Here is a 68,488-nt window from a genome sequence, read left to right on the forward strand (position 1 = left end):
CCACTGCAGGCATACTCCACCTCTTTAAGAACTTCTCTTCCATAGGACAGAGAGAATCTTTTAGGTGGCAAAAACACCCTATCTTGGTGGTCCCATTTCACATATAACATCTACTCTCAAGCCCGTTTCACATCAATGCAGGGCCTGCGGTTGCACGGGCATGACAGCCCTTTCATTTGAATGAGCTTCTGTGCCCATGTTTCACGCAAGGAAAAGGTGCATGCACCTTTTCCAAAATGTATCAGCAGGGAAACTGCATGGTCATTTTGAGCACGCAGTTTCTGTGCAGTTCCCGCAACCACTATCCCACTGCGGGATGAGTTGCGTGGGGTTGCCATTCAGAATAAATGGCACCACCACACGTCTCGCAAGAGAAACACCATATGGCTGTGGGAATCACATCGATTCCCACAACCGGCCCATAGGATGCAGGCTAGTGTGAACCAGGATAAAAGAGGATGTAAGGGAAAAGCGTGAGCATTCTGCGGCGGTCTCAGAGATCCCCGGAAGGAGTACCTAACTGCTGAGGATTTTATCAGAGGCAACCTAAAGTCAGAGTGAACCATTTCAGAAAAGGACTACATTAGCACTTTCTGTGCCTGAGACAGATATCCTGAGCTCAGAATCCTCAGACAGAATCTTCCACCCGACCTTCCCCCAGTTCTGATCCAACATCCTCCTCCACCATCAGAGGGAGATCAGGTGTTGGGGATCTTTCCTGCTTTCTACCACTTTGTACCATGGAAGCGATCATCTCAGCAATCTTGTTTCCCAGGCCTACTCGTCATAGCTACAATGCCAAATGCAGTGGCTCAGTTGGACCTGGCACTTGCTTCCGGTCCTTCGGGTGATATTAGCACAGAATCCTCACAACCTGGGAGCTGTGCGCTTGTGCCCTCCCCCAACATCCCTCCCCTTTCCCCCACTTTGCTTTCATGAAGACATTACCCTTTAGGGCAGGTACACACTACAGAAACACATTCCAGCTGTTTCCACATTTTTGAACCCTTCCAGTGTGTTGTTTATGCATTCCCGTTCATTTTTTCCCCTCTCTTTTTCTTCAATTTAAATAGGAACATATGTGTTCCAGTGTGTTTATGTATTTTACAGCTTTCCAGTACAGTGCTGTGCAGAAAAAATGCAGCATGTTCTACTTTTTTTCTGCGTCCGGAACACACAAACTGCAAGCACGATGTGAACTGTGACATTGACAACCATATAATCTACTTCCTGTGCATTTTGGATGCAGAAAAAAGCAACTGAAACGCATGTAATGTGAACTGGCACTTAACCCCTTGCTGCCGACATAACACAAAAATGCAGCCGCATAGAACTAGGCTTTTTTGCATGGGGCCACATATTTGCGTACCTGTCTTTGTGCTGGGATTGCGCCACACCGTGCGCTCCAAGCACAAACACCATGGTGTCACTGAAAGCACCAGGTCCCGTTCTAACACTTGGGACCCAGGACTCCCGCTTCTGAGTCACATGATCACTGTGATAGCCTCTGATTAGCTATCACAGTAATCAGTCACTGTACAGCCCAGCCCCCTTGTTTTTTTTTCTGAATGGAGGAAAGAAATACATTGTATCTCTAACTCCTGGCATAGAGGGGGAAAAAAGTTTGTTAAAATAAATAAATATTTAAAAAATAAAGAAAAAATACCTAGATCAAGGTTTGATCTAGTTCAGTGCCAGGGTTAGTGTTTGGGTCAGGGTCAAAAAGTCAGGATAAAAAAAAAAAAAAATAATAATTGGCGTCAGTGTGTTTTAAGTTTTTTAAAAAACAAAAAAGACAATGTGCACTATTGTTTCTGGGCTGTACTACGGCTACAAACAACAAATAACATACATATATATAGTATCGTTGTGATCGTCAAGAGCTGGAGAATTTATTTTGGGTTGTTCTTTGGTGGCAGGTTATTGCAGTAACAAGAAACACACAGCTAAATTTAAAAAAAAAAATTCTTTTTTTACTATTTTGGGCCAGTTCTCCTTTGATATTAAAAAAAACTAATCAGGAGATATCCATTGCCATTTACCACCAAATGAAAGACCAATTTTTCCTGAAAAAAAAACAAGGTATAAGCCACCTGGATGTACAAAGTAGCTGTGATGATATGTACAGTTTTACTAACACATGTCAACGTTGCAAAATTGTGCTTAGGCATTTAGATTTGTTTTACCCTTATGCGTGAAGGGGTTAAGCATACTGGGGGAAATTTACTAAAACTGGTGCACTCAGAATCTGGTGCAGCTGTGCATGGAAGCCAATCAGCTTCTAAATGCAGCTTGCTCAATTAAAGAATGACTCCAGTTTGTTGAGAAAAAAAAAAACCCATTCCCCTCTGGGTGACCTACGTCCATTGCAAGAAGTGTATTTTGTTGCAGATTCCTACCTTTTGTTATTTTGAAGAAGCACATGTTTGTGTCCAGGTGCTCAAGGAATCTGTATGGGAGTAACTGATTAATTATCAATCAGCTGCTGCACCTACAGGGCACTAATGAGGAAAACTGCAAGGTCTGCATCCCCCATAGGGAGCATTTTACCAAAAAAATGACATTTTGTTGCAGGGGATGCTAAAATCTGACTTGTATCTTAGTGCAGACTTCTGAGAAAATCAGTAAACTAATCACACAAGCAGGAAATGACATTTTCAGGGGCGTTCTGTACACACTGTGCACAGAACACCTCGGGGTAGCCATGTTGCATTGCATTTGACAGAAAATTACAGCAGTGTAGATTTAAAAGGAAAGGTGATTTTTAATAACAATTACAATTATTTCAGTCACAAATGTAAATGCTATACTATTTTTTTTTTTATATGCTTTACCATGAAAGTGGTGTTACCCTTTAAGTTTGACAATAAAACCTGGAAGCTGATTGGTTTCTGTGCAGAACTGCACCAGATTTTGCACTCCCCAGTGACTCACAACTAGGGCTGTCAGCAGTCAACTGCACTTAGCCCAACAATGCAGCAAAAATACTACAGTACAAATTCAGCACTAATGCATAAATAGTAATGCAGTACTAAGTATATTAATGCAGGACCCTGGAATATCTGGCCGCCAGCATCCAACCCCAGTACTCAGTCACAAAGCCTGCTCTGAGTCCCTCTCCAATCAGACTGCAGCCTCTCAGGAGCCTACGAAGCTATTGCCCAATTTTAACAAAACACAGTAGGCTTTGTTTTAAGGACCCTCAAGGACTTGCCCCCCCTTTGCTCTGAGGTCTACTGCCCTGGACCTGTACAGCACCCTGCCCGAAACATCTTGGTCAGTGCCGAACTGGTCAGAGTTCTGTAATGGAGGGTCCAGCCAAAAAGGTCACATTGCAGGCAATCCCCAAAGAGTCTTCCATCTTTTCTTAGCGAGACCCAGGTACCATCCATTTCAGCAGCCTAGTCATAAGAACGGACCCAGCCAAGCAGTCCCTTAATTCCTGCTGGAACCATTTTGAGACCACCAGCACTACTAGTGAGCTGAACTTCAGCGACCATAACCTTCAAAATCAGGGGCGGACTGACAACTCATGGGGCCCCTGGGCAATAGGGAATCATGGGGCCCGTGTCCTTGCCCAAACTCAAAAAAGCCTATGAAAATGGTACCAGGGGCATCTCTCGGGGGCCCCCTACTGACCCCAGGCAGTGCCCGAGTTTACAAATGGTCAGTCCGCCCCTGTTCAAAATAGAGTGCTTACTGTATGGGAAAACTTCCTGTTTCTGGTCAGCCAGTGTCCATTCACCTATAGGCGTCTCATAACACAGATGGTCATAAATACAGCCTACTCTGTGGCCCGTGATGTTCGATAAAGAAATGTACCTTTATGTCTGTTTTTCTGTAACTTTCATTCAATGTGCTCTGCAATTATTAGTTTTATATAAACACAGTGAAGACTGTAAGCAAATCTGTCTAATGAAGGCTGCTGGAGAAAATTGCAATGTCTACAGGGCGGGAATACCAAACAAGGAGCTTATTACCTGCAATACATAGGGGGTTGTATACATACTTCAGTGTCCATGTTTTAAACAATACGTAGGGAGAGCTAAGAGATCATTAAAAATGAGAATTCAGGCGCATATTCCGAATATCAGTAAAGGATCAACTAAGCACCACTGTCCAAACATTTCCTTAGATACCACAATACTTCTTATATTTTGTTCTATAGGAGCTGTTGTCCCATTTCTCCTTTTCCGTTAGGCTTATGTGTATGCCATTATATATCTAATATATTTAGATATCCATGTTCACCTACAATGATCATCAATACAATGAACAATATTTAGCGCTCACACAATACAGAATAGGATGGCGATGATGTCTACAATTAGAGGGAGACGTTAGGACTGACTATACAATTGATATAGTGACGGTGTTAAGAGTCAATGCGTCCATAGGATGAGCAGAATGAGGAAGATGCGGACCAAGGAAACAGGGCACATGGAATGGAACCTGCAGCTACTCATCAGGGATGACGGAGATCCTGTGCAATTGATGTAATGACAGTTGTGAAAACAGTCAGTGCATCCTTGAACTGAGCAAGAGATGGACCAGAGGAACAAGGCACATAGGATAGGACCGACAGCTCCTCATCAAGGATGTAGGGAAGCCCTCGGAGACAAGCAGAAGAGAAAAGAGATCACCAGGTCAGAGCGAGTAAAAAACATGTAAACTTTATTACAGTAGATTTACATCTAAAATCCCTTCACTCAACATGCAGAATGAGAAGGCAGACAGAGGCGCAGGATGGATGGATCGATGTTCATCCCTCTACCACCTGGCAGGATTTTTGAACGAATGCCGCCGAGTCCACGAGCAGCTCCCTTCATGGTTATGCTGCTGACATCGATCCATCAGAGTGAACTGTGGTCCTGCTCCTCTGTCTACCTTCTCATTCTGCCTGTTGAGTGAAGGCATTTTAGATACAAGTCTTCTGTAATAAAGTTTACATGTTTTTTACTCACTCTGACCTGGCGCCCTCCTTTCTCTTCTGCTCATCCATGTTTACCTCCTGACACAGTTCTGCTTATCTCCTATGGATATATTTTAAGTTTCACCACTAGATGGCATGAGAGGTAATTATAGGAAGCCACCCACCAGCAATAAATACAACTTGCACAGGTCACCTAGCTACCCTGATGAAGTCACGTGGTTGTGACAATACGCATGGGGAGAAGCCAGGTGACATAAGAGCCGGAACACTGCTAGTACAGACAGACACTGCATAGTGTATATCAAAGCTTCACAACTTTTATCACACTGCAGTTTTTACTACTGTAACGTGAGTGCATTTTTAATAAACTTTGAGGTTTTAAGAAACATGCTGCACTATGGTCACTTTATATGGTTGAGTGCTACCCAGAGCCAGCTCTACTATTAAAGGGTTTACATGGAGGATACAGTGATCATATATGAATGGTGGAAGGTGGGTTATCCATAGAGGAGAGGCCACTCTTTCACCCCCACTAGGAGGGGAGATGGCTGGTTGACCCGTTTTCTATACAGACCCATAGATGAAGTTGAGTGTCCACCTATTTCATATGGTCACTGTGGTGATGCACATCATTAAAAGATTTACAGCACTAGGATTGTGGGCTTACTCTCCAGTAGAAATACATTCTTCCTCCCTACATTGTTGAAGAGTTTTTCCTTGTGGACTTTATTTTATGTTTCTTAGACTTATATGCCTATTATGTTTAGTGTTTTGAGGAGCACAGCATTACACATTGGTTTATTTCACATGTGATAAACACACTTTATATGGTTGCAGCAGCTCATACTCACAATTGTTTCACCATTTAATTATGTGTCAGCACACAGTTTTTCATCACATATAATTTTTTTTGCCCAGTAATGTTTTAGCTTCAATTTTTGAATCCATGGTAAATTCCCATTTCTTATTAAGAGTCTAAAAGTGTTCCATATTAAGATTTGGCTTTACTTCCTCCTCTCAAAGGCTCCAGGAAGAACTGTGAGCAGCACAGCAAGGACATCATAAAAACAAACAAATTTTCTGGAACTAGCACTGAGAGGTAATTCACACCACAGAGATACAGCCAAAAGACTGCCAGCATAGGAATACCTAGTGTCACTCACAGAGCAGGAAGTGCACTTACCTTTTTTTTAGAATTCCAGAAAATAGGAATTATTTTTTTTCAAGGTACCTTTAAAGTGCAAATATAAGTTATAGAGCTTTCCTAAAGCACTGAAAATCCTCAAATTTTTACATAAATTTTTCACTATAATATAATCAATTGTCCTCACTATTCTAGTCAAAACTGCCTATATCTGTTAGACAATGGCCTTAAGGAGTAGTATAAGCTAAAGCCCAAACTCCCCCTTTCACATGGTAACAACCACCCTTTCTTGTTATGCCTATTTGTTACTTTCTCTCTCTGTCACTTTAAATAAGCTGTTCCTTTGAAAAGGCCAGGGCGTAAACCATTAACAGCCATCAATACAATACCAATGTACTTGGCCAGTGGGTAGCAGTACTTTCTTTTATGATTAATCACAGCAAGAGCTATAAAGGATAAGTTCAGCTTTAAAGTAGTATTACAGGCTAAATGTTTTTACCTTCTGGGTGCAACAGCCCACCAAAATACTTACCTGAGCCCCATCTCAATCCAGCCAACAGCACAAGAGCAGCTGCTTTCTAGGTCTCTGCCTCATAAATTTGCTCCCACTACTGTCACAGACAGTGAGCCAATGAGGAGTGAGCAGGGGTAGAGACAAGCCACACTGTGTCTGTATGGACAGATAGAGCAGCAGCTCAGGCACCCCTTTAACCACTTAGTGACTCAGGCTAAAACAAATGTTAATACCAGAAAACAAATTTTGCAACTTTGACATGGGTTAGTAAAACCATACATACCACAATTACTTTGTGTATCGAGATAGATCATACCTTGTTTTTTTTTCCAGGACAAAATTGGCCTTTCATAAGGTGGTAAAATGGCAATAAATATCTCCATATTTTTGTGATTCTTATCAAAAAGGGAAACCGGTCCAAAATGGTGTGTTAAAAAACCCAACTCTGACCCATGCTATAGCCAAGACAAGTACAGGGTTACAGCATGGTCAGCTGGTTCTGGGAGGGCATCCATGGACATGCTCCCAGAACTGTGCGCACACACACACAATCTGTAATCGCTATGTCCTTTGGACAAAGCTGATTACAGATCGCAGTAAAGGGTCAATCAGAATGGTCCTTTACCATGTGATCAGCTATGTCCAATTACAGCCTGAACAGGAAATGCCAGCACGCAGCAGTCCTCTACTCACACTGACAGAGCATGAGGAGGAGAGCTGGTAAGCAGCAATCTAAACAGGGGACATTGACGCTGATAATCCATACCGTTTATCAGTGTAGACCCAGTGACACTTGTCAGTGCCACCTTAGCACACATCAGTGAAAGGGGAAAAAGAAAATATATATTTATATTACTTATTCACAAAATTGTATAGCTGAAAATGTAAGAAAAAAGTTTGGCTGTTTAGCAAACAAAAACCCCAGTGGTGATTAAATACCACCAAAAAAAAAAAAAAAAAAAATTTGATTGTTTGAGTACAGTGTTGCATGACTGCACAACTGTCAAAGTTGAACAGCGATGAAAGGAGAAAACAGGCCTAGGCAGGAAGGAGGTGAAAGTGCCCAGTAGGCAAGTGGTTAAAATGTAGCTGTATATTTGTTACTACTATAACCTACACCTAGAGGACAACCCTAAATACCTGTTCTTGCTCCTAATGATCAAAGCAATACGATGTGTATGTCATTTGTACCCATAGTACAGCCTAGAAATAGTGCACATTGTTTACCTAAAACACACTTTTAGCTATATAATCCTGCCCAAAAATACTGACCATGACCTTTGACCCCTACTTAACCCAATCACCAACCCCTGAACTGACCTAGATCAAACTTAGATCTAGCCATTTTTATTTATTTTAAAATATATTTGTTTACAAATATATTTGTCTCCTGCAAAGAGATAGATACAAATGTATCTCCATGCAAAAGGGAAAAGTAAACAGTGGCAGGCTGCACAGTGACTGATCACTGTGATAGCCAGAGACTATCACAGCAATTAGGTGACCTGGAACTGGTGAAAGTACACTCTGTGCGGGGAGCACACAGTGTAGCATGCTCCCAGCAAAGACAGAAATGCATGTATGCAGCCTCATGGCAAAAAAGCCCAGTCCAGTGAGGCTGCATATATGCGTACCATAAACGGTAAGGGGTTAATAAAAAAGGTTTCCTTTTTAGAAGCCTGTAAATCATTACACCTGTGATCTGCTTATGAGTGCAATGTCAGGCTCTTGCAGACTGTCAGTGTAGCCATCTACCCACACCTCCAATATGGGTATACAGGTTCAAGAAGATCCCTGGCCCACTATCCCAGGAATTTGAGGAGGGAGGTTGCAGTAGCAGGCATATGCTAAATGTTTCACCCTAAAAACAGGTGTAACATAGTTGCAAAGGCGAGTTTATCCCTTAATCTCTTCAGCTGGGCCTTGACACCGAGCGGCTGCATATTTGCGTACCATTGGTAAACAAACATGTCCTGAGAACACGTGCACTGCGGGCTCCCAGTACGTGTCTGCGTCCCAAGGAAAGGTCCCGATCTCTCCTTGCCATTGGAACCTTTCCAATCATGTGACTGCTGTAACAGCCAATCACAACCCCACCTTTAATTGCATCTAGTAATCCTCTAACCAGTTGCCCATGTCTACTCAACTCACCATATCTATAGTATATAGATAGATAAAAAAAAAAAAAAAAAAGCTTTACAAAATGGTTTTAGGTTTTACTAATAAAGAATGCATAGAAAAAGTAGCATTTTTGTTTTTTTTTAACAAACGACAAGACAGTTGTTTCAGAATAATCCTGATTTTTAATTTACAAGGTTTGGTGGTAAAGGTCAATTCGGCAAAGAAGTGCTCGCTGGCTTCTCATACAAAGAAAGCATTTATGAATATTTGCTGACCCCTGCTGGCTATTTTGCTAACTGCAAAAATCCACAACCTTACACCATTACCAGCAGAAGGCTAAATTACACCTTTTACTAACACAGTGATGCCACTGGTTCCTTATTGAATGGATAGCTGCATACTTAGAAATATTTGTTCAGCACACAAAATGGCTTTCTCCGCTTGACAGGTACTTTAATGGGATGTCTACCGCAAAAGACTAGTTAGTTGAATAGCTACCTCTGTTAATTTTAAAAGCCAATTTTTCAAAATATTTAACTCAGCCCTTTGATGGAAAAACAAGCAGGGGTTAGAAAGGAGTGGAGAAATCACTTTAAAAAAAAACAAAACAAAAAAAACACCACTTCTACAGTAGGTAAACTAAAAGGTGCTCTCAGAACAGATGTTTCACTGTTTAGTGGATGAATGTTTTATTTAGCCAGTTCTTTAAAAGAATGGCTTTTCTGCAGTAAACGAGAAATGTTAAACAGTTTCAAGCTGTCCACTGCTCAAGCCTGGCTTGATAACTGCACAGAATAAGGCCTCTTTCATACTGCTGCATTTTTGACACAACCTTCCAGGGTGACAAAAGCACATCATTATTAAATCCTTAACTGTTCATAGTGCAGATGCATGTCATTTTGAAAAGTCCTGCATGCTGCATCTCTGTTGAAGTTTTTTTTTTTTTTTTAAAGCGCACCACAAAAAGGCACCTTCCATTGTAAGTCAATGGGGATGCATCAAAAGCACTTCAGTATGAAGGGTCCCAAAAAAAAAAAAAATCTATAGGAGGCCCAAATTTAACATTTTGGGGCAATTTAAGTTAAAAACCTGTTAATAGGTTTATTCCTAAATTCCACTTTAATCCTAAAAATGCTCCCCCTCCTAACAGCTATGCTGACTAACCTGTGTAAGAAAGCCATGTATAGGAGGCTATATGTGACATCACTGCTCCAGGCTTTACCAGCCATTTTAGCGTTCTCCCTTGCAGCTGCCACTGGATGACACAGGGGACAGCACATGTCTGGAGTGCCCTGAAAGTAAGTATATACATTACACAAGATTTTAGAAAGCGAAGGGAGCATTTTTAATACTATTCAGAATTTAGCCTTGAACCCCACTTCTCTAAACACCAACATTTTAAAAAGGTCGACAACCCCATTAAATTGGTCACAAAAACAAAATGTGGATAATGTAATCACCCCAAGTAATGCAGCTTGCATGTTTTTCCATATGAATTCCATTTTGTCTGTCAACAAAAGTATTACTGATGCAGTTTTACAGTCCTTCACACGTGTGTAAAATTCTGTACACTGTATAACAGATTAGAGCAACTATATACAAGAATTTTTTAAATGGTCTGGCTGACCTGGGCAAAAGCAAAGCAAGTTTTTCGGTTCTTTTTGATATACCTGAGTTTTACAAACAAATCTGCATAAGGTCAGAACATTTGCAGCCAGCCTCGGGCTTGTGACAGCAAACGGGGGCACAGTCTAGCAATTATAATTTCTCATAGTTACCAAAAAGCAAAAACAAAAATGGTCAGAGTTATGTATGGTCACTTCTGTCATTAGCACCTTATCACACTATCCCTTTCATTACTGACAGATTATGTGTTCAGGTTTTCCCACTATATACATTTTGTATCCCACAAGGTAAAGAAATTTGGTACAACATGAAAGCAATCTAAAATGTTGCTTCCTCAACAGCTTCCCTTAGTTCATGCATGCCATTGTATGTTTTGTTAAAGGCAAGTTAACGTTTGAGCACTTTTGCTATAGAACAATCTAATAGGTCACCATCAATTTTGAAATTAGAGCAAGCTTTTTATTCTTTTGGTTTAATAAATTCTTTAATTGTGTATTCAAAATGTACTGAACGTTCCAATATGCGCTTAAGTGAATTGGGTAAGGTGAGTAATGTGCAAATAACATGCTCCGCAGTGTCCTACTTGAGCTGAACTCTGGGATAATATAAAAAAAAAAAAAAAACAAATACACCACACAACCTCGTAGTGGGTTGTTAGATGCTCAAAGTTTAGAGGGTAGAGGAAAGGCTGTAATACTATTCTTATTCCTCACTCTTAGCCACAGCACTCCAGGTTGTGGACAGGCCATCTGAATCCTCCCATACAATGCAGCATTAGATTGATGCTTCAGCCTGAACACCTTAAAAGAGGTTTTGGGGGATCGGACACGGAGGAAGCTTGATGGAGCAAGGTATGCATTAGGTATTACAACTTATTCCTCCACTCCTAAACGTAAGCATTTAGCCTTTGCAGAATAGAGGCACCACTGCAATTGTATTTTTCCAGCCAGGACTGGGGCTTTAAATAATGTCCATTGGCCCAACACATATAGAAGGCTATATGAAGTCTGATACTCAAGCTAGACAATGACAGGCGGCTCTAGGCTGTGACTTTAATAAGCATTTTTGGTGAAAAAGACAAGGGCATGTGTTTTTTTTCCTCTCACACATTCCACTGATCAGTTAATGGATTACTCCGTTATTACATTGTTTTTTCTTCACCTGACCTAAACATATGCAGCCCTCCACACCTCTGCTACCAACACTGACAAAGTCAAACAAAAAGTTCCTACTTGCAAGGCTCAAGATGGAATTTCTGTATCAGTGATGTACGACACTTTCTTCCCAGCTAGCTTTTGTTCTGACAAGTTTGTTAAAGTTTTAATCATGCTGATGAAAACGGAGTCTTTTAGTGGAAAGAAAACACCCTGTAAAATGAGACATGGCTGACAAGCACAATAATCTGAGCCCAATAAATTGTCCTCAACATCAGCACTTTGTCAAATGAAGGAGAAAAATAGGGGGAGAAAAACAAACAAAAAAAAAAAGAACAAAAAAAACAAAAAAACAAAAACAAAACGCAAATACTAAAATGGGATAGGGCCTTTTCCACAAAGTTAACTGGAAGAAATGGAAATCACCCTCATCCTTTCCCTCAGCAGTCTATAGGCATATGCATGTTTGCATACTAGCGTATACAAATGCTAAAGTAATAAAATATCTCCTGACAGCAGTTTACAATTCATCATTCACATTTTTAAGAAAATTAAAATATTTAAACAGCTACACTTTGTAGCACATACAGGTAATTAAATTCATTGTGAAATATATCTTGAATGTACATTGGAAAAAGCAAAACCAAGCTAAATAAACCAGGCATTGTTTGGTTGTGTTTTAATGTTTTTAAACTTTTTTTTGTCATAAGTTCACCTTTGTTTAAAAATTTCCATGAAAAGATTTGCTCCAAACAGTAAGGAGAGAAAAATGGAGTTGAACAGCATATTGAATGGGGAAAGCAGTACAAAACAGAAAAGGTGCCAGCTGAAGAGGCTGGCAAAGACCCACAAAGCTTGTTTATCCCTGCATTTAACGTTTTCCAGCAACAGCTGTATATACTCCAAAATGGAACCCTTCGATGGCAATATCACATTCTGAGATTGTCCACTATTTTGGATTGTATAATGCAGAAACACATGAATTACAGAAAAAAAAACCCCTGAAAACAATCTGAATTTTATCAGCAATCCAGGGGGGGGGGGGAGAAAAAAAAAAAAAAAAAAAAAAGAAGGGGATGCAAAAAAAACTTTACCCAATATTTTAGGCCTTAGCTAAAATTTGATCAATTTTGGCCACAATATTTTCTTTACTGCTGCTCTATATATGGGAGGCGGGGGTGTTAAAGAAAAAAATAAAAGGAAAAATGTGTGGACACTTGGTGGTTTACAAACTGGCTAAAGGTAGCACCAAACATGCCAGCCAGGAAAATATACAGACCGAATATTGTCAAAAAACAAATCCATGCTCTCTGGGTCATGCATTTTTTGGTAACAGCTTTAATAGTTAATATTTTGTGAGGGGAAAAGATAAAAAAAAAAAAAAAAAAGCCCCACCACACCAGCATATCTTTATATATGCAAACTGACATGGCACCTTCAAAGTGGAGCCACACCAAAAGCCCATGGATGACCCAGAAGTACATAGATTAAATGACATCTGCCAAACAGCACATCACCGATACGTTTAACCAGGTCTCTGGGAAAGAAACCGGTTTTAGCCACTTCCTTGACCTTGCTTCATTACGTGACTGACACAGGTTAAACAGGACCTGATTTTGGGGGGGGGTGGTTGGGAGGCCAAAATAAATCTTTGACTGCTATGAAACTCAAAATCAAGATCCAATTCTCCCACAGTACCAACCCTAAAAAGGGGAGGAATGGAAAAGGAACCATCACCCCAAACTAATGCACTTTGAAACAGGCAGCAGGCCCATTTATTATGGGCCTGGTTAATATAGTCTAAAAAAAAATATAAATAAAATGAAAAAAAAAAAAAAAAATAAGCGCTTTATTTTTAGAGGGCTTAATACAAAAAGCCAAGTGCTAACAAAAGGAGTGGCGAAAGACAAGGCAAGGTTTTTTTTGTACCCAGACATGTTTGGTGAGGTACATAGCAACTTGTAGGAGTTGAGGCCTAGGACTTCTTTTTTTTTTTCAAAGTATACGCAGAACAAAATTTAGGGGGGCGCAAAGTTGCACAATTTCCATTTCTACCACCCATCATTCACAAGTATTTGCAGAGCTACAGTACAAATTGGCAAAAAGTTAATTCCCACTTGCCAACATCAAGCCATTGAAATCAGTTGCAAGTCCATTCACCACCTCCACATTTTAGTGTGGTTGGGGTGGGATTAATCATGGGGGAGAAATAAAGAGAAGGGAAAAAAAAAAAAAGGGAAGGAGCCTAGTTGCGTTGACCTTTGGCACCAGGAAGGGCAGGTTTCTACGCAAGAGTGCGCCTTTGACGGATTTCTCATTACATGATCCTATTTGCCAAGCCAGGTGCGCACAAGTCTTGTGAGCGTGCTTGACAGGCATCCAGGAAATTAGATGTCCATTTCAAACTGAGCTTCATCACCTAGAGGAAAAAAAGAATAAAGGAAAACCATAAATTAGTAAGCTTATTGCAGATAATGCCCCGTACACACAAGAAAATCGTACGAAAAATTTTGTGGAACCACTGAATGGTTTTAACCAATAACTATATTGTGAAGAAAAAAAAAAACCCAGTTGAACAACAGTGAAAAAGTGCAGTTTCGCATACGAACGACTGATTTTCTATGCGGTGGTATGACATTTGTAAGGGGAAAAAAAAAAAAAAAAAATCTATCAAGTGCTATCACGCATGAGCGGAAACAGGAGATGACCCGGATGTTTATGTCCAAGGAATCTTTGTAAACACAAAAGAAAAAATGTTAAAAGTAGATTGGCCTAATGAGATGAAACCAGAATTATACATTTTTTTTTTTATATTGGTTAATGTGGGCCACGATTTTGACCAACAAAACGAACACCTCTTGGTTGTCGGATGACCAAACGGTCATATTTTCTAATAGTGTATTGCCAGCTGAAGACTACTGGTGAACAGTGCTGAAAACAAATGTCTAACAATGGCATGGTGCAGTGTTCAAATAGCAAGGCAAAAATCAAGATTACAGTCTGGTTGTGATAAATGAATATTTCACCTACAACTCAATCAAGATGCAGTAGATGACAGCAAGTAAATATTACTAAATGGGTTGCTTGTCTGCTAGTTAACCACTTCAGCTCCAGAAGATTTTCCCTTCATGGCCAGGCCATTTTTGCTATTCGGCACTGTGCCATTTCAACTGGTAATTGCATGGTCATGCAGTGCTGTACCCAAACAAAATTTATATATATTTTTCACACTAATAGAGCCCTCTTGTGGTATTTGAACACCACTGTTTATTTTCTGTGATATAAATGAAAAAAAATTTTGAACAAAATATTTTCTCGTTTGTAATGAAAACACAAAAATGTTCACTAAACTCAAGAATGAAATTTAAAAAAAAAAAAAAAAAAAAAAAAAAAAACACGTTTGTTATAAAAGTTTGTAAATAAATAATTGTTCTTCACAGATTTAGGCCAAGATGTGTTCTGCTACATTTCTTTGGTGAAAATAACCCAAATCAGGATCGATCAATTTCAAGATATATCCCATAGTTTGTGAACTCAGTTTCCTACAGACTAAATAATACTGAAGTACTGACAGTCAACTTAATTTCTTGAGGTCCAAGAATGTCAGAACAGTACAGATAGCCCCCAATTGACCCCTTTTTGCAAAGTTGACAGTCCGACATATTTCATAACAGGCATGGAGAGTTATTTGAAGTTGTAATTTGTCATAATGTTTTTAAAAATTAATAAAAAAAAAAAAGAAAAAAAAAGAAACTTTTTTTATTTAATACATACTGTCAGCAGTGCTGTACAGCATCAACATATAACTGGTATGTCAGTGATCAGGGACACTGACTGGTGACAGTACAAAAAAAAAAAAAATAAATATTGATTTTTTTTAAATTTAACTACTTTTTTAGATTTTTTTCTTCATATTTCACTATGACCAAAGTAGTATAATGTTACCATCGTACCATTGTACTACTTTGGGGAAGTGATCAGTTTTTTTTTTTTTTTTTTTTTTAACTACACAATTTGCTTATAGCAAAGAATTACTTTGCTATAAGCAAACATTTACCTGAATGAAATAGATTAATTCAGGGGTTTTTTTTGTGCTTAGCTGTGATTTGGCCACGGCTAATCACATGACACAGCTGGGCTGTGATTGGCCCAGCTTGTGCATGTGATCGCTGTGACCATTCACAGCTAGACACACTTGTATACAATGGATGGCATGAAAGGAAGCCATCCATTTTATACAACTGTTGTGTGACCTGCTGTGATTGGTCACAGCAGGTCACATGGTACTGGCAAGGGGGGTCGGTACACAGATCTGTCATCGGCCGAGTTTGAGGTATATTGCCGGTGACAAATCACGATGCAGCGCAGCCCTACAGGCATGCGCAACGCGAGTTCCTGAAAGGACGCCATATGGCGTCCACCCGGAGGGACGAGCTGTTCTATAGCCAGATGGCGGCCGGGCAGCAACTGGATATGATTATTTCTGAGAAACTTTCTTCAAGGCACTAACTATTCATACACCTTAAAATTATCACATTTTGTCATGTTACAAGCAAAAACGTAAATTTTATTGGGATTTTATGTTGACCAACACAAAGCACATAATTGTAAAGTGAAAGGAAAATGATACAATTGTTTTCAAATTTGTTTTTCACAAACAAATATATGAAAAGTGTGGTGTGTATTTGTAGTCAGCCTCCTTTACACTGATACCCCCAACTAAAATCTAGTGGAACAAATTGCCTTCAAAAGCTACCCAATTAGTAAATAGAGTCCACCTGTATGTAATTTACTTTCAGTATAAATGCAGCTGTTCTGTGAAGCCCTCATGAAGGACAAGGAACACACCAGACAGGTCAGGGATAAAATTGTGGAGAAGTGTAAAGTGGGGTTAGATCAGCAATGGGCAAACTACGGCCCGGCGGACCTTTTAATCCGGCCCGCGGAGCTAGGCTCCCGCTAGGCTCCTCTCACAGTCCGCCCTGAAGACCGGTGTAGCATGAAAATCTGTCTCCTATGAGGATCTGTCCCCCTCGACGTATCTGCGCATGTGCCGGAGATCGCCGATCGGCTGCTAATGCCTGAAACTGGCACATGCGCAGATACGTCGAGGGGGACAGATCCTCATAGGAGACAGATTTTCATGCTACACCGGAACGGCGCGGGAACACAGCGAGAGGAACGTGCGGAGCAAAGGTAAGTGAATTGACACAGGGGGGACTTGGGGACTTAATATGGGGGATGAATTACTACATGGGGGATGAATTACTACATGGGGGATGAATTACTACATGGGGGATGAATTACTATGCTTACTATGGGGGAATATTACTATACTTACTATGGATGACACATACACATCATTCATCTACTCTTGGTCCGACCCCGGGTCCAATATATGAACCCATTGCGGCCCTCAAGTCAAAAAGTTTGCCCACCCCTGGGTTAGATTATAAAAAATATATCCCAAGCTTTGAACATCTCACGGAGTACTGTTCAATCCATCTGAAAATGGAAATAGTATGGTACAACTGCAAACCTACCAAGACATGGCTGTCCAGCTAAACTGACAGCCTGGGCAAGGACAGCATTAATCAGGGGCTGAATACAAATACAAGCCACACTTTTCAGATATTTGTCAAACATTTTGAAAACTATCATTTTCCTTTCACTTCACAATTATGTGCCAGTTTGTGTTGGTCTATCACTTAAAATCCCAACAAAAATACATTTTTTTGGTTGTAACATGACAATGTGGAAAATTTCAAGGGGTATGAATACTTTTTCAAGGCACTGCAGCATCTACAGACAGTCCAAGTAAAAACGGTGTAAATTCCAAAACATATACACCAATCACATTTCTTGATCGGCTAAATTGCCAGGGCAGTACAAACCCCCCATCCCCAAATGACCCCTTTTTGGAAAGTAGACATCAAGGAATTTGTTGAGAGGCACGACTTTAAACCTACGTCTTTAAACACAAAGTTGCCACTTACATGATATATTGCTCACCCATATATGTGGAACCCCCTTTATAAAAAAAAAAAAAAGCCACACATTCGGCTACTTCTCCTGAATGATAGCACATCTGAGACTTTTTGGCAGCCTAGCTACCACATACAGATCCTGAAATTCCAATGACCACCTCCAGGCTTTCAAAGGGTGTATTTTCTCATGTCACTTCCTCGTTGCCTATCAGTTTCGGAGGCCCTAAAATGCCAGGATAGTACAAAACACTCCCCAAAATGACCTTTTTGGAAAGTAGACAAAGGATAAAAAGGCATGATGGGCATTTCTCAGATTTTTTTTTAATGTCACAGGGTTTTGAAAGACAAAGAAAATGCATTTTCGTTTTTCTTCATTTTCCAAAAACGACAAATGAGATCTGCAAAATAGCCACCATGCCTCTTAACCACTTGCCGTCCACCTACTGTTTTTAAAACGGCAGGACGGTGTCACTCTAGGGGCGGGTTGCCGTTCATAAACGGCACCCACATTTTCTAGTTGTGCACACTCCCTCGGAACGCGCAGCACCGCGATCCGGTGCCCAATGTGTCCTCCGGACACAGTGTAACACCGATCGGACGGGACCTCTGTGTGAGGTCATGATCATGTGATCACCGATTGGCCAATCAGTGATCACATGCAGAGCAGTAAGCAAGATGTCACTTGTGACATTGCTTACTACGTGGGAAATCTGAACGATTATAGAGGTCAAATGGTACAAGGCTATTCACAACAGCCTTGTACCATGTGACAAGCTGTGACCAATCACAGCTCACTCAGTAGTTCTCAATGGCTGTAAGAATGCAGCTAGAGGAGAAATGATTTTTTTTTTTTTTTTTTACAGCCTTTATGGGTGTAAAAGCAATTAGTGTAAAAAAAAAACAAAAAAAAAACCAACATCAAACCCCACAAGTAGTACAGTGTCACCATGGTGACACTACTGCTAGGGTGACAGTATGTAAAAAACAAATAAAAAAAATAAAAGTAAAACAACATTTGTTTACATCATAATTTTTGATTATAAACTAATTTGTTTTTTTTTACTAAAAAGATAACGGAATAAATTTTGGCCAAGATTTCTGATGAAATATTACCAAAATTTTATAAAAAAACTTTCAAAATTTAGACTTTCATTTACATAGCAAAAAAAAAAAAAAAAAATACCAGGGGTGAATAAATACCACTAAATATATATAAATATAAAAATAAATATATATTTATCGGTCTCAAAAAAATGCTAAAAAATTCATATGGGTACAGTGTTGCATGACCGCGCAATTGTCATTCAAAGTGTGATAATGCTGAAAGCTGAAAATTGGCCTGGACAGGAAGGGGGTGAAAGTGTCCGGACAGGAAATGGTTAAATCCCTTGTGTCGCCTTTCCAAAAAGGAGTCATTTGAGGGATTGCTCCTACTATCCTGGCATTTCAGGGACAACATTAAAAGGCTTATGCTTTCCCCCCCCCCCCCCCCCTCTTTCTTGGGAGTGCATGTGATCAGCACAGGGCCAATCTGTGGAATGCATGTGATCAGCAAAGGGCCAATCCGCACTGTCCAGACAGATGGTCAGGACTTTTACATCCTCCTAGAGCAGAAAGAAAACGGCTCCTACAAGCTTGAACCAGTGCTCAGCTGAACTCACAAGACTGCTCTAACTGCTGATGAGAAAAGTTAGTGTAGAAGCTTGATCCCATCACTTCCGGGTTTTAGTGACGCCATATCGGGGCCTCCGAGAGCGAGGCATGGAACGCACGCCAGCCATCACCATTGGAAATACAACCAGACTGCATAGACTGGTGCTGGTTTTTGGGCACCAATACATGTGAGTGCATCGATATTTTATCCATTTACAAATTTTTCAATACTACACTTAGGGCATTTTAATGTATTTGTTTTATTTTAGCTGCTTGCAGCAATGTCTATATCTTGGAGGAGCCTGGGATTGGGAATCCATCCACTATTTGTATACCCAGAGTCTTGTGATCACTCAACTGGGGCAGCCATCTCTGAACCTTTGGATCTACACATAATATTAGGAGACCAGGAGGCCTGATCCAGGAGAGCTTATTGCTGGTTGCCAATATTTAAAATAAAGCGCTATTTGACCACCTTAACCGGGGTCAATTTTTTCCGGTGGAGTGAGAAATTCACTTGTCTGCACGTGGTGAAAGAGGAAATCTTTATGGGACTGGGACTACATCTTTATGGGACGGTCACTAAAATAATGTTTTAAGTTATTGTTATATAATTTGTCATGACATTTTAGCGCCTACCTATTTACGCATTTATCCATCATCCTGGTATAACCACTCAAAGTCCAGTAACATACCAGTACATTGCTGATCCTTGCTGGGCATATATGTAACAGCAAATAACATGGGCATATGATGAATCGGGTTTGTGGATCAATATGACCGCACTTTTCTATTTTAATGCCCACACATTTCAGTCGGAAATGGGGATAGGTTTCCATAAGAATTTTCTGGCAAGTGCTAACTTTTGGGTGGGTGACCATGTATTGTTGGCATATAAATTGCTTTGGCCCACAATTGATAGAACTCTTCTGTGAAAAACAGTGGAAGGACTAAAAACACTAGCGCTGGCAGCAAACAGGGCTGATCCTGCCAATGCTGCATTTTTGGAGACCCAATACTAAGGAGGCACTAGTATAGTTCTGTTTGTGATCAGTATATTGAGCTGTACAAACACTATACTAGTAATGGCGGCGATCAGTGATTTATAGCGCAAGTGCGATAGTGTATGGGTAATCCAACACTGCCAACCCTGACTGGGAGGGGAGCTTACAGTCCCTGACGACATCTGATGGTGCTACTGGCAATAATACTGTGATCAGTGAAAAATTCTATATACTGACACTACTAATGGCACTGGCTGGGTGACCAAAGTGTTAAATGTGCTAATCTAACAATTGCAGTGCCACAGTGTTGATACAGCCACAGCAACGTATGGGTATGTCGCTAGTCCTGCAGATGCTGCCAGTTTGCAATACGTTGCAGGCGAGTGGTCTTTAACCACTTGCCAACCACAGATCGCTGAATGACGGCTTCACTGCGGCCGTCCAGTTCTGGGTGTCATGATGTCCTCAGAGAAAGGACTCTCCTGCGCACCCCCCCGGCAATTTCCGTGATTGCCGTGTCCTACCGACACAGCTGATCACGTGGTATAGTAAAAGGAAAATCAAAGTGGCCTTTTACCACGTGATCAGTCGTGTCCAATGACACACTGATCACCAGGAAATGCAATTGCTGAGAACCGGCAGTTGGCAGAGGAAGGATCGGAACTGATCAGTGCCCTGATTGGTGCCCAGCAGTGCCATCCACAAGTGCCCAGCAGTGCCACCCCAACAACGCACATCAGTGGAGAAAAACTTACCTGTTTGCAAAATTTTATAATAGAAAAACTCACATTTTTTGCTCTTTTTTGTTTATAGCGCAAAAAATAAAACATCCAGCTGCGAGTAAATAGCACCAAAAGAAAGCTCTATTTGTGTGAAAAAAAATTATAAAAATTTCATATAGGTACAGTGTTGCATGACCACACAATTGTCATTCAAAGTGCGACAGCGCTGAAAGCTGAAAATTGGCCTGGTAAGGAAGGGGGTATAAGTGCCGGTAGGCAAGTGGTTAAATAGAAACACAAACAAAAACACAACATTTTCACAATTCTGTTGTCTGCCGCTTAATTACCACAAAGTGGTTGAAGACCACTCCATTCTGGCAGAAGCAAATTTATATTGTTAGAATTACAATGAGGAATGTGTTGCGCTTGCCTGTGGAGAGAAAGTGGGGTGGAATGAAGTGTTGTAGCTAATGGGGCTGATTTACGAAAAGAGTGGGAGAACCTCAACACAATTGCATAAATAGTCACTTCAATTAGCCAACCATGTGCAGATGAAATTAAACCGGGTTTTGCTTTTCACATGATGGGAAAATTTGTGTGAAGATGCATCAGCCTTCATGTGTCTAAAGTGAATGCACACGAACTGTGTTTTTTGGTTTCAGATATAAACCTGACCTTCAATAGTTTTGCCATGCTAACATTTTCTTCCTAGAAACTAACAAGGAATATTAGGATACAAATGCAGACAAAAGGAATTTTGGAGTCAACCTCTTTCACTTACCAAGCTCAGGGAAATTCAACAGTGTAGCAGGCTGCCCTTTGATGTGATCAGTCTGAATGGAATATCATTCAACTACTGGAGCTGGTCCCTAGGTTTTGGAATGACAGTTCACCCCCACTCTCTTATGAGCAATTTCTCAAAAGGTTAACTTGAGTATTCCCCCCCCCCCCTTCTTTTTACATTCTCAGTTGGTGTGCCATAAGGTGGTGCTTAGTTATGGAAATAATAGCTAGGTATCCTGAGGCACGTGTTATTACTCAGCAACAATGCTACCTTTCCCCCATTTAATTATAAGCAAACTGAATGACTGGAGCATGGGGGTGTGGTTTCAAGACTGCATGCACTCAGGTTTAGGGGTAGCATGAGCACAGCACTTGTTATTGGTAATTCGTTTACTTTGTGTGCAGGGGCGGACCGACAACTCATGGGGCCCCGGGCAATAGGGGATCATGGGGCCCGTGTCCTCGCCCAAACTCAAAAAAGCCTATGTGGGGGGGAAAAAAAAAAAAAAAAAAAAAAAAAAAAAAAAAAAAAGGTACCAGGGGCATCTCACGGGGCTCCTTACTGACCCCAGTCCCACAGGCAGTGCTCAAGTTTGCAAATGGGCAAATGGTCAGTCCGCCCCTGTGTGTGTGCATTTTTGCTTCATTTGTATGTTGGGTCAAGGGTCCTGTGGGGACCCACACACACTCTTCTTGGTGACTGAGGGACACCAATTAAAAATAGGCAAAGTTGACTGTATGGAGGGACGGTAATGTATATCAAATGTTGGGACCATGTGACAATGTCAACCCATTAGCTCAGGGGTGACTGACTTTCCTGGGCCACATTGGAAGAGGAATTGCCTTGGGACACAAAATACACTAAAAGTATGGATAGCTGATGAGCAAAAAAAGTAGCTCAGATTACGGATATAGATAATGTACCCGAGTAAGAAAACTTTGTAATATTATAAAAAGTAAAAGGGCAACAAGAAACTAGTGTGATATTTGACAGTTTGATAAAATTAATGCATCAAAATCTGGTTCAATGAATGTAGTAGCAATTCTCAAAGTGCCCATCAGATATTTTTGTACCAAGATTTTTTTTCTGCCTAGTATCCTACTCCTGTAAGTGGGGCTATAAAACCCTGTTTGGTCATGGATCAAGAAGAGGCTGTGTCTGTAAATGAACGCAAGAAAAAATCATTTTAACCACTTGCCACCTGCTCACAGCACATTTACTGCTAGCAGGCTCGGCAACGTACATGTACGTCAACGTTTGATTTCCGGTGTCAGGCAAGTGTGCACGCACCCCCCCCCCCCCCCCGCTGACCAATGCTGTGACTGGACACAGCACGAGTTGTCAGCCAATCAGCAAGTTTCAGGCAGTCATTGACTGAAACCTCCTGACAACTCATGCTGTGTCCAATCACAGTACAGAGTTCTGTGTTTACACACAGAACAGCAATCTGGCTTTTTCTTCTCCCTGAAAAGTAGGGACAAAGGACAGCCAGATCTGTGAGTAAAAGCAGCACACATTACAATTGTTAGGCACACAGTTAACACCTTAATTGCCCCTTGATGTTAACCCCTTCCCAGTCAGTGTCAGTACAGTATTACTGATCAGTGTCCCTCTCAGCCAATGTCTGTTAGCGCCAGATTGCCTTCCATATTATCAGAGTCGCACTATAATCGCTGATCACTGCCATTACCACTATAGTCTACCGCTGTGTAAATTCATAATCCAATTGTTTTTCTATATGCATAGTTTGTAGATGCTATAAAAAAAATCAAAGCATTAAATATGCACTTATTGTGATTTTGTTTTTTTAACCAGACATGTAGCAGAATACATTTTACCATAAAGTGATTTTTTTTTTTTTTTTTTTTTTTTATTAGATGTGTTTCAGAAGTAGAAAATCTTTTTTTCCCCCTCAATTTTCCAGTCTGTTTATACAAGAACATAAAAAAAAAAAAAAAAAAAAACCCACAACAAACCAGTAGTGATCATATACCACCAAAAGAAAGCCATTTGTGTGCAAAAACACAATATTGATTTTCATTTGGGTATAGTGGTGCGTGACTGAACAATTGGTCAAAGTAGCACGGTGCTGAATAGCAAAAGAAATCCCTGGCCGTGAAGGGGATAAAACTTTTCAGAGCTCAAGTGGTGGCAAGTTATCACTTTGTTGGGCCGAATTCACAGCCCTCTTAGGCAGCTTGCAGCCCAGGGGCTGCAGGTTGGACGCCCCTGCATTAGCTACTTCAGTATCTTAGTCATCAGATACTTTTAGAATATAACTAACTTGAAACCAGGGCATTACATAGTGTCACTGGCCTGGAGAACCAGGGGCAAAAAAAACAAAAAACAAACATGTGTACTCCTCTCCAGTACATCTTACCAACAGCAGTCTTCCTGTCATGGTTGTTCAAATTATTTGTTTCTACTTTGGGTTCTTCTACACGAGGATTAGGACTGGTAACTCCAGGAATATCTGGCAAGCGACGAGGAGGGGTCTGAGCCAAAGGAGAATTGCGACGGTCCAAAAGAAACTTACGATCATAAATGATCCTAGTACCTAAAAAAAAAAAAAAAAAAAAGTGTTAAAATGAGCATTAAACAAAAATTAACAAGTCACAGTGCAATAGAACACAGTAGCGGCATGCTTTACGCTTGTCCCTGAACTCTGAGGTTAAGGAAAACAAAAAACACTACCTCAGTGCCTGTTCCGTTTTATTTTAAAAATAAGGGACCAATCTTGCTAAAGTACACAGTGTAAATTTGTTGTCCCCTCAAAATAACACAGCCATTAATGTATTAATGTCTAAATCGCTGGGTACAAAAGGGAGTACACCAAGTGAAAACGTCAAAATTCGGCCCAATTAGCCATTTTCCCTCCCCGTGTCATGTGACTTGTTAGTGTTACAAGGTCTCAGGTGTGAATGGGGAGCAGGTGTGTTAAATCTGGTGTTATTGCTCTCAATAATGAGTCACATGACACCGGGGAGGGAAAATGACTAATTGGGCCGAATTTAGACATTTTCACTTAGGGGTGTACTCACTTTTGTTGCCAGCGGTTTAGACATTAATGGCTGTGTGTTGAGTTAGAAGGGACAGCAAATTTACACTGTTATACAAGTTGTACACTCACTACTTTACATTGTAGCAAAGTGTCATTTCTTCAGTGTTGTCACATGAAAAGATAGAATAAAATATTTACAAAAATGTGAGGGATGTACTGTATTATATCCAACTGACATTTGTTCTACATATGTGCAAGCCCACTCACAGAAATTGACTGGTGGCTGTAACAGCCCCTTTAAAATCAGTCTTTCAATATGTGAAGGAAATTCTCACAGATGTAGCTGAGCATTCATGTTGTCCATCACAAGCAGGTATACTTTGGTCACAAAATGGAAGTGGAGAATATTACATTAACCACTTGAACTCCTGAAGATTTACCCCCATTAATGACCAGGCCTTTTGCTTTTTGGCGCTGCACTAATTCAACTAATAATTGCGCAGTCATGCAATGCTGTACCCAAACAATTTATGTCCTTTTTGTCACACAAAGCTTTCTTTTGGTGGTATTTGATCACCTTTGTGCTTATTTTTTGCGCTATAAAAAAAAAAAAAAAAAAAAAAAAGCCCAAAAAAAAAAAAAAAAAAAAAAACTGTATATTTTACTTTCAGCTATAACAAAATATATCGTAAACTCAAAGTTAGTCATAAATTTAAGCCAAAATGTACTCTGCTACATGTTTTTGGTAAAAAAAAAAATCCCAATAAGTGTATATTAATTGCTTTGTGTGAAAGTTAGAGTGTCTAGTGCAGGAATGGGCAAACGGGCTCCGGCCCGCGGAGCGCGATACAAAAAAAAAAACAGCTAGGGCAGGCAAACATTTGCATCATTCAGCGCGCTCAAATGCAATGATTGGCCAGTCTCGCTGCCACTCACATCCTGATAGCCAGTGATTGGCTGTCAGGATGTGTGTAGGCGGGGCAGCGTGACGAACATGAGGGGAGCTAGGCTCCTCTCACAGTCCGCCCTGAAGACCGGAACGGCGCGGGAACACGGAGAGAGGAACGCGCGGAGCAAAGGTAAGTAAAATTTTAATTTATATTAATTCACACATACACATCATTCATCTACTCTTGGTCCGGCCCCCGGGTCCAATATATGAACCCATTGCGGCCCTCAAGTCAAAAAGTTTGCCCACCCCTGGTCTAGTGTCTGTAATTTATGCCATTTTTTGCTATACAGCGCTGCATTAGTTTGACAATTGTGTGGTCATGCAATGCTGTACATAAATGAAATTTATGTCCTCTTTTTCACACAAATAGAGCTTTCTTTTGGTGGTATTTGATCACCTGTGCGCTTTTTATTTTTTGCACTATAAACAAAGAATCCTATAGGCCTCTTCACTAGTGTACCTTTGGTTGGACATTTTGGCCACTAAATTTACAGTAACCTAGTGTGACTCACGTGAAAAAAAGAGCGCCTGGCTGTCAGGGACTGCTTGAACCGCTACAAAAAATTTACCGACAAGTGCTAACAGAGATCAGGTCTGATTCTGTGAACACTGCGGTTTTGTGTGTAATGTATCAAGTGACAGTTATCCACTGACACTGCACTTGCTGGGGGAAAAGGGGGGCGTAGGGGCTAAACGCAGGTGCTGGCAGGTGTCGGGACTGATCCTGCTAACGCTGCGTTTCTGGGGATTCTATAGTAATGTGAACGCTGGTATAGGGCTGATCTGATCAAAGATATCGATCAGAAATCAGACACTATACTAGCAATGGAGGTTTAGCGTGCAAGTGGTCAAACGTGATTAATGGTGTACTAGCGGCAATCTGACGCTATCTGGGAGGGGCGCTGACACTAACACTATCGGACATCACCAGTGACACTAATACAGTGATCAGTAAAAATCTGTTATCACTGTAATCAATGACACTGGTGACAGGGCAGTGAAGGGGTTAACTGGGATTACTGGTGTACTAGTGGGCAAACTGGTACTATCTGGGAGGGGCACTAACACTATTGGAAGTCGCCAGCGACACTGATACAGTGATCAGTAAAAATCTGTTCACTGTGATCAATGACACTGGTGACAGGGCAGTGAAGGGGTTAACTGGGGGGCGATCAGGGGGTTAAATGTATCCTGGGTGTGTTCTAACTGTAAATGTGCAGTGTTTTACTCACGTTTACTGTGTCTTCTCTCTGGGATGGAATGTGCCCAGGCAGAGAATGACATATCCTGTCCTGTGTAAATGTCAACACAGGACAGGATAGGATAGGACTGGGACCGATCATCCGATTTGAGCCGGACATCACTGGCTGAAACCGAATGATTTATCCCTCGGGGATCAAATGGTAACAGCCGCGGGTCAGCGTGTGCCCCCCCCGCGAAAACCTCGGGAGCGCAGAGCACGTTTAAAAAACGTGCTTTTGTGCAGCCGTGCCGCCCTGCCACCGTTTTAATACAGTGGCGGGGCGGCAAAAGGTTAAAAAAGAAATTTAAATTGATATTGTAAATGAAGTATTAAACAGGATTTGCTCCTTATATGCATGGCAAGGCACTTTATTTTCTCTTACAGTGCAAATGAGAGATGTGGGGTCTTATTGACCCCATATCTCTCCATAAAGAGGACTTGTCACTAATTATTTCTATCACAAGTGATGCATGCATTTCTTGTGATAAAAATAAGTGATTTTTTTTTTTTTTTAAAGGGACAGTGCAAAAAAAAAGAAAAAGAAAAAAGTAAACACTTTTATAGTACCCAGCGCCCTATGCATAAATGAGCAATTTAACCTTACAGGAGCAGGGCTTCCTATCCCTCTTGTACTGAACTGTATGGTCTCCCATTATATTGTAAAGCGCTGCGCAAACTTGGCGCTATATAAATCCTGTATAATAAATTACAGTACAGACACAGCCCCACTGCAAGGGAGGAGTTTCTGGTGTTCAGCTTTAAGAGAGAAAAAAAAAAAATAAAAACAAAAAACACACACTTGATAGCCTTGGCTATTCAAGTACCACCCAGCCCAAAATATGAAAGGGGCTTTGTATTTGCAAAGCTCTTGTCCCTGTCTGGACTATATCCAATCTCTCTTTGTTAAAGGAAACAAAACAAATTGTGGTCAGCAACTCTAACTAGGCATGGATTTCACACACAAAACCATGTTTTTAAAACGAAAGAAAAAAAAAAAAAAAAAAGTCTGGATACCTAAAAGCATATCATGACACTAATAAGTGTTCATTTTTTTTTTGCCTGATGAGAAGATTAAAAAATAAAGATCACACACACGCTTTATAAAGTAGAAAAGGACATATGATTTAGCAAAGGAAAACTGTAAATGTGCGCGAGACCCCAAAGTGGAATCGTTTGGACCAACATACTTAATATTTTTAGTTACATAGATGAGAACATGTACCCACCTTACTTTAGAGCAGTGGTTCTTAACCTGGGTTCGATCGAACCCCAGGGGTTCGGTGAGTCAGTCTCGCGGGTTCGGCGGAGGTGAAGACCCACACCCGACTCATGAATCGTGCAGTAAATATGCATTATTATGTTTTTGTTTGAAAATCATGTTTTAATGGTTTTGTTCTTTGTTCTTACCGTTTTTGTTCATTTTGTGCACCTATGTATAAATATATACCTAAATATATACCTATGTTTTGAATTTTAAAAAACATATTTTATTTTTCCAATTAAGAAGGGTTCGGTGAATGCGCATATGAAACTGGTGGGGTTCAGTACCTCCAACAAGGTTAAGAACCACTGCTTTAGAGGTTTGTTAATTCCAACACTGTAAAAGCCTACTAAATCTTACAAGTGGGCTGGGCAGCTGTGTTTAACATAAGGCCTTGTTCACATGGGGCAATTACATCCATGCTCCGCACAGGGCTGAGTTTATTGGTACAGAGATGCATAGGTGTTGCATGGATCCCCATGTTGGCATCCCCACTCATGTCTAATGGGGCACAGCCGCTGTGTCCAAATGTGACATCAATGTGGGTGCATGGCCTCAAACTCACCAACATGTACCCATGCGGATGTCATACTGGGACATGGCTGTAGACATGTATAGGACAGCTGACAGGGATGCAACATCTGGGCATTCCCTTGCCAGTAAACATGAACAGGGCACAAATGTTATCGCTCCATGTAGTTGCTCCAAATGTAAATTGCTCCTCTGTACTGTGGGAAATCTTCAGTTTCAATTGTAAACTACATTTGATCACTGTACACCCTAACAGTGGTAAAGGTTTAGAAGCTTGGCTTCTTGCATTAGGTTTTTCTATTGGTATGCTGTACAAATAGGAAGGTCAGGGTTTATCAATTACTGCAAAATGGAAACACACTTTAACCACTTGCCCTCCTGACCAGGACATTTATTACGTTACGGCGCTGAGTTACTTTGACAATTGCGCTGTCATGCAATGCTGCACCCAAATGAAATCAATGTCCTTTTTTCCCCCCCACAAATTGAGCTTTCGGTGGTATTTGACATGCGGTTTTTATTTTTTTTTTAGCGCACGAGACAAAATGAAAAAAAAAAAAAAATTAAGTAACTGGTTTACATGAAAGTTAGTGTTTACAAATAGCGGTATATATACATACATACGGATTTAAATTTTTTTACTAGTAACAGCAGCGATCAGCGACTTAGGCAGGCATTCTTTGGGGGGGGGGAGTGCAAAAAAAAAAAAAAAAAAAACAACAAACAAAACACTGACAGTGTACTAATGCCAGTGGGCAGGAAGGGGTTAACATGAGGGGCGATCAAAGTGTTCTGTGTGTGTTTTACTAAGGGGCCGTGTGTTTGTGCTTCACTGTATTCACACTGCTTTGTATGGCTGTGCACAGCCAAAGCACTGTGCATGAGCTGACAGGGAGAACTGGGTTTGTTTACAAACCGTTCTCCTCCCCGTAGATCCTCTGCAATCACCGGCCAGAACCCACACCCCATACCCTGAAAATGCAAAACACACACACAGGATTTTGTGCACACATGCCGCCATGTAGCAGTATTTCTGCTATAGGGCAGACAGGAAGAGGTTAAAAAGACTGGGTAGTGCACAGTACATAGCGATGTCCCCACTATGTCCTATCCGACACCTGTTAAAATAGACAGGAAGTGAGGTAAAGCCTAGGGGGATACAAAACAGCATAAAAAGATATGAGTACCTAATCCTTCCTTACTCTAAATACCTTGCCAAAATACCGTTGGGCAATGCGAGAACCAGGAATGAAAATTCAGATTCTGACAAAATAATCCATTCTTAACTGGTTTAGGTTGTTAACATGGCGCCCCTCACCTTTCTTGTGTAAAGAAATTATTTTCTGTTGGTCAGGCCTTGTGACATTCCTTTTCCATGTTACCATGTGGTTCTCTTTGTTAATAGGATAAGTTCACCTATGGAACAAAGTTTCACCCGCTATTATGGTGGAACATGTTGCCACAGCCACGCCTGCCCCCCCCCCCCCCCGACAGATCGTATAGGGAGACTTCTCCCTGTACTGTCAGATTTGAAAACATCATAGCCACGTGGGGCTCTGCCCACACGCCGCGTCACTCATTCCATGTAACAAATCATAGATGAAGTAAAGAACCATTACACCTGTAGGTGAAGTAAAGCAGCACCACCTGTTTAGGATTTAGGAACTATAAATACACTGGTGTCAGGAAGGTAAGAGCACACCATTTATTGCATCATATTCTATACTTTTAGCAAGATTAAAGTATAAAACATGCGGAAATCAATTTCTACGTTCCAATGCAAAGTTTCTTGGATTATGCTCTACCAAACTATTTGAGCAGGTCTTTACTCCACTGGCCAGCTATATGAATATCAACCTTTAGACGCCTAAAGTGTCGTTTACACACACTCAGCAAGCTTACCATCTCGCTTCTCAGTTTCCCACATCCTTCACTCCCTTTCCTCTTTCCATCTCCTCTTAATCCTTTCATCTGCTCCTTTCCCTACTTCATCTTTTGGGCAATGTCCTTTAGATTTTACTATACGAGATATACGTATGGAGTCATATTTTGCAGTTACTCTAACTTCAATTGATTGCACAAGCAACCCCTAAGATAATTTGAGTAATGGATTGATATAGGGTTCAGCATTGGGTTGGTCTGTTACTGTGGTACACTGCTTACATCACGTTTTCTACTGTTACATGCCTTACACTTTATCATGATTAGACAGTACTATGGCTTCAATTATGCAAGTTTTTGTACTGTAAAAAGACGGAAAGAAAAACCATGGGGAAATGTGCATGTATTCCAGAGATGTGCAAAATAGTTTTCCCTAATTTTTCCTTGACATATGCTTTAGATCATTAAGTAAAATACATCTTACATAAGGTTACCCTAGATGCACAAGATGTTCCAAGTGAATAATTGTGCATCACATGAGTTAGCGTCCCAACAATAACTTGGCAGAAGGTAAAATTACGTACCAACCCTTGTGACACTGAGAACATTGCCTGGAGTACACCCAATACAGTGGAAGCAAATAGAAAGGTAAACATCCATTTTAAAATGTAAAATCAACATGGACTTGCATGTGTTTATAAGTCATTACACAGGGTAGAGAATGAAAATCTCACACCCTTTTGTCTCTTGCACTTGCCTTAGTGCCTGGATTGGGCTCCTTTTTTCATTTAGGATATGTACTACTTTGTTGCTGTTTTTTTCTTCAATTTTTACAATTTGTTTTTTTTTTTTTAAATCTCTTCTGAAGAGAGTACTGTGCCAAAGTTTTAGGCAGATGTGAAGAAATGCCGTAAAGAACGTCTTTGAAAAAAATATTTTAAAAAACTTAATTCACCAAAAATGGAAAGCAAGACAAACCAAAGAAAAACCTAAATCAAAATCAGTATTTGGTGTAACTAACCCTTAGCTTCAAGCCAGCATAGTCGCTTCTAGGTACACTTGCTTCGTTTTTAAAAAGGAACTTGGCAGGTAGGTTGTTCCAAACATCTTTAAGAACTAACCACAGATCTTCTGTGGATGTAGGCTCCCTCAAATCCTCCGGTCTCTTCAAGTAATCCCAGGCAGACTATGTTGAGATCAGGGCTCCGCGGGATGCAAACTATTACTTCCAGGACTCCTTGTTCGTTACACTGAAGATAGTAGTCCCTAATGACATTGGCGGCATATTGGGGGTCGTTCTGCTGCAGAATAAATCTGGGACCAATCACACACCTCCCTAACCATATGGCATGATTGGTACATATCTGCCTGTATTTCTGCATAGGCCCATAAATTGGCTGAAATATAGACAGAGATCCTCCTGCGCAAAAGGGAAATACACCTACTAGAAGCTGCCAGCACTTAACCTGCTACCCAAACAGTGTAAATATTAATAAAATTATATATAGTGCAGCGCTCAAACCTAACTCAAATACTACAATAACTGTGCTCACATGCAATAGTGTCACAAAATTAATCAAACGCAAATCATTAAGTTAGATATCCTTATTAAAAAGTGCCACTCTGTATTAATCCCTATCCCTTCGTGCCCACATAAACAAATATATATAAAAATATATAAATTCTCATTTAAGAAAATAATTTTCACAGTGCTCCAAGTGTAGTGACATGACCATACTTTATATATTAATCAAACAAGTCCAAAAATATTAAAAATGTCCATAAACACTGATAGTAGTAAATACGTGCAATGTGCAAAAAGTGTGCAAAACCAATGTGTTCTTGTTCCACAGCAGTGCCACTCTTCACCTGCTAAGGCTAGATTGCCTCCTTACTTCCTTACACTGACCCCTAAGGGCCAAACAGCTTTCAGGATCACTCTGGATCCTTATCCCCTGGAGATCAGCACTTCTCCTGACGTCGTGGATCACTTTAGGGTACATCCATTACCCCCACTTAGAAGCCTCTAAAGAATAATTGCTCACCACCTTGGACATTTTGAGTTATGGCAAGAAGGCAGTGTCCACTCCTCTCGGTTTCCGGTGATCGTCGCAACTTCGAGCCAAACTCACAAAACTAAGGAGCCCTGCAGAACCCTGCCCTCCTGCGGCCAATCAGTGTCAGAGAGGCACACGGGCCGACCAATTGAAAGCGCGATCATCGCGCTGATATCAGACGAGACCACCTAGATAGCAGTCTCCGCTCTAATTGATCCCAAAGGTGTTCACCTGGGTTGAGATCAGGACTCTGTGCAGGCCAGTCAGTCATATTCCTCCACCCCAAACCCTCTCATCCATGTCTTTATGGACCTTTGTGCACAGTCCTGTTGGAACAGGAAGGGGCCAACCCCACAAAGTTGGGAGCATGAAATTGACAAAATGTCTTGCTATGCTGATGCCTTAAGGCAGTGGTTCTCAACCTTCCTAATGCCGTGACCCTTTAATACAGTTCCTCATGTTGTGGTGACCCCCAACCATAAAATTATTTACCCAGTAATTATAATTCATGAGTCGTTCCAAGAATTTTACCATGCACACAGTAAAAGTAGCATCTTAGAATGTTAGAGGCTTACATGTTCCTGAGCAGTGGACACAGGTTCTCCGTGAGTGCTGACAGATGCAGGCTAATATTGTCTATCTGCAAGAAACCCATTACACCCATGCTAGGCAGCCCTTCTTGAGCGAATCAAATGTCCTCAATGTCTTACCATACCTGCTCGGATAATTCAAAATCACAAGGGGTATCAATTGTGCTGGCCAGAACCCTACCATGGAAATTATCAGACTCTCAGGGCATATATGCATTTCTACAGGTGAAGATTGGGGGCTAGACTATTCCTTTGGCAAAAATGTATATTTTCTAAAATACCTCGCAGTTTAAATTTTTGCAATTCTACCTAAGCCAGTTAGCACATTTGGCTATGGGGAAATTATTCTGAGTGGAGATTTTAATTTGGTACTATACCTTTTGGATAATTCATCACAGGGCAAGTCGCATCTTTCTTACTCGTATCTAAAGGAGACTTAAAAATAAATAAAATGTCTGCATTCGTGGACATATGGCGCCTTCAGCATCACAATGAGCGGATTTATATATACTACTTCAGTAGTACATCAGTTCAAGAATTATTTCACATGCACTAGTGGAGGATGTGATTGAGACTACCACTGAACCCATGATAGTATCTGATCATGCTCCCATTACCCTGACCACCTCGATCTCTACATATATCTCTCCCAGTGGCACCTTAATGCGATTTTACAGGATGAGGTCCTCAGGGCAGAAATTAAAACTAAAAAACTTTCAACCTTTGTTTGCGTCGAATAGTTCATCAGAGATGTTTCAGTTTGGGAAGCACATCAATGCATGATCAGGGTCCTTAAACTAGGATCAAGGCAGAAATTGAAACGTGAAAAGTTGTATATTTTCATATATACTCAGGCAGTGCAACTAATGTTGGAATTAGCTAATCTGCGGGAGCAGGCTAATTCTCACCTCACATAATTTTAAAAGTGAAGACTATTATACAGTAGCCATTTTATGAATTTGGCAACAAAGCAGGCTGGCTATTGGCATACTCTTCCTGTTATCACGATCAAAAGATTGTAAAGCTATGAATCCAACAGATATAGCTTCAAAGATTTCTACTCAGGGCTACATAATTTAGCACTCAATTTTAGATTTTTTTTTTTTTATCAATTAGTATTTTTGTCACCGCTGGCATACCCCAAAATACAAAGGATGCGCTTCAAAGCAATCCTGCTTCTTTATCAATGAAGTTTTAAAAACGCACACATCTTGTTTCATGGTCACATCAAGAGCTGTGTCTTAAGCATTACTATGATAGGAAAGGTGTGAAAATTACATTCATAAAAGGCTGAACACCTGAAACAAATCCGTGGGATTGCAAAGCTCTAAGAGCAGCTGCAGTTTTCAAGACCTTATCAAGACTTCAGAAAAACAAAAAAAACAAAAACACACAGCATAAAGCAGAAGGAGAATTCACAGTTGGCTGACCAATGCATAAACATTTGTTCACAAAAAAAAGAAAAAAAAAAAAAAGAAAAAAAAACACCACACCAAACAAAAACCACACACTTCGACGGAGAAGAGAAACCTCATTACAAAATTAGCCAATGTACTCATTCCGAGAAAGGTAATTTTGGAATATTACATTTGTTTATGACACAGTTGTACAATATTTCAGAGTCAATTTCCCCCCCCACCAATAGTTTTATTAACAGGCAGTACATAAAACAGTACATGAACTTGACAAATGCTTAAATAGCAACATAATACCAAAAACAGTAGAACACAAGCACAAAAAGTATCATACTAAAATAAAGTAGAACACGTCATTCCCTTGTAAGGCACCCTGATACCACAGTTCAGAATGAGCAGGTGGAAGATCACAGGCTTTAAGACAATAGACCTATCCAATTTCTTTGTAGAGGGCTGGACAGGGCTGCATAGTTTATCAACTCCATTTCAGCCGTTGTCAACTCTTGTAAACCATTCTTTAAAAGAGAAGGCACTGTGGTTTGTTTCCAGTAGCAAGGTATGCACATCCGTGTGCATAGCAAATGACTTGTGGTATTGTTGACCCATGGAGAGTGAGCAGTGGCATATGTATTGAAGGGGGTATAAACTAACTTGTTTGAGGTGACCTGTACAATGATATCATGCACCATCTTCCAGTACGATTGTAACTCAGCATTCCCACCAAATAAGCAGCATCGAGCCAGATGCTTGACTGCATCTCCAACAGCGAGCTGGGATTTCTGGATATATCTTATTCAGAAGGCGAGTGGTTTGGTACCAACGGGAGAAGATTTTAACAGAACAGGAAGCGTTAAAGGGCGTGCAAGGAACAGGAGAATATAGTCCGCAAAAGCTACTACTTTTGTAAACATGCTAACCAAAATTGTTGTACCGGCTATATCTGGGTTTGCCCTAATCTGCCTCAGAAAGGATTCTGTCAAAAAATAATGGGAGACAAGGGGCAGCCCTGTCTTGTTCCATTGGCAAACGAAAGGCATTGGACAATAACCCATTAACTTTCACAAGAGGAGGGATGGTAAGAGAAGGAAAGACAAGGCGAGGAGGAGGAAGGGGGGGGGGGCGCGAGGGAAGGGTAAGAAAAGGAAGGAGAGAAAGAGGGAAGGGCAAGGAAGAAAGGGTAGAGAAGCAATGAAAGGGGAGAAGGGGAAGCAGTCTCCTCCTCACATTATTTCAAAACTAAATAAAACAACCAGGGGTTCAAATAAACAAAATACAATCAACATGGGAAAGAGGTAAATGTCCAGTTTTTCATAACTTCCGATGCATAACAACTCTCCCCAAAGCATGGATGAGTGATTATTATGCGATACACCTTGGAAGCCCTCCATTCCAGATTTTGATCTGCGAATACACATAGGGGCCAAGAACTCAAGTTTCTGGAATCAGCATGTTACACTTGGGCTGTATAGATGGCTTGGTACAATGTTTGCAAGCGAACTTGAGAGCAACTCTCCCTTAAGCGGAAGTTGATTGTAAGAAATATTCTTACTAAACTGGGTTAGATTGATGCATCGATCAGGGGACTTCGACGGTAAGGGGTCAGAGATCCTTTGCAACAAGGGGTTCATAGGTCCGACGGCTGGAGGGGGTTCTTTCCACAGGTCTGGAATGCCTGCTACAAATTCAGAAGAGGCACTGGCGGGATACGCAGCAGCTCAAAAAATTGGGGAAGATCTTCCGGAGTGTAGATCCTATATGATCTTCCCTGTAGCGTGACTAAGGCCAAAAGGGAAACACCATTTGTACATAACATGGCGATCCCATAGGATCTGAAGCACAGATCTAAGTGCCCCTTCTGTGTTGCATAGTAATCGGGGCGAGGTCCTGAAATATTTTTACCTCTGTCCCATTGAAAGTAAACTCATCTTGCTCTTTGAGAAATTTCTTCCTTCAGACGGTAATCCACAAAGAAGCATGTTGCGTGGTGGGTCTCCCTCTCTACCCCTCGGATGAAGGGTCCAGTCTAGTATGAATGGTGAATTGTGAGGTTTTTCAAGCAGGTTGTTGAATAAGAAAGATTGTAACACGGCAGGTATCCAATCATGGTCTACCGATTCGCGAATTCTAAGATTGTTTCGCTGGCCTTGGTTATCGAGATCCTCCAGTTTCCTATTCATCTCAAAGAGCATATTATATCTACTTGCATGGTGCTGCAGTTCTCGTACGTTGGCATCATGTCTCCCAGCTGCCTGTTCCACCTCCATCAGCCCATTCGATACACCCCTGAGTTCCTCCTTGAAGTCCCTAACAGACTCAGCCAATGCATTTTTGATGTCGATTGCAGGTCTGACATTTTTGGCATTTGTTTGATGGTCAGCATCGCCTCTGTGTCCCTTGCAGTGCTAAAGCGTGGCGCCGAGCCGCATCTGAATCCACGCTTGTGGAGGGGGCGGAGGGTGCTGTGTGTCCGTGAGCTGGGTACGAAAGCTCTCTGGGAGATTTTTCCCCAGTCAAGAGTGTTTGTGAAAGGCAGGAATCTCCCTACCTTGCCCATCATGCGGTTAGAAGCCAGAAAAAGCAGCAGCAGCTCTCCAGCGGCCGCAGAGCTCAGATATTAAGCTGCCATCTTCCCCAAGCACCAGACCACACCCCCAGAGTGAATGTTTTATTACAGCTTCAGAAACATGGAGAGTGAGAATAAAATTTAATTTCTAGCAGGGGCTGAGAAGCATATTATCATTATGACTGTTCACAGCTATGTCACCTAATGCATTTCATAAATAGAAGTCTATTCATGTGGGAATATTTAACATGGCCATCTGGTCTGCTAAAAAAAAAAAAAAAAAAAAAAAAACCCACACGATTTTACTACACAGCTCATCAATAATGGCCATTTTGAGTACGACTTCCACATTTCCAAATCCTCAAATTGTATAACTTCATATACAGTGCTCAGCATAAATGAGTTTATCCCCTGACAGATGTCAGAAAACCTTTACTTTCCCTTTCAGAATCATTTTCTATGTGACACTATACTACAAAATACTCGAAGAAATGCGGTCCAGTGATTGCAAACAAGATTTGCCAATTTGCACACGGTATTTTTCCTAAGAAATTCTTTCAAGACCATCTTGCAAAAATGAATAGACACCAATGAAAGTCTTAGGAGCAAAGCTAAATTTTAAGACCACAAAATCCTAACAAGAACTTAACTACAGGCGAGTCCAATTATGCATTAAACGGGTGTCCAGCAGACAGCTGATTATAAGGGAGTTACTTAAAGAAAACCCCTTCCCATTTCATGCTGTCAGCAACGGCACCACATGGAAGAGAAATGTCAGAGAAAGAAAATTTCTTTACATAAGAAAGGTGAAGGCTACAAGATGATCAGCAAAGCTTTACCTGTCAGAATACTGTAGCAAAAGTGATACAAAAATTTAACAAAGATAGAACCGCAGTCATCTCACAGAGACATCCAGGCCGTCCAAGAAGTTAACACCTCGACAGGAGCATCTGATGAGAAGGGGTGAAGAAAATCACCATGTAAGTTCACTGCAGTTAGCTAAAGTAGTAGAAAGCCAAACTGGGGCGATTGTTTCCCGTGACACAATATGGCGTACACTGCAGAAGAATGGCATGCACGGGTGTCGTCCACGAAGGAAGCCTCTCCTAAAGCCCATGCACAAAAAAGCCATTATAGATTTCGCCAGGGCCCATGCTGGAAAAGAAAAAACTATTTGGATTCTGTACTCTGGAGCGATGAGACCAAGATAAATGTTTTTGGAATGGATGGCTTCAAAACTGTATGGCGTTGCAAAGGTGAAGAGTACAAAGAAAAATGCATGGTGCATACAGTGAAACATGGTGGGGGCAGCATCATTCTGTGGGGCTGCATGAGTGCTGTTGGTGTCAGGGAGTTGCATTTCATTGATAGTATCATGAATTCACAGATGTACTGCTCAAAATTGAAAGATGATGCTACCATCACTCCATGCCAGTGAAAGTCATGTACTTTTCCAACATGACAATGATCCAAAACACATCTAAGGCCACTGATATATTTCTGAAGAACAGGGTGAAAGGGATTCAGTGGCCAAGTAAGTCTCCTGATCTGAACCCAATCGAACACCTATGGGGAATTCTGAGGAGCCAAGTTGGATCACTCTCCATCCAGCATTCAGGCTCTAAAAGAGGTTCTTTAAGAATGGAAAAAAGATGTTGCAATATGTCACCAACTTGTTCATTCCATGCCTAGAAGACTTGGTACTGTCTTTAAAGATCATGAAGCTCATACAAAATACTAGATTGAATAGTTGTGGGGTGTATTCATTTTTGCATTAAAACTGAAGATTTTGTAATCGAAGTTATATTAACCTTACTTTCATGTAATGAGCTTAACAAATGTTCTATAAAACTCAGTTATTTAAAAATTTGGAAAAACGTTCTTGTGTTCATTAAGATATTGATTAAAATCTTATCAAAAGGGGTGTACTCATTTATACTGAGCACTGTACCTGTTTAGGACAACATGGATTCCAGAAGCCCTGGGCATGTTGTGTGACCAACGCCAACAGACTCCAAGGGACTAAATACTAGTATGCTGTAAACAAAATTTGCAAGCTCACCCCACTTAAAATGCATTTTCCCAATGCTCCAATCTTATGGGAGTGCACCCCCCTCTGCCAATTCCATATCAGAGCTTAAGGGCTGATGAGGTCATCCCCTCCCCTCAGTATGATGGGTTTCAGACCTGGTGACTGGCTGCATAGGCCAGAGAACTGCACACTGGGAAGAGGACACAAACTCTTCCATACACAGAAGCACCAGGTATTTTGTGACCATAAAACAATGATCCAAGAGAGCAATAAGGGAGTGTAAGGCAGGTCATATATAATGTGATTTTCTTTCCTGCAGCCACAAGTTGCAAGATGGGGGCTGGGGGCAGACAGTCGTCCCTGCTGGGGGATCGATTCTTGCAAGTGGCTATAGCCACTGGAAAAGTCCACAGATTTAAAATTGTACTTTATGCAGCTGCTGAAACACAACGGAAGGTATCAACATACAAGATAAAGCCAAAAGCAGAAAAAATAATAAAATGAAAAAATGGCAATTCGCATACTCTCAGCTTGTACTGATGCACACAAGGCTGGCAAGGTACAGTTCTGTGCAAGCCTGCCCGCTCTGGCCAGTGGTGGGATTAGGAGGATACATAAGCTATTACTCTAACAAATATAATCTGCTTCTGGCTGTGAGGCTATACATTTACACGATGTCCCTCTTTTATAAAGCTTGGGGGAGGTGGGAAAAAAAACAAAACAAAAAAAACTGATTTTGAGCGGCTTTTGGTACTAGCGTTTGAGTATTTAACTTTATTATTTGGCAGAAAATCGGCTATCAGAAATGCAAAATAGAAGGTGTAGCATACTAGGAGCGCAGAGAGCACATTTAAGAAATGTAAGGGCACGGCTGTAACACAGTACAACGAGATATGTAGCAATCTAACACCACACAGTCTACATAGGGTGGGGGAGGATTAAACAGGACAGGGGATCAGAGCGGATTGGGGTAAAGGCATGGGTAAGTTTAGCACTCTGTGCGAAGATCCAAGTAGGAAAGGGTTAAAGCCAGCACAGTAGTGAGTGACAAACCAAGGCAGATAGGGGCCAAGTCCAGCACAGGGCACATAACCGGGCACGCAGAGCAAGTCCACCACACAGGACAAAAGATCTGGGCAGGAAGGGGTTAATTCAGTACACAGGGTAAAGGGGGTTAAATCCAGCACAGCACACAGCAAGGATGGGTTTTTTCCTTCACAGGTTTTTTCCTTCACAGTCTCGCACCAGGAACAAAAAATTGAGTCGGGTTGATTGTACTCAGCCATTTGTAGGTAGTGTAGTATTGTCTTCCCAAACAAAACTAGTTAAAAAGGGACATTGAACTTGGAGATAAGCTTAAGGTCTTGAAGAATTTGTTAATTGGCAACTATAGAGGTGATGTTTGAGGACTTGAAGAAATTTAACAATTTTTTTACATACTGTAAATAGTACAGTGTTGTCATGACTGGTGTGGCAGTGATCAGGGACATCAGCAGTGACAGTATAACAAAAAAATTACTGTCACTGTCAGTGCTGATCACTGCCACAACAATCATATGACGACGCTGTACTGCACTGTTGACAGAATGTAAAAAGAAAAATTGTGAAAAAGTACTTCATTTCTTCAAGTCCACACAAACATCACCTCCAGAGTTACCAATTAAATTCTTAAAGCTTATCTCCAGGTTCAATGTCCCTTTAACTAGTTTGTTTGAGAAGGGATTATGAATCTGCCTGTAAATGGCTGAGTAACACTTAGCCCCACACAAATTTGTTCCTGGTGCAGGAGGGGCGGACTGCGGCAGGGGAGATGGGTTGGGTGAGAAGGAAAAAAAAAAAAAAAGTCTAAAAAGAAGTCCAGCCATTAAACCTGAAGATCACTTAAGTGGTTGTAAACCCTTTCATATACCCAGTGAAGAGACTGGCCTCAAGGGTTACGAGATTAAAAACATACAGTCAGGTCCATAAATATTGTCAATTACAGCCTGAAGTCTGGAAAGCATAGACATCACCAGACACTGGGTTTCATCCCTGGTGATGCTCTGCCAGGCCTCTACTGCAACTGTCTTCAGTTCCTGCTTGTTCTTGGGGCATTTCCCTTCAGTTATGTCTTCAGCAAGTGAAATGCATGTTCAATCGGATTCAGGTCAGGTGATTGACTTGGCCATTGCAGAACATTCCACTTCTTTCCCTTAAAAAACTCTTTGGTTGCTTTTGCAGTATGCTTTGGGTCATTGTCCATCTGCACTGTGAAGCGGCATCCAATTAGTTCTGAAGCATTTGGCTGAATATGAGCAGATAATATTGCCCGAAACACTTCAGAATTCATCCTGCTGCTTTTGTCAGCAGTTACATCATCAATAAATACAAGAGAACCAGTTCCATTGGCAGCCATACATGCCCACGCCATGACACTACCACCACCATGCTTCACTGATGAGGTGGTATGCTTAGGATCATGAGCAGTTCCTTTCCTTCTCCATACTCTTCTCTTCCTATCACTCTGGTACAAGTTGATCTTGGTCTCATCTGTCCATAGGATGTTCTTGATCTGGCCAACTGTTGTGAAGGGTGTTTTCTTCACCAGGGAAAGAATTCTTCAGTCATCCACCACAGTTGTTTTCCGTGGTCTTTCGAGTCTTTTGGTGTTACTGAGCTCACCGATGCGTTCCTTCTTTTTAAGAATGTTCCAAACAGTTGTTTTGGCCACGCCTAATGTTTTTGCTATCTCTCTGATGGGTTTGTTTTTTCAGCCTAATGATGGCTTGCTTCACTGATAGTGACAGCTCTTTGGATCTCATCTTGAGAGTTGACAGCAACAGATTCCAAATGCAAATAGCACATTTGAAATTAACTCTGGACCTTTTGTCTGCTCACTGTAATTGGGATAATGAGGGAATAACACCTGGCCATGGAACAGCTGAGAAGCCAGTTGTCCCATTACTTTTGGTCCCTTAACAAGTGGGAGGCACATATGCAAGCTGTTGTAATTAATACACAGTTCACCTGATTTGGATGTAAATACCCTCAAATTAAAGCTGACAGTCTGCAGTTAAAGCACATCTTGTTTGTTTCATTTCAAATCCATTGTGGTGGCGTTTAGAGCCAAAAATGTTAGAATTGTGTTGATGTCCAATATTTATGGACCTGACTAAGTTGGACCTGACTAAGTTGTACCTGTTAATCTGCAGCCTCTTTACATTCGTAGAAAGTGCAGAATTTATACAGGATCTCAGCTCTGAAAAGAAGGGGGCAGGAAGCTGAAGTTACACTCTGCAGAGCTCCGAGGAGCGTTTTGAGAGCTGACTAGAGAGAAGCAAACAAAATTTTGCATACATTTGCCAAGCCACGGAATGGACTCAGGATTTTTGTATGAACATTCCTTTGAAAACTTACAAGGGTATGGCCAGTTTTAGTCAGGTATATCACATTATCCACCAGACCCTCTGTAAAAAAAAAAAAATGTAAAAAAGGACAAATTCACCTTTTTTTTTTTTAAATTACAAAACATGCGCATTTTTTGCAAGAAAAAAAAATTGCATTATATGGTTTCTGACCCTCTCTAAAGCACTGCACCAGTGATCAGCAGATGGCTAGTGCCATGCTGGTCTCCTGCAGACCTGTCACTATCTACTTGCCTGTACAGGACATACAGCTCCCACTGCACATGCAGGAGTTGCACTGCACCTTGTGAGTGATCCTGCAGTCTCCTGGGACCTGTGATGTGTCCCAGAAGACTGTAGGCAAAGAGAAGGGGGCCAAACTTTCTGCTTGGACAGCCTAGATGATCTGAGCAGAAACCTATTAAAATGAGGTACCTGCTCCTCCACAAAAAAAAAAAAAATATGTGTGTGTGTGGTGGTGGAAAGGGGGGGGGGGGTATGGAGATGGGGGGTGAGAAAACCTTCCCCTTTTGGGTGGTTCTGCTTCAATGAGGAAGCCTGTGCACTGAAATCACAATGCACTGTTCACAATTGAAAGGCTCTACAGGCTTCATTGCAAAGATGTAATAAGGATGATAAATGCTATGTACTTTTCTACTTTGTCTTGATTCCACACACCTCTTTCTAACCCATCCTGCAGTGTGTTAGTCCATTTCCTCTATGAACAAAGCCAATATTCCTGCTCATTATCCTCTTTTCTTATGGAACTGCTCCCCTCATCACCCACGGAGTACCCCTAACTCTGGAGCCCATGACAGAGAACCAAGCCACTGGAAGCATGTATGTGAAACAGCTAGTGATGTGGACACCCAAGGATTAACCCCAGATAGTAAACAGAAGAGGATCACCATGTGACCATGGCTTCAGTTCAGTATAATGGGCACTATTTTTTTTTTTATACACGGTCACAGACGGGGAGGGGGGGGGTTTGCTAATATCCTGGAGTTGAGTTTTAAATTAACGTGCATGCATTTATTACGTTTTTGCAAAAGGTGGACTATGAGTTTAAAAAACATCCCACCACCTCAAGTTTCTGGAGCTAAACAGAGCCAATAGGTAATTTTTTTTTATTTTCTAAAGCAAAGACCATTTGTGTGGACAGCCCTTGCTTTTAGGATCATTGGGAGTATCTGAAAGGCCACTAAACTTTCCACAGTCCATTCTACCAAAGTGCTTTCCTGTGTTAATATAATCAACAGTACGACTGAAGCCTGCAACATTCCTAGAGTTAGGAGCTGATGCCAACAGTTCTGAAATGGAGGGCAGGGGATCAAACTATGAAGCCAAGAATGTTATGACTTTGTACTATAATTGCCATGTATTCTAAGAAAAGAAGGCCAGGCTCTGAACATATGAACACAGCTCAAGCAGATTTCCTTGTGCTTTGCTGTGCAGCAATGGCTGTTTATGAAGGACTTCTGCATTCACGCCTCCTCCTGTCACCTCCCCTTAGTCTCCCTCCCCATTGTGCAAGAGTCATGAGGTAGTCCTGGCTTCCCTAAGCTTGTTTACAGTTTCAAGTTTTCCTGGAGGCATGGCTAAAAATGTCTAATAAAGACATACATCTACACATATGGGGCAATGTGCACTTTGTTCAGAGGGAGAATAACTTCCCAGGAGTAATGTTATGAAAGAAAAACAAGCACGACTGCACAGTACAATCCAAAATATTGTGAACATTCATTTCTGTTCCTCAGCACACCACGCTTAGCCTCAGTTCACACTGATGCGGAATTCCAAGCAGTTTGTGCGAATTCCACATTGCATCACAATCGCACCCCGTTCATGCGCACCACCACGGGTGTGTATGTTAATACCCCAAAATCAGTCCGCAAAACGCAGCCCAATGTGCAGAATCGGATAGCATGGGTGTGAACACCCATGCGATCCAATTCTAGTGCGGACCAAAAAAAGGGTCCTGCACCTTTTTGGTGCGGATGTGGTACGATTTGAGCCAATGTATGGCTAAATCACACCGCACAAAATCTGCATATAATTTGCACAGGAATGCGGTGCGATTCCTGTGCAAATCACATGCGATATGCCGCACCGCACAAGTGTGAACCCAGGCTTAGTCCTCATGCACATGGCTGCACAGCATGCAGAGGCTGCATGACAATCCTGGGAGCCACCACTTGTTAAGATGCATTAGAAATGGCAGTTGTACATGTAAAGCACCCACATGCGCAGCAATGTATGACCTGAACGCACATATTTAAAAACATACCACAACGCTCATGCGGATGCTTTACACAAACCCCCAGAACAAAAGCATATACAGCTGCCTCCTCTAGTGTGAATGGCAGTATGGTTCAGCAGCAGGCCCTGGCACTCTCTGTGGGCCGGAAGTCTTATAATTATGAAGGCCATGAACTAAAGTTCCTCAATTAAAGGCCCACTCTTGCACAAAAGTTGTGTTCTGGTAACTATGTGGTTAACATTGGACTGGTAGCATTCATTAACTGAATATCTTACCTGCAGACCAAGCTGAAGCTGGAAGTTATAGGGGTGGGACAAGAAACTGACTACAAGCTTTACAGCAGTTGTCTTATGTGCTTGAACCTTTTTACGAAAAAAGAAAAAAAAAAAAAAGCGTCGCTATAACTAATGCATTTTCACTTACCCAAATTACATTTAAAAGACTACACTGTACAACAGAGTAATCAGCACTGGCTCCCGATTACATAAAGTGAAAAAATAAGATCTACTGGTTGATCAGCAGGTAATAAAACTAATTGTATTAATGCTGGTGAAAGACTGCAGCATGTCATTTTTCCTTCAAAAGTTCCACTCAGTCCTCATGCACCAGGGCTCTTGGATTTTTATAATAAAATGTAGTGGCTCGGGAGCCATAGTTGGTGCTTATAGCTGCCCACACAGAACAATCACTGTATGCCAGTACTTATGTAAATGCACACACATACAGACATATCTCCCTAGTTAAACAGTTTGCATCTAAAGGTCATATGTCCGCATGCATGGGCATGTTTATGCAAGCGCCAGCATATACCCGTGGTATTCTATGCGTGGCTGCAAGGAACACCTCTGGCCACAAGTGGTCTCCATTGTACAGCCTGAGGTGCCAGTGTTGAAAAAATATATCTTCTGTGTTCAGATTGATACAGTGTATGCTTTTCTGCAGGTCAGAATGCATCAGTATTGTATATTATAGGCCTATGCACACAACTGCATTGTGCTCAGTATAAAATCAAAGTAGAAAATCCTGCACTTATAAATCTTTGGTAGATACATGTGAATAGATACAAATTTACAATAAAAATGGAGCTAGAGGTATGGAAAAAATTTGAACATCTAAACGCATGTAAACTTAAGCCTTTTATGGATTGTCAGGGCTTGCGCACATGGGTGTCTGGCATAGTAGAACATAAAATTTGGGTGCATTTCTCCCAATCCGGAAGCCACAGCTGCTCACAGAAATCAATAATGGCATGTGGCTATAGGACAGTATATGCCAGTACTTGTATAAGAATGTGTACTGACATGGCCCACTGACGACTACCAAGTACTGGTATGTATACCTGTACACAACTGCATCCTGTTATTGAGGTCTATGGGTAGCTGTAGCTCCCAGGTAGGGAAATACACCAGAATTTCATGTCCTAAAGCAGCCTCTCTCAACCAGGGTTCTGTGAAACCCAAGTGTTTCCAGAGGTTTTTTTTTCCCCCCAGAGCAACTTCTACCTCTCAGATGAGTATATACTGCCAACACATCTTTTCAGCTATCTGTAAAGGAGATCATTGAGGAGAATCCCAAGTGTAAGGAGCAGTCTTCCTAGTAACCATCACACTAATGTGACTTGAGCTGTAGATATAGTAATTTTCAGCAGGGGTTCCCCCAAGTCTGGAACGTTAGTTCAAAGATTCCCCAGTGGTTGAGAAAGGCTGATCTATGATGCCAGGCATCCATGTGCATGAGGTCTAATCATTTCCATGGGTGGCTGTATGCAGCAGCTGTTGCTCCTGGGTGGAGAAATACACCCAATTTTTCACATTCTATAGCCCCAGGCGCCTCTGTGCATGAAACCATGTGTGTGGATATTATGCAGGATATTTCTGCCAGTGAATTCCTGTGTAGATATCAGTATATTATATCTGTGATTCCTTGGAGTTCATTCACACTACAATGCACATAAAAACAGTCAACTGCGTTTGTGTGCATTTCTATGTTTTTCCTCAAATCCATTTTTTCTCTGACCTAACTATTGCGGGTGAAAAGTGCATTGTGTATCTGTGTGATCTCATGCTGCAAAATAAATAAATCGCATAGCTATGAACGCAGAGAAACGCCGCATTCTGGTGTGAACACGACACATAGGACACTACGGTTTGAGATGCATCATTGCAGTTTCCAAGAAGAAACACAGGTAATAGCATGTAGTGTGAACGGGAACTGATGAAAAAGTGTAGGAATTCTGCAAGGCCTGTTGGCTTGGGAATCGGAGCAGTGTGCGATGTATGGAGCCGCCCCATCATGTCAGAGCACGTGCATCGTGTTTTGTATTTCCAGCTGGGTCCCAGATTTACCTACACCGTGCACGGACCAGAGCAGGCCAGCCATGGAAAGTGAGAACAAGTGACAGCTAGGTGAGGCCCAGCACCCCCCTGCCTGATGGATTGTGCAATCACTGTGTGCATGTGGGGAGGCCATGCAGGCTGTGTACGGACATGACTAGCATGTGATCGCTGCGTTCACCACCAGCAGCTCAGGGTGGGACCGCCCTAGGCCTCACATCCAGTTGCATGTTCTGTCTGCAGCCAGCTCCCAGCACAGTCCCTGCCTGCACCCAGGACAGGCCCTGTCTGCACCCAGCCATCTCCCAGGACAGGCCCTGTCTGCACCCAGCCATCTCCCAGGACAGGCCCTGTCTGCACCCAGCCATCTCCCAGGACAGGCCCTGTCTGCACCCAGCCATCTCCCAGGACAGGCCCTGTCTGCACCCAGCCATCTCCCAGGACAGGCCCTGGCTGCACCCAGCCATCTCCCAGGACAGGCCCTGGCTGCACCCAGCCATCTCCCAGGACAGGCCCTGGCTGCACCCAGCCATCTCCCAGGACAGGCCCTGGCTGCACCCAGCCATCTCCCAGGACAGGCCCTGTCTGCACCCAGCCATCTCCCAGGACAGGCCCTGTCTGCACCCAGCCATCTCCCAGGACAGGCCCTGTCTGCACCCAGCCATCTCCCAGGACAGGCCCTGTCTGCACCCAGCCATCTCCCAGGACAGGCCCTGTCTGCACCCAGCCATCTCCCAGGACAGGCCCTGTCTGCACCCAGCACCATCCTACGCTGCAGTCCCCCCTCCAGGCCTTTCCCCATCACGAAGCACACTAATAAGCCCCCCTATGTATTGCAGCGCTGAGCCCACCTCCCACACACAGGCAGTCATGCCCCTCCTCAGACCTCACGTAGGCCTCAGCGTTCACTTACCTCCAGGGGTGGTGGAGAAGAGGGTCCCCCCGGGGGTGGTGCAATAGTCATGAGGTAGCTGAGATGAGTCGCTGATGTGGATGGTCCTGGTGGGGATGGCCCGGCTCTGGCTGTGCTGGTGTCCGGCTGACATGTTCCTGGCCTGGAGGATGTGTGTGTGGTGGGGGGAGAGAGAAAGAAAGCAAGACAGGGCCGGAGAGCGGGGCTGGGAGGAGCCGGCTGAGGTAGAGGGTGCACGATAGGGGAGGGCGGTGCGGAGCGCCTTCCTTCTCTTTCCCCCTCCGCCCTTCACAAGCTCGTGCCTGAGTCAGGAAACACGACCAGGAAATGACGCCACGGCCCGCGTGCTCTTAACCCTTCCATGGGCCAGGCTGATGCAACAAGCGTGGCACGGTGGGGGAGGCCCCCTAGGCTGACAGGCCGAGATAAGGGGGGCGTGAGGGGCCCCCAGCTAGTCTGTCAGCAATGGAGGGAGAAACTGCGAACAGCACATGTACACAGCACTGTCACCACAAATCAAAGTACACCGCCATGGTGTCATGCTGATCCCTGCAACTTCACGTGATGAAAACAACGGGAGAATCTTCTGGTGGCCATACACACAATATATTTCATCAGATCCATGTGCAACTCAATCAAAAAGATGGACAAATTGCCACCATACACTCTTCCACACTGCGGCCTGAAGGATGCTCAGTACATCGTTTATTACTGATCTGAATGCAGCCCATTGCTTACAATGTGCCTGTACACACAGGTGCGTAAACAAGCGCTGCGTAGTCTTCATTATAGAAACATTTCCATTCCTGGTCAGTAGTTTGTACCGGTACGAACATATGAGCATAATTATTCATGAATTGTGCCTGGGTGTGTACTGTGCGCAAAAAAAAATGCCGAAAATTATGTTCAGAAATGCTCAAACAGTACTGTGTGCAAGAGGCCTAACGATGGCCATACACTGATTTTATTATTCGATCAATTCAATCAATAAACCAACTAATGGTGGCCGCCTGTAAAAGCAATCTAGAGGCTAATCGCTTTTACATGGAAGAACGTCGCTGGCAGAAAAGAAGATGCCGACGGGATGCCTGTAGCTGCCGGCACTATTATCCCAGTATAACCACTTCAGCCCTAGTGACATACCGGTGCACTGCTGAGGGTGAAATGCCTAATATGAGATGCAATCAAACGATCGACTAATGGTCACCATACATACTATGATTTTAGTATCCAACAGGTGCGGACTGACCATTTGGAAACTCGGGCACTGCCCAAGGGCCCAGGGTCAGTAGGGGGCCCCATGAGATGCCCCTGGTACCTTTTTCATAGGCTTTTGTGAGTTTGGGCAAGGACACGGGCCCCATGATTCCCTATTCCCCGGGGGCCCATGAGTTGTCAGTCCGCCCTTGGTATCCAATCAATAGGAAATTCAGAAATATTAACTAATGGTGGCCTGACACACTTCTATTTTATTATCCATTAACCACTTCAGCCCCAGGCCAATTCTGACATTTCTCTCCTACATGTAAAAATCAGCATTATCTGTTGCTAGAAAATTACTTAGAACTGCAAACATATATTTTTTGGCAGACTCCCTAAAGAATAAAATGGTGGGCGTTGTCATTTTTTACATCACATGGTATTTGCGCAGTAGTCTTTCCCCCCAGGTTCCGTCTGTGCAGGTGGTGCCGCTGCAGATCCGCACGAAAATCCGTGCTGCCGTACCACCCGCACAGAGAAATGCAGACCCACGGGCGGGTGCCGTTAGTTCTAATGGCATGCCACCCCCCCTGGAAAACAACTGTACTGGGAACCGAGGTTCCTGTATGGGCTGCGGTTTCCAAAGAAGTGCAGGGACTTCTTCCCTGCGTGTCACGGGCACAGGAGTCCATTCAAATGAATGCGCTCTCGTGCCCATGCAAAACGCATCCTGCACGGCTGCATAGATGTGAACCGGGGGTAAGAATGCAATAAATGCTTAAATTAGCCAAAACTGGAAGTGTCAAAATACTTGTGGCTTCCGGTTTCTTAAGCAGGCCATACATGGGTCGAATTCAAACGATTTTTTGATCGAAAATCAAAAACATTGTTTATTCTATAATCCGATGGTGCCACTAAATGATTTCGAAAATCGTTCATTTTTCACAAATTTTCCAGCATGCCCGATAAATGAAATGGGGAGGAACCACAAAAATCGGCCGGTGCCATTGCCTCACCAACAGAGTGAAAATTGGCCAATTATTCTTAGGTCTGATTTTCAAACAAAAAATTGTTCGGAAATTGACCCATGTATGGCCAGCCTTAGACAATAGAGATGTTCAGGGCTGTTCCAATTCTCTGGCATCTCTATGGTCAGCTGCTGGAACCGTTGGCTTCAGTCCTGGGCTCCCCAGTGGGAGGGCAACAGAAGGGGGCCCTTTCCCTGCCTGTAAAAGCAATCCAGAAGCTAATTAGCTGCTAGGATTGCTTTTACATGAAAAAGTATTGCTGGCAGTAAAAAAAGATCATGGGATGATGCCTGTAGCTGCAGGCATTGTTATCACAGTATAACCAATTCAGCCTTAGCGACATACGGGTACGCTACCGAGGCTGAAGTGGTTAATATGAGATGCAATCAAACGATTGACTAATGGTCACCATACACACTATGATTTTATTATCTGATAAATGTGCAATTCAGTCAAAACAATCAACTAATGGTGGCCATAAACACTTCAGTTTTCCTGTTCAATGTGATCAAAACAATCCAATCTGCAAACAGTTGAATTGTCATAACTTTCTTCCACTCAATTGAGACTCAATTTATATCAGATTGGATGGAGCAGAGTCGATTGGCCAGGGCTGAATATTATTGATCATTTTTCATCAATCAGCAGCTTTGAGATACTTTGTTCATGCATACAATTGCATGTTGACTGATCAGAATATGAGACGACAGAGTGGAAGCAGAGATACAAGTGATAGGTGATGATTGAAATCCACTTCCCTGTGTGTAGCATATTGATCAGGTGGGTTGTTGACTATAGATCAATATGTCCTTTTGGAAGAGAACGACTGGAAAAGAAATCCATCATTTATTGAAGCTCGTGGCCATCATTAGACTCAATTTCAATTGGATTTGATCAAACTGAGTTGAGCGACCAGAATGGAATATTATCGATCACTTTTCATCAATCAAAAGCATTGAGATACTTTGTTCAAGAATACAATCATATGTCAATAGATATGATTATGCGATTACACAGTGGAAACAAATATATGATCAATAACAAACAATTGAAATCCACTTCTCTGTGTGTGACATATCGATCAAACAGTTTGTCAACTACACATCACTTATTCCTATCAGAAGAGATTAATCGGAAAATAAATTGATCATTTAAGCATGTGGCCACCATTAAACTCGATTTAAATGGGATTTGATCAAACTCAAGTCAGTCGACGAGGGCAGAATAATATCGATCTTCTGCATCAATTGGCAGAACTGACATATTTTGTTCATAAATACGATCGCATTTTGATTATTCTGAGATATTCATGGTGGACACAGAGATGCAAACGATACATTCAGATTATAAATTACGATTGCATCTTAACTATTGCTCAAAAACCACTTACCTACGTGAGGCATATAGATTGCATTCGTTGTCATCTCTAGATCGATTATTCCTATCAGAAGAGATCGATTGGACTAGAACTCGATCATTTAGTAAAACGTGTATGGCCAAGCAGAACAAAGCCCATCGATTTAACTGTTTCCCAAAGCAGATCCAAGGCATGCTGGGAATGATAACTGTCATATTTGATTTTGCTCTCAACCAAACTGTCAAACCATCAATTGGCTGGAGTCATAACTGATCACATGTGCAGCACCGTGGCAACTGCAGATCAAACAGAGGCTAAGATGGCAGCTTCCTGGGCTGTAAAGGATAGGAGGGTTTAGTCCCACTTTATGGAAGAACTATCATTACATTTATTTTCACTGTTCTGTCCTCTGTGGGACAAAGGACATGCTAGGTGTTGCCTGACCCTAGCAATGAGGTTGGATTGCCCCCCCCCCCCCTCTTCCCCTGCAGCCATCTGACAACATACCTAGGAAGGAGAAGGCTGTTTCATGATGACTGCTTGTCTTGGCTCCAAGCACCTTTCAGAGACCATCAATGGCAAGAGGAATACAGAGAGAAAGGGGGCTGTTCATATGGGCATCCAACACACTGCATAAAGATATGTACAGTATAGTCAGGGCCCTGGATAAGGGGGTACCACCAGTCCTCCTGTATAGGGCCCAGGCCAGCAGGGGAGCCCAGGCAGCTGGGTGAATTGAATATGGGCAGAGAGGGTGATTGGCACAGTAGTGGTGCAATTACTGGAACCGATCTCCTGTATGGCACTCTCTGCAGCAGGTGAAAGCTGGCTTTTTCTCCTCTCCCTCCAGGTGGCTTTCAGCTGCTGCAGAGAGAGTCATACAGGAACTCGGTTCCAGTAATTGACCCCCCATACCCATCACCCTCCCTGTGCACCATACATTTCCCCCTGCTACCTAGGCCCCCTTGTGTGCACCCACCCCCTCCGTGCTGCCGGCTTTCCTCTCCTTATCACTGGCAGCTGGAAGCACAAAATAGAATCCATCAGGGTGGAGAGTGGGGGAGGGGTCTAGTAAATATATCACATTTACCAGCCCCTTTGTTTCATGAATGAACGCAATGAGTGTTTAGTACCAATCACTCACTGTGTTCATTCATAACTGAAGCATAGAAAACTATGGGGGGTTTTTTTTTTGGGGGGGGGCCCTTTTGAGTTGGCTGTATGGGGGCCCAGCAGTTTCTAACAGTAGCCCTTAGTATAGTTTATAGTTTTGTACACATCCGTACAGAGCAGTATGGAAAGCTTTGGGGTCAATTCGCTAAGAGATGAATACCGCAATAATTTTTTAGTTCAAATAACTCATACGGTATTTACTTCTTAAGTAGTCAATTCACTAATAAACATGCGTTTTTTTACCGAATGCGTTAAATATTTATATTTTGCGATATTTAGCACTTAGATTTTGAGTTATTTTGGTGTTTTTTCACAATTTGTTGCAGGTTAACATTGCACCAGAATGCACACAGCAATATTGTGAAGCTATGAAAACATTGTAGTGAGCGTTCAGTCACAAAATGATCTCCCTGTGATGAAATGTTACCATTTATTTTCATTCCTGAGCTCCGAGAACATTTTTACATGGATACATTGTATACTTTTCATTTTCTGGCCAGTGCAGAGTTCCTGTTACTTTGTACATTTCTAAAATACTGTCAGCAAGCACCAGGTGATAAATACAGTAACGAATGTGTGTTTTTTTTTTAAATAATTGACTTAAGGGACGGTCCACACTATAGAAACGCAGTCCAATGCATTTCGGTTGCGTTTCCTTTGCATTTTTGATGTGTTTTTATGCATTCCAGTTAATTTTTTCCCCTCTCTTTTTCTTCAATTAAAATAGGGACTTGTGCTTTCCAGTGCGTTTTTGATGCTTTTGGGTGTGTTGCAGTGCATTCTGGTGCGTTTTTGATGTGTATTACCTCCTTCCAGTGCAGTTCTGTGCAGAAAAAAATGTAGTCTGTTCTACTTTTTTTTCTGCAACTGGAACGCACTGGAACTGCAAGCACTGATGTGAACTATGACATTGACAACCCCATAACCTACTTTTTATGCATTTTTGATGCAGAAAAAAAGCACACTGAAACAAATGTAGTGTAAACTGGCACTAACCCTAGCTTCACACCTAAGCATTTTCCGCAGCATTTTGCAGAAATGCACTACAGTCCATTTAACATAATTTCCTATGGGACACATTCACATCTCCACGTTTTCACCTGATGCGTTTTTTGGAAAGGGTCAGGGACTTTTTTAAATGCAAAAAGTTGCATTTTTGGTTCTATAGACTTCAATGGAAATGCTGCCAAAAAGCATGTAGTGCGTTTTTACTGCCTTATTGCCACGTTTTTGATGCGTTTCGCGTTTTAATCTGCCTAGCAACAAGGAAAATAAAACGCATCAAAAATGCATGTGCAAAAATGCAAAATGCACCACAGCAATGGATCAAATGCAAACTGCATAGGTGTGAACCTAGCCTAAGGCCTCATGCACACTGGACGTAATAAAAAAGCAAAAAAGCCAGTAGCAGTAGCTGTAGAATGCTGTATTAAAAATGTGAGTTTTGGCACTTTTTTTAGCATTTTTGCATTCGTTTTTTCAGCATTTTTTAGTGTTTTTCAGCGTTTGCGTTTTATAGCAAAATTATACTCCCACAAAATCTTCAGGCTCAAAAATGCTCACAAACATTGAATAGCCAAGTTTTTCAGCTTTTATCAGCATTACAGCATTTTTACAGCTAAAATTCCTCTTGAAACCCACTATTTTTTTGTTTTCCAGCCAGAAAACACTCCTGCCCAAAACTCTGATTACAGTCTATGTGTGTATAAACACATAGGATAACATGCTGGGGAGTTTACTGGCTCTAGAAGCAAAATGCCAGAAGCCAAAAAAAGCAGCTGTAAAAACGTCCATTGTGCATGAGGACTAATGATTTATCTCATGTTTTTTTGCAGTACTTATCTCACTATTTTAACAAATGTATGGTATATACCTCACATTCGATATTTTACTTCGATGAATCGACTCTTATAATATCTCATGCTATATTTCTGAAAAATGAGTCACGTGACCTTGATATCGCATGCGGTAAACTTTATTGAATTTACCCCTATGAGTCCATTCACACAGCTGCGCCTGACAGCAAAATGTCAGGTCCACAAATATTACACAGAGTCCCCATGGGATTGTAAGCCCCTAGCACTCCATGTTAAAATTAATTAAAGGGTAACTTCACTTTCATGGGAAAAAAATATAGCAAATAAAAAAAAATATTAATATAGCAAATACAACTGCCACACAAGTCATATTATAACTGAATGTTATTAAAAATTATCTTTCCTTTTCAATCTGCAGCACTGTAATTGTCTGTAAAATGCAATACAATATGGCTACCTGGAGGTGTTCTGTCCACAGGAGGTGTACAGAACGCCCCCCCCCCCCACAGCATATCCTGCATGTGGGATTGGCTTAATGATTTTCAAAGAAATCTGCACTAAGATGCAAGTCAGATTCCAGGCATCCCCTGAAACAAAAATAAAATTTTTGGTGAGATACTCCCAATAGAAAATTACTCCTAAGGCTAGGTTCACACCTAAGCGTTTTCCGCAGCATTTTGCAGAAACACACTATAGTCCATTTACCATGATTTCCTATGGCACACATTCACATCTCCGTGTTTTCACCTGATGCATTTTTTGGAAAGGGTCAGGGACTTTTTTAAAACACAAAAAGTTGCATTTTTGGTTCTATAGACTTCAATGGAAATGCTACATGTAGTGCATTTGTTGCTGCATTTTGCGTTTTAATCTACCTAGCAAAAAGAAAAATCCAAAACACGACAAAAACGTGTCAAAAATGCAAGTGCAAAAACGCAACGCAAAACGCAATGCAGAAACGGCTCAAACAGAACCTGCATAGGTGTAAACCTAGCCTTAGGCACCATTCACATGGGTGTTTTGCCGCTCCTGGGATTGACAGTTGCATGCTGAAGGCAGCAGCCGCTGATCCTATATACTGCAATGACAGGCTTTTGGCGGCTACAGCTATTCATGCTTGCTTGCAAAGCCAGTGTTCACATGCAGTGATAGCAGCTGGAAGCACACTGCAGGCAAGCACATGTTGTGCAAACTGATAAAGCTAGCTGCAGCAGCCAACAGCCTGTAATTGCAGTGTATGGGCTGAAATCCTTGCAGCAGGGATCAGTAGATTCTTCCCACTGGGATTCGCAGTGTGACAAAATGCCCATGTGAATCATGCCTTAACCACTTGCTGGCAGTTACCATAGGCTACAGCTGTTTAGGATATTTTTAGTGGCTTATTCCTGTTACTGAAACTAATTGCTGTAGTAAATAGTTTCTAAACAAGTAGAACAAATGGCTCCCTATGAAAAAAGCTATACAAGTGTTATTTAGTAGCAATCAGTCTTGTATGATTGCACAATGCTCCATTCATTTGCAATTGATCACTGCAAGACGCTTTAACATGCTACAAATGTCGCTTCATCCATTTGTTTCATCTGCTCAGTGATCATGTGTAATGGCCGTTCCACACTGCTGTGTTGCGGTTTGGCTCCAGCAAGGTGTACTCACAGTATTCATATGGGTTGCCCATGGTTTCCCATAGACTTTCTATTACCTCTCGCATTTTTGGCTCATTTTCTGAAAGTGCACCAAAGAGGCAGCATGCAGGACTTTGGGTGCGCTTTCAGAAAATGTGCCAAAAATGCTGAATTAATAGAAAGTCTATTGGAAACTGTAGGTACACCAGAAATGCTGACATAATAGAAAGTCTATTGGAAACTGTAGGTACACCAGAAATGCTGACATAATAGAAAGTCTATTGGAAACTGTAGGTACACCAGACTCCGGCCAAACCGCTGTGTAGCAGTGTGAAACAGCCCTTACACCCAACGATTTTCTTAGCAGATTAAGCCCGGGTTCACATTGATGCGGTGCAGAATTCACAGTGTTTTGTGTGCGAATTCCGCACTGCATCAGAATCGCACCCCGTTCATGCAAACCGCTGCAGGTATGTATGTTACATTAACAACACCCCGAAAGCGGTCCGCAAAACATGGTGCGATGTGCAGAATCGGATCGCATAGTTGTGAATACCCATGCTATCCGATTCTAGTGCAGACCAAAAAAAGGGTCCTGCACATTTTTGGTGCTGGTGCTGGTGCTGGTGCGGTGTGAATAGAGCCATACAAAATGTATGACTCCAATCGCATCGCACACAAATCACATGTGATTTGCACAGGAATGCGGTGCGGTTCTTGTGTGAATCACATGCAATATACCGCACTGCATATATGTAAACCCAGGCTGAGCTATCAAAATCTCCTTTATGCTTTAGCCTTTTCATTTGACTGCCAGCAACTGGTTAAATTCCATGGCAGCAAGAGATTAAAATCATCTGTGTAGCTGTAGCTCAGGGTAGTGCTCTTGTTAGGGTGGATTCACAGATAAAAACCTCTTAAATCGCAGAGCAGCCAGAGTGATTTACCACTCCATTGCTGTCTGCATTAAGGGGTCGTGTGGTGCATGATTTAGCACATCACTCTGCTCCCCCCCTTTTTTGTGTGGATCTGCAATGTGTTTTTTTTTTCTGTGTGAAAAAACTGATGTGACATCCCATTGTGGTGTGAACAGGAAACATAAAGAACAATTGTTTATTTTTACATAGAATTCATGTTGCATCTCTCTGTGCAGAAAAAATCTGCAGGTAATACTAGTGTTATGGTGTGAACAGGACACATAGAAGACTATTGTTTTCTTTGTGTCCTTGGAGAGAAATACATAATAAATATGCATGTCTCTGCACATGGTGTGAACAAGCCTATGCAAGTCAAATGTACCCGTTTCTTCCATCTGTTTTTATGCATGTATGGTATAACGAGGACTCAGATTGACAGAGTAAACTTTATAGTATATTTTCCTAGTGCCTCTATGGCGGCATACCTGTGATAAGCTCCGCCTTAGACTCCTCCCTCAGGACCAGTGAATATATAAAAAGAAAGGATTAACACAACCCCCCAGCATTCTCCTTTTTTTGCTCATACATTATGGTCAGTGAATGTAAGTCAGGCACCCTTACCTCTGCCTTGAGCAGCTTCTGCCTGGGTTCAGCCTCTCCCAGTTGCAGTCCCTACTGTTGGGCAGCTAAAGGTGCTGATAAGGTAGGGAGTCCCTTCTGGGGTTCTTTTGGGACAGCAGTTGTTGCTCATCCTGAAGCACTGTATCTGCCAACCTGGTTCATGGCGTTCACTGGGGCTTAGGACAGAGGGAGCAGCTATACCTGTCCATTCTCCATGACTTCCCATGCACTCTTCCACTTCTTCTCTGTTTTTCTATTTTGCTGTCTTTCTTGGTCTGGCTGTCTCTCCCCAGGTGCTTGTCTCCTTCCCCCCCTCTGTTGGCCGTTTTAATTTTTTCTCCCCTTTTCCTTCTCCCTTAGAGCCAGTGCGGTCCCAACTCTGGCCTTTTGAAAGTCCCGGCATCTTCTCGACCGTAGTGCGCATATGTGGATGCCCATCGAGTCTAAGCTGGCTGGCAGGGGCCTAGGGCCGCAGGTTTGCGCATGTACGGTGCGACTCGACATTATGGTCGCCATCTTGACTGTGAGCAAACAGGCTATTTTTGCCCTTACTCAAATCCCCATTTTTTTTCCTTCCAGGATGGGGGAGGAATTTATTTCCCTTTACCCTGCCCCTTTCACTATTTATTCCTGGGAGATTTCGTGTGGCAGCATGCAGCTTTGGTGCAGGTCGGCCTTGCTGAGAACTCCTGGAAGTATTGTCAGTATTCGCCGGCAGTAAGTCTTTTTTTTCCCCCTTTCTCTCTTGCTTTTCCTTTTGTCCTCTCTTTTCTTTTTTTTTCTCTCCCTCTACACCTCTTCCTTTTTCCCATGCACTCTTTTACCGTCTCCTCCCCCCCCCCAAAAAAAAAAAAGTGAGGAGGGGGAGACGCAGTAATCTAAATGCTCTTCTTGTGCTATAGCTGCTCTTTTTGTCCTCTTAATGCTTAAAATGAGCCGTTTGCCTCCCAAACAAGACCCTCCTCTACGTCAAAGATAAGGGCCTCTGGCTGGGTGAATGAAAAAAAAAAAAGAGTGGGCTTATGCTGGTACATTTATGTATTTCAGCCTTTTATGCCAGAAGAGGTCCAAGAGGACATCTAGTACCATGAGGAATCCAACGAGGGCAGCCCGTGCCAAGCTCGTTCTTCCAGGTCCAGATATCATTCAACTGGGGCTCGTTCTGCTGCCAAGAGACAACGATCCTCATGTTCCCCAAGCCCTAGGCCTCAAAAATGCCAGGCATGTGAAGCCACCTCTCTACCAGGCAAGCTAATATGCAGAGACTGCTTCAGGGATTATGCAGTGGAAAGAGGTGCAGAGAGCCAGCAGGTTGCATACCTACTAAAAAAAAGTGGTCAAAGATTCACTCGCAGAACTTGTAGCAGCTAATCCATCACAGCTATCATCACATCTTCTTCAAGAGGAGGCATAAGATGCGCTACTACCAGGCCCATCCTCGGGCAAACCCTCTCACCCAATAGCGGACCGGCCATCTAACCATTCTGGAGAAGAAGATTCCACGGATTAATCAGATCCTTCAGGCTTTAGCTTTTCCCTGGTTAAGCCTTATGTCCAGGCAGTCAAGCTTGCCATTGGTTGGGAGGAAGCTGATTCCGCAGCAAGGAAATCAAAGAGCTACTTCCCATTTCTTAAAAAACAAATCGCCTACTTTCCTCTGATGGATGAAATCAGGGATGTCATGAGAAAGGTTGGGTGAAAATGGAAGGGAAGCAAGGCACAGTTAGGGAAGATGGTTTGGGTACCACATAAATTTCGTACATTAGATGTGAATATTAGTCCACTGACAAAGTTTTAAGTGTTTGGGATAGAATATATAAGCAAAAGGGTTGGGAATATAATTCAGTTATGATTCCCTTGGCGGAGACAGAATATTTTCCCTCAGGGAAGGATATTTCAGGGAAATGGATTAAAGATAAGAATGCACACTTGAAGGATATATTGAATAAGGGGAAATTGTACACTTTTTTAGAATTAAAGGAAAAAAAAATAATTTTACACATTAGATGAATGGCGGTATAGGTCATTTTGTCTCAATGCTCCCACAACCACTGAGGATGTTGAAGGATCTGTATCCATTTGAAAAATCATTTAATGTAACTTTGGTTCCAAAGAAGGGTACCTCTAAGATCTATAAGATTCTCATGGATATGAAGAGCACCGATCTGCCCCAGTTCTTGGAAAAATGGGAACAGGAGCTTGGAACAACACTGAACGATCAGCAAAAGAATACAATATTTAAATTAACACATGAGGTGACAAATATGAGCACAGTTGAAATTAATTATAAATGTTTGACTAGATGGTATTTCACACCGAGTAAGGCACATAAACAAGTAGATCTTTCACCTTTATGTTGGAGAGGATGTGGGGAAAAGGGAACAATGGTTCACATATGGTGGGATTGTCCAAAAGTACAGGATTACTGGAAGGGAATATTGCAATACATTCAAGAAATATGTGGGATTATTGTACAGAGAGACCTGTGGGTATGTTTATTTTATACATTTGAAGCTTCAGTAAAATTGCAAAAGAACAGGATACTACAGTCAGGTCCATAAATATTGGGACATCGACACAATTCTAACATTTTTGGCTCTATACACCACCACAATGGATTTGAAATGAAACGAACAAGATGTGCTTTAACTGCAGACTGTCAGCTTTAATTTGAGGGTATTTACATCCAAATCAGGTGAACGGTGTAGGAATTACAACAGTTTGCATATGTGCCTCCCACTTATTAAGGAACCAAAAGTAATGGGACAGAATAATAATCATAAATCAAACTTTCACTTTTTAATACTTGGTTGCAAATCCTTTGCAGTCAATTACAGCCTGAAGTCTGGAACGCATAGACATCACCAGACGTTGGGTTTCATCCCTGATGATGCTCTGCCAGGCCTCTACTGCAACTGTCTTCAGTTCCTGCTTGTTCTTGGGGCATTTTCCCTTCAGTTTTGTCTTCAGCAAGTGAAATGCATGCTCAATCGGATTCAGGTCAGGTGATTGACTTGGCCATTGCATAACATTCCACTTTTTTCCCTTAAAAAACTCTTTGGTTGCTTTTTCAGTCTGCTTTGGGTCATTGTCCATCTGCACTGTGAAGCGGCGTCCAATGAGTTCTGAAGCATTTGGCTTAATATGAGCAGATAATATTACCCGAAACACTTCAGAATTCATCCTGCTGCTTTTGTCAGCAGTCACATCATCAATAGATACAAGAGAACCAGTTCCACTGGCAGCCATACATGCCCACGTCATGACAGTACCACCACCATGCTTCAATGATGAGGTGGTATGCTTAGGATCATGAGCAGTTCCTTTCCTTCGCCATACTCTTCTCTTCCCATCACTCTGGTACAAGTTGATCTTGGTCTCATCTGTCCATAGGATGTTGTTCCAGAACTTTGAAGGCTTTTTTAGATGCCGTTTGGCAAACTCTAATCTGGCCTTCCTGTTTTTGAGGCTCACCAATGGTTTACATCTTGTGGTGAACCTTCTGTATTCACTCTGGTGAAGTCTTCTCTTGATTATTGACTTTGACACACATACACCTACCTCCTGGAGAGTGTTCTTGATCTGGCCAACTGTTGTGAAGGGTGTTTTCTTCACCAGGGAAAGAATTCTTCGGTCATCCACCACAGTTGTTTTCCGTGGTCTTCCGGGTCTTTTGGTGTTGCTGAACTCACCGGTGCGTTCCTTCTTTTTAAGAATGTTCCAAACAGTTGTTTTGGCCACGCCTAATGTTTTTGCTATCTCTCTGATGGGTTTGTTTTGTTTTTTCAGCCTAACGATGGCTTGCTTCACTGATAGTGATAGCTCTTTGGATCTCATCTTGAGAGTTGACAGCAACAGATTCCAAATGCAAATAGCACACTTGAAATGAACTCTGGACCTTTTATCTGTTCATTGTAATTGGGATAATGAGGAAATAACACACACCTGGCCATGGAACGGCTGAGAAGCCAATTGTCCCATTACTTTTGGTCCCTTAATAAGTGGGAGGCACATATGCAAACTGTTGTAATTCCTACACCGTTCACCTGATTTGGATGTAAATACCCTCAAATTAAAGCTGACAGTCTGCAGTTAAAGCACATCTTGTTCGTTTCATTTCAAATCCATTGTGGTGGTGTATAGAGCCAAAAATGTTAGAATTGTGTCGATGTCCCAATATTTATGGACCTGACTGTATATCATTTAATCAGTGCGGCTAAAGGCTTGATTCCCAAATGTTGGCTGGCCCCAGATCCACCAAGAATAAATGATTGGGTCAACAGAGTGGAGAATATCTACAGGATGGAGGAGCTGTGTCATATTGAAGAAGATAGAATAGAAAAATGTAGGAAAATGTGGAGTAGCTGGTTATTTTTTAAAACATCTAAAAGATATTTTGAACTGGTTGGAATATAGGGGGGAAGAGTATGAGAAGGAGCTCTAATGGAGTACCCAATAGAAAGAAGGAGCTAGGATGGAAGGGATACAGATATAGATAGATAATCACGAGAAAGGATAGATGCCAGGAACTCGGATATGGATTGGGGTAATGGGAGGGAAGGAGGGTGGGCAGGGTGAGGGAAAGATGATTTAAATGAATTGTATGTATTGGTGAAGTTTCTGTTTTCTATTCTTGTATGTTTTAGATGCTCTTTTTGTATTGAGAAAAAATTCAATAAAAGATATATATATCAGGGACGTCATAGCAGGGGAATGGAAGCTATATTCACTTTCGGAAGCAGACTCCAGAACGTTGGATGGTCCACCGGTAGTGAATGCAGTGGTGGTCCGCGTAGCAAAAAACATAACATTGCCTATGGATGACTCAACCTCGTTTAAAGATCCCCTAGACAGATGAATGGATCTTGACCTAAAGAGGGCCTATCAGATGGACAGAAATGCCTGCAAGCCAGAGATTGCACTGACATCTGTCTTCAATGCTTTGCGAGTATGGATGGACAACATAGAGGTGGCTATCCAGCAGGGAGTTTCCAAGGAAGACATAGTAAAGGCTTTGGATGAGCTCAAGCTCTTGGCTGACTTCATTGGTAAAGCAGCTATCGACACAATAAGATCTTTTGCAAGATTAATGCTGCATGCCGTAATGGCAAGGCGGGCCTTATGGTTGAAGCCGTGGGTGGCCGACATGGCGTTAAAACAAACTTGGTGTAAAATCCCTTTTGATGGTAAATCACTGGAGAGAGGCTAGAAAAGCCGAATTCCTGTGTTACTGAAGGAAAATCAGACCTGCTGCCCCAAGACCTAAGACCTAGACCAGGGGTGGGCAAACTTTTTGACTTGAGGGCCGCAATGGGTTCATATATTGGACCCGGGGGCCGGACCAAGAGTAGATGAATGATGTGTATGTGTCATCCATAGTAAGTATAGTAATATTCCCCCATAGTAAGCATAGTAATTCATCCCCCATATAGTAATTCATCCCCCATATAGTAATTCATCCCCCATAGTAATTCATCCCCCATATAGTAATTCATCCCCATAGTAATTAATCCCCCATAGTAATTCATCCCCCATATAGTAATTCATCCCCCATAGTAATTCATCCCCCATATAGTAATTCATCCCCCATAGTAATTCATCCCCCATATAGTAATTCATCCCCCATAGTAATTCATCCCCCCTATAGTAATTCATCCCCCCTATAGTACTTCATCCCCCATATAGTAATTCATCCCCCATAGTAATTCATCCCCCATATAGTAATTCATTCCCCATATAGTAATTCATCCCCCCTATAGTAATTCATCCCCCCTATAGTAATTCATCCCCCATATAGTAATTCATTCCCCATAGTAATTCATCCCCCATAGTAATTCATCCCCCATATAGTAATTCATCCCCCATAGTAATTCATCCCCCATATAGTAATTCATCCCCCATAGTAATTCATCCCCCCTATAGTAATTCATCCCCCATATAGTAATTCATCCCCCCTATAGTAATTCATCCCCCATAGTAATTCATCCCCCATAGTAATTAATCCCCCATATAGTAATTCATCCCCCATATAGTAATTCATCCCCCCATATAGTAATTCATCCCCCATATAGTAATTCATCCCCCCATATACAGTTGCAAGAAAAAGTATGTGAACCCCTTGGGATTACGTGGAGTTTTGCATGAATTGGGCATAAAATGTGCTCTGAACGTCATCTAACTCACAACAATAGAAGAACACAGTCTGCTGAACATAATACTACACAAACATTAGATGTTGCCATGGTTTAATTGCACATCACATGTAAACATTCACAGTGCAGGGAGGAAAAAGTATGTGAGGCCCTAGCTTAATGACTTCTCCCAGAGCTAATTGGAGCCAGGAGTGAGCCAACCTTGACTCCAATCAGTGTGATGATATTGGATGTGTTGCTGACAGCTGTCCTGCCCTTAAATAACACAAACCTGTTTTGGGTTTACTGGTTTCAAGAAGCACTGTGTGATGTGAACCATGCCTCGCAGAAAAGAGCTCTCAGAAGACCTACGATCAAGAATTGTTGACTTGCATGAAGCTGGAAAGGGTTACAAAATTATCTCCAAAAGCCTTGATGTTCATGTGTCCACGGTAAGACAGACTGTCTACAAATGGAGAAAGTTTAGCACTGTTGCTACTCTCCCTAGGCGTGGTCGTCTTGTAAAAATGACTGCAAGAGCACAGCGCAGAATGCTGCATGAGGTAAAGAAGAATCCCAGAGTGTCAGCTAAAGACCTACAGAAATCTCTGGCACATGCTAACATTTTTGTTGACACATCTACAATAAGGAAAACATGAAACAAGAATGGAGTACATGGGAGGACACCACGGAGGAAGCCATTGCTGTCCAAAAAGAATATTGCAGCACGTTTGAAGTTTGCAAAAGAGCACCTGGATGTTCCACAGCACTACTGGCAAAACATACTGTGGACAGATGAAACCAAGATTGAGTTGTTTGGGAAGAACACACAACACTATGTGTGGAGAAAAAAAGGCACAGCACACCAACATCAAAACCTCATCCCCACTGTGAAACATGGCGGAGGGAGCATCATGGTTTGGGGCTGCTTTGCTACCTCAGGGCCTGGACGGATTGTTGTCATTGATGGGAAAATGAATTCCAGAGTTTATCAAGACATTTTGCAGGACAATGTACGACCATCTGTCCGGCAACTAAAGCTCCGCAGAGGATGGGTGATGCAACAGGACAATGACCCAAAGCATACAAGTAATTCAACAAAACAATGGCTGCAACAGCACAGAATACGCCTTCTGTAGTGGCCCAGTCAGAGTCCTGACCTCAACCCGAGTGAAATGCTGTGGCATGACCTTAAGAGAGCGATTCACACCAGACATCCCAAGAATATTGCTACACTGAAACAGTTTTGTGAAGAGGAGTGGTCCAAAATGACTCCCGATCGTTGTGCAGGTCTGATCTGCAACTACAGGAAACGTTTGGTTGAGGCTATTGCTGCCAAAGGAGGGTCAACCAGTTATTAAGTCCAAAGGTTCACATACTTTTTCCTCCCTGCACTGTAAATGTTTACATGTGATGTGCAATTAAACCATGGCAACATCAAATGTTTGTGTAGTATTATGTTCAGCAGACTGTGTTCTTCTATTGTTGTGACTTAGATGAAGTTCAGAGCACATTTTATGCCCAATTCATGCAAAACTCCACGTAATCCCAAGGGGTTCACATACTTTTTCTTGCAACTGTAGTAATTCATCCCCCCATATAGTAATTCATTCCCCATAGTAATTCATCCCCCATAGTAATTCATCCCCCATAGTAATTAATCCCCCATATAGTAATTCATCCCCCATAGTAATTCATCCCCCCTATAGTAATTCATCCCCCCTATAGTAATTCATTCCCCATAGTAATTCATCCCCCATATAGTAATTCATCCCCCATATAGTAATTCATCCCCCATAGTAATTCATCCCCCATAGTAATTCATCCCCCATATAGTAATTTATCCCCCATATAGTAATTCATCCCCCATAGTAATTCATCCCCCATATAGTAATTCATCCCCCATATAGTAATTCATCCCCCATAGTAATTCATCCCCCATATAGTAATTCATCCCCCATAGTAATTCATTCCCCATATTAATTCATCCCCCATATTAGGTCCCCAAGTCCCCCCTGTGTCAATTCACTTACCTTTGCTCCGCGCGTTCCTCTCGCCGTATTCCCGCGCCGCTCCGGTGTAGCACGAAAATCTGTCTCCTATGAGGATCTGTCCCCCTCGACGTATCTGCGCATGTGCCAGTTTCAGGCATTAGTAGCCGATCGGCGATCTCCGGCACATGCGCAGATACGTCGAGGGGGACAGATCCTCATAGGAGACAGATTTTCAGGCTACACTGGTCTTCAGGGCGGACTGTGAGAGGAAATTCACAAAGAAAGCGGCTACATATTGAACAGAACGTGACACTCACGAAGCTGAGTGAGATACGCCCATCGGCGAAATGCGTTGACGTCATACGTCAGATACGTCACTTCCGGTCATGCGCATTAGGTGGAACGCACGCTGACCCATAAGGAGGAAGCCATCTTCACATGCCATGAGGCAAGTGTGAGCAGCACAAGCGCCAAGAAGGGGCTGGAACCCGCGGTATATCGGCGGATGTCAGCGGTGGTTCCTTGGCCTCTGTGGCCGTGTATGGCAGTACCCATGAAGGACATCTCTTTCATTCCTAATACCCACAGCACAGGTGGTGAGTGGACTGTTACAGGACAATAGATATATGGTCCTCTGTGATCTATATGACCTATATATCTTATTGAGTGTAAACTCTGCCAGTGACTTCCCACATATTATTTGTCTCACTACAGGATGGGGACATCAAGGTGCTTTGTATAGGATACAGGATATACCACATACATCTCAACAGGCAGAAGATCTTTTGGGATGTGTCCTGTTTTTCCTACGAAAGGTGGAGTGTAGTCCACATATAGTGGTGAAGATACCATTTCAAGCAGAGTGCTGCTTTTTGCATCTTTTCTTCCACCCTGGGAATAAATGGGGCATATTTTCATTCAAGAGCTCTAGGATACAGCTGTTTATATTACAGATGAATGGGCCCCAACCACTTGTGCCGGCACAGGAATGTATTGCATCACATATTTGACATTCATGTCTCCCTTCATACAGGCCTGAGGCTTGTTGTTCTCTTTTTGACGCATATTGTGCTTGCTGCATTGCATACATGTGATATTTATATCCATAGTACAATTTTTGGATTCCCTGCTTGGGATTCACCATAATGGTATTGTTCTATTTATAATATTCTATATTATGGTATGCCTATGGTATAATTTTTGGATACACCTCTTTTGGGAAGTGTTCACCTATGTGTCTGTGCTACAGGGACATTAGACTCCTGTAGTCATTTTCTCTGTTGCACATGCATTTAGACCGGTCTTGGTGTCATTTTATATGGTTTTAGGTCTATGTGTATTGTCTCATACTGAGGTGATGGTAAACCAGGGCGAATGCCCATATGTCATATTTATATTTGTGTAATAAAGCATAATTTTTGGAAATTTTTCTGAGTGTCACGTTCTGTTCAATATGTAGCCGCTTTCTTTGTGAATTTCTTTTCACAAATCCCCCTTTTTTTTGAATGCCTCTTTTGGCTACTGAATGGAGACCAAATATTGGGTGACATGATAATTCATTTGACAACCTCTTAATACCTACCTTTAATACGGACTGTGAGAGGAGCCTAGCGGGAGCCTAGCTCCGCGGGCCGGATTAAAATGTCCGCCGGGCCGTAGTTTGCCCCTTGCTGACCTAGACGTACCAAGGGATTTACTTCAAGATTGCAGCAGTTCAGGGGCAGAGACTCAAGGAAGGTCTGGAGAAGCACACAATCAACTTTTTGAGGAACAACTAACCCGTAGGACACCACCAAGTCCTTTTGACGCCAGGCCAGCCTAGGTGATCCCAGTAGGAGCCAGACTGAGACATTTTGCTAAGGTTTGGATACAAAGATGCCAGGATCCCTGGGTGGTCTTGACAGTCCAGTTCGGACACTTCTGGGCTGTCTCAGGCCGGCCAACTCGCGACTTCTTAACCCCCATGAGAATCATCTCAAATATTCTGGAAATTCAAGCAGCTTTTCTCGCTCTGATAGCCCTGGAGTTTCAAATCAAATGCAACCCAGTCCTCCGAATGGACAACAGGGTGGCAGTTTCATACATCCAGTGTCGGGGGGGGGGGACCCACAGCAGGTCCTTATTGAGAGAAGTGGAACCCATCATCCATTGGGCAGAAAGGTATTTAATGGATCTAACCGCAGTCTATCTGCCATGCCATCTAAATATGAAGGCGGACCTTTTTGTCTCAAAAGTTTGTGGATGCCAATGAATGGTCTCTGCATCCCAAAATATTCTATTGGATTTTGAATCTATGGGGACTTCCCGATCTGGATCTCTTTGCCATGGCAGACATCTCCAAGATGCCAAGGTTCATTTCACGCCTGTCTCACTCCCAGGCAGAAACAATAGATGCTCTCTCGAGTCCGTGGGCATGCAAACTGGCCTATACATTTTCCCCTGGCCTCTTATCTCGAAGTTCCTTTCGAGACTTCTGACGGAAGTCACAACGGTGATAGCAGTACTAGCCGAGACATCCGTGGTTTCCTGTAGTGGTGTCTCTCACCAATAAGAATCCCACTCATACCTATT

At 42.1% G+C, this 68,488-nt stretch overlaps 1 protein-coding gene and 1 pseudogene across 1 annotated transcript; one reads left to right on the top strand and one right to left on the bottom strand.

Annotated features, from left to right (window-relative positions):
* Positions 1 to 8,871: 8,871 nt before the first annotated feature.
* On the bottom strand, positions 8,872 to 48,321 carry EIF4EBP2 (eukaryotic translation initiation factor 4E binding protein 2). Its single transcript, XM_089686199.1, has 3 exons — positions 48,058 to 48,321; positions 24,023 to 24,199; positions 8,872 to 13,911 (listed from the first exon to the last, which is right to left on the bottom strand). The coding sequence occupies exons 1-3, from the start codon at positions 48,188 to 48,190 to the stop codon at positions 13,880 to 13,882; spliced, it is 342 nt and encodes a 113-aa protein (XP_089542325.1). The 5' UTR covers positions 48,191 to 48,321; the 3' UTR covers positions 8,872 to 13,879.
* Positions 48,322 to 62,328: 14,007 nt separating this feature from the next.
* On the top strand, positions 62,329 to 63,283 carry LOC149455481 (uncharacterized; annotated as a pseudogene).
* The last annotated feature ends 5,205 nt before the right edge of the window (positions 63,284 to 68,488 follow it).

Source organism: Staurois parvus, unplaced genomic scaffold (genome assembly GCF_062004578.1).
Source record: "Staurois parvus isolate SC_StPar_1 unplaced genomic scaffold, SC_StPar_1.0 ptg000393l, whole genome shotgun sequence".
NCBI classification, from domain to species: Eukaryota; Metazoa; Chordata; class Amphibia; order Anura; family Ranidae; genus Staurois; species Staurois parvus.

Bases quoted from the DNA above. Each gene is read 5' to 3' on its own strand.
- EIF4EBP2 (XM_089686199.1), bottom strand. From the start codon at position 48,190: ATGTCAGCCGGACACCAGCACAGCCAGAGCCGGGCCATCCCCACCAGG. The intron at 24,200-48,057 runs GTAAGTGAACGC...TTTTTTTTTTAG, and splicing joins CTTCTCCACCACCCCTGGAG to GTACTAGGATCATTTATGAT. The intron at 13,912-24,022 runs GTAAGATGTACT...TTTTTCCTCTAG, and splicing joins TGACAGGAAGACTGCTGTTG to GTGATGAAGCTCAGTTTGAA.